General features: G+C 33.2%; 2 protein-coding genes and 1 non-coding gene across 5 annotated transcripts; all 3 read left to right on the forward strand.

Annotated features, from left to right (window-relative positions):
- The first annotated feature begins 25,492 nt into the window (after positions 1–25,492).
- On the forward strand, positions 25,493–25,599 carry LOC133300617 (small nucleolar RNA R71). Its single transcript, XR_009750078.1, has one exon. It is a non-coding gene; the product is annotated as a small nucleolar RNA R71 (small nucleolar RNA).
- Positions 25,600–34,024: 8,425 nt separating this feature from the next.
- On the forward strand, positions 34,025–39,219 carry LOC133300581 (nudix hydrolase 12, mitochondrial). Of its 3 annotated transcripts, XM_061500157.1 has the most exons (7): positions 34,025–34,138; positions 34,367–34,428; positions 34,583–34,658; positions 36,854–36,968; positions 37,051–37,134; positions 38,048–38,197; positions 38,645–39,219. In XM_061500157.1, exons 3-7 carry the CDS (start codon positions 34,588–34,590, stop codon positions 38,918–38,920), a joined length of 696 nt encoding a protein of 231 aa, XP_061356141.1. In that variant the 5' UTR covers positions 34,025–34,138; positions 34,367–34,428; positions 34,583–34,587; the 3' UTR covers positions 38,921–39,219. The 3 variants fall into 3 exon arrangements, with proteins under 3 accessions (XP_061356141.1, XP_061356134.1, XP_061356147.1); XM_061500150.1 differs by having other exon boundaries at positions 34,054–34,428; XM_061500163.1 differs by lacking the exons at positions 34,025–34,138; positions 34,367–34,428 and having other exon boundaries at positions 34,565–34,658.
- A 17,509-nt stretch (positions 39,220–56,728) lies between these two features.
- Positions 56,729–57,514, forward strand: LOC133300597 (ethylene-responsive transcription factor LEP-like). The gene has a single exon (XM_061500174.1). It carries the CDS (start codon positions 56,729–56,731, stop codon positions 57,512–57,514), a length of 786 nt encoding a protein of 261 aa, XP_061356158.1.
- Positions 57,515–72,089: the final 14,575 nt, after the last annotated feature.

Here is a 72,089-nt window from a genome sequence, read left to right on the forward strand (position 1 = left end):
GCTTGAATTGGGCTTACCTCCAAACATGCATCCGTTACAACTGTACTGCTAGTTTAACAAATTAAAATATCGATTTTCATCATAGACAAAAGTTGGTTCAACTTGAGATACTTATATGAATGTCAAAATTATGAATTCTCAAACTCCTTCGTTATAATTTTTTATCTTTGAATGTTTAACATATGAATTTTATAAATAAATATACATACATCTAAATTGACCGAGCTCGGAAAGCAAAAAATTTGTAACTAAATATTGTATCAGCTTAACAAACTGGATGTTAGTGAATTTCTGAGCAGCATTGCTATATACGTTGCCACTGGGAGAAAATATGACTTAACTTCATAATCAAATAAAGTGTCAATTGATATCAAGTAGTATTTTGTATGCCATTTGATTGGCATAACTGTGAGACATCAATATTATGTGTAATAAATTCATATATGTTTTGACTAAATCTATTTGAGGATTCAAGAGAATCCTCACCTGCCAGCGATGGAAAAAAACTTAATTAGGTACATGCCATTATACCAGTGGTGTATGTTAGTTGAAAACAACAAGCGACCTTATTAAAAGAAAATGATCGAGCACATGCAATACTGTTGGATGTTTCAAACAACTACAACCATCATTAATGATGATTTTTTTTTTTTTTTATTGTAAAAATTTAAGTGGGATTAGATATTGAGTATTCCACTAAAGTCAGAAAAGATCACACAATTTTTTTGAAGATTTCGGGAAAGAATTACAGATCACTTATCAACAAAATTCTTACTTACATTAGCCAGTAGGATTTGAATTCATGCTCTTATGTGATATGAATCAAACCCTTAGCTAACTGTGTCTATGTTTGTTGTCTTGCAAATTTCTTCTAATCTTTATATTCTGAAATTAAATCTCATAAAATAATGGTCAAACGCTGCATGTTTAGACGTGCACTAAGATATTGGTCGGCAATTCGATAGTAGTTCACAACTTGATACAATGCACTCCCATAGTATATCACTCAGGTTATATATATATATATATATATATATATATATATATATATATATATATAGGGAAATGTTATAGTTACTACTAAATCGTAACCGTTGATTTATGTCAATCTAACGGTTATAATATCTTGGAAATTAATAAATATGACCCAATAAATTATAACCGTTAAATTGACGGAAATCAACGGTTACGATTTAGTAGTAACAATAAGAGGTAGTAACTATAACCTCTCCCATATATATATAAATAATATTTTTCATGTTATAAAAAATAATTTTATCTCTTACATACATATAAAAATATGGGTGGCCATGTGAAGAAAAGAAAAAGAAAAAGATAATTTTATGTGTATGTAGGAGATAATATTATCTCCTATAATATAAAAAATACTAATCTTATATATATATATATATATATATATATATATATATATATATATATATATATATATATATACAAATCACATTCTCAATTTTAGTTATTAATCTTATTCATATGTAATAATTTTGATTTATTAAATATATGAGTTGTTAAATGTAAATGAATCAATAATTAATTTTTTTTAAGATATTTATAGAATATTATAAACTATTAAAAAAGTCCTCACCCACAAGCTTAAGTTTTTGGGTTGAATTGATTCTTTACATGGTATCAGAGCCTCAGTGTTCGGGTTTGATTCTCACATCCCCCACTTTCTCTTATGGAATTTTCTTAGTACATGTAAGTGGGCATGTACATTGTCCACCCTTCAAGCCAAATGTGCTCTTGTGTGAGGGAGTGTGTTAGAGAATATTATAAACCATTAAAAAAGTCCTCACCCACAAGCTTAAGCTTTTGGGTTAAATTGATTCTTTACAGATATAAATCATAATTATCTCTTTGGGGCAAATAGGCTCCCAACGTATCCCCACAAGCTTCGATTTTCTGAATCGGCTATTGGATTAATCCCTAGTGTGAGATTGGTCACTAATTAAGATTTTATACCCTCTCAAAGATGATATTATGAGAATTGAACTGAGATATTTTTACCACCTACTCAGCTCATACACACTAACTGAATTACCATAATTTAGTATCAATAATTAAATTTAAGTGTAAGATTTCTTACTTAATCATGTGAGGAAGACAAACTTTTTGTGCGGTAAAAGATTAAGAATGTCATTACCCACACCTTGTGATTAGGATTACATGACCATGTCGCAGAAATATTTTGAGAAAACGGGGGGAAAATATGAAATACACGTATATTAAGGGCAATGATCAAAGTATCACTGTTTGACAAATTTTTTATCAAAATGCCACACAAACAGTGTTTTTTATCAGATTGTCACGTGTCAAAGTTTACTATCACGGGTGGCGAACTTCATTGCCAATACTTTCCTCACACATGCAGGGGCGGACCAAGGGGGTGCTAGGGTGGGCGGCCGCCCTCCTCAAAATTTGAAGAAATTTTTTAACATAAATATAATACAAGAAACTTTCATTTTTTCTCTCAATTAATGTGAAGTAGTTTTCTCTCACCAAAAGAGTCTATAGAACTTCTTTATATTCTCAGGTCCTATATCTATTGAAACCCCCTAACTCTGATTGTATTTCTTCTTTATATTATAGTAATTTGTACATATTTTTTGTGAAATCTAAACCTTTACTCTCTTCTCTTTTTCTTTGTTTTCTCTGCATAAAAAATGTTCATTTTAGGGGTTGAAAAGATGTAGTTTTTTTCAAATTGATAGTAGATTTTACTGTGACATCTTCCATCTCTCTATGTCCCCTTCTTTCTCTCTATAACAAGTTAAAAGAGGTATTTATGAGTTATGTTCTCTGGATTGGTGTTTCGGCCTCCCACATATTGTGGTTGAAGAGATAAACAAATATTTAATTTTTAGCCCCCCACAGGAAAAATTCCTGGGTCCGCCACTGCTCACATGGCATTATTCGTGTGTCTAATAACGTACCAAATTCGCTATTGATAGCGAATTTGGTTTAGTCAGCTTTTCTTGTGAAAATGTGCCACATGTCGGCGCGTGGCAGTCTTATAAAAAGTATTGTTCATGTGGTATTTGAGTAAAAAATTTGTCAAATTGTAATATTTGATCTATGTTCCTATATATATCAAGAGTGTATTTAGAAAATTTTAAAAAAACATTTTTATGATTATTGTTTTAAAAGCTACGTTTTTAACGTAAAAAAAAGTTATAATTACTTTTACTAAAAAAATTTAAAACATTTTTTAGTTGTTATTATTTTAAAATATATATTTTAGTTAAAAATATTTTCTTTTTAAAAAATACAAATAAACAGAAGTCAATGGATTTTGTTTCAGTTTAAGCATTTAAGAGGGTGAGAGAAGTGGGGGAGAAGAGAACGAGCATTTTTAGTGCACCCACCGCAACATTCAGTCATGGATAAGCCATTCAAAATGACATAATTGTATTATAGATATGTTATTCAAACAAAAACAAAAAATTTATCAACGAAGGTTAGCCCCATTATAATATTGATATTTCTGTCTTAAATAAAATTATCTCTCATAGATAAATATTTATGATTTATCTAAAAAATTTTATCAATGATGGTTTTTTGTGATGATAACATGTTATAAGCTGATATATTCTACCTATTGAATAAATACACTGAGCCTTAAGGCATTAGGAATACTTTAATAGTGAGGGGTAGGTGATATGCGTTTAGGGGTAGGTGATATGTGTTTTAGTCTTTTTTTTCACACACACATATATATTTTTATGTTTATTATATTATATAAAATAATTTTATTTTTCTACACACATAACAAAAGAAAAAGAGAAAATGGGATGATAAAAAGAGAGAAAAATATATGGACTCCATCTCTTTGATGTGTGTGTAGAAAAGTGGAGTTATGTTATGTAATATAATAAACATAAAACTCATATTCATTTTTTTGCAGTTACCACAGATAAGTTGTCTGCAGTAAGCTTAATAAAACGTCATTTTGTGACGAAAATCATAGTATTTTTATAATTTTAATTTATTTCAGAATTATTATAATCTTTATAATTATAATTATTTAATTTTTCAATTCGCGCGCGCGCGCGCGCGCGCGCGCGCGCGCGCGCGCGCGCGCGCGCGCGCGCGCGCGCGCGCGCGCGCGCGCGCGCGCGCGCGCGCGCGCGCGCGCGCGCGCGCGCGCGCGCGCGCGCGCGCGCGCGCGCGCGCGCGCGCGCGCGCGCACACACACACACACACACACACACACACACACACACACACACACACACACACACACACACACACACACACACACACACACACACACACACACACACACACACACACACACACCAAAACGACATCATTTTTGAGAATAAATATAGATAATTTATCTGTAATAATTGCAGAAATATTATTCTGATATATATATATATATATATATATATATATATATATATATATATATATATATATAAAATTTCTCCTTTTAAAGGAATTTTTTTTCGTACTAATGACTCATATCATGAGTGAGTTCCACATTGATTTTTTTTTTTCTCTACTAGAAAAAAAATTTATCCTTCAAAAGAGAAAATGTTATATATATGGGTTATGTTTATCTCATTTTAGATGAGATAAGCAACTCTCCTACACACAAAAATAGAATGGGTTCCACCACTTTTTTTTCTCTCTCCTCTTTTCTATGTGTCTCACTTATACTTTTATTTCTAAATCATGAGGTAATATTTTTTTTTACAACATAAGAAAAATATATCACTATATATATATATATATATATATATATATATATATATATATATATAAAATGAGCCTTAAAATATTTTCGAGAAGAGAAGGTCGACGGATGAGAACGTGAATGTGAACAAAGCATATTATATTTATTTCATTGATTTAATGATGTCTGGACAAGAAAGAAACCATGTCGGCAAGCATGTGAGTTCTGTACACAATGTCAATGTCACAATTAATGATGCACGGATCCTATACCCGGATGGCCCATGAGTTTACCAGAAAACGAAAAAACAAGAGGCCCCTTTACCAATTCTGATTCAATATTGGAAACATAATTGAAAATTATATAATCTTTATATATCGATGCCCAAATATCGTAATTTTGCTTTTGGAAGTATATCATAATTTTTTAGGATTAAATATTTCTTATATTATAAGGGAAGAATTTCTTCTCTTACACATAGAGGTGGCAAAGTGGGCGGCCCGCCCCGCCCTGCCCCACCCCACACCGTCATCAACCCGCTAAAAAATAAGTCAGTCCGCCCTACCAGCCCGAGCTTATTTTACACTGACCCGCCTCGGTCCGCCTATACCCGTCATCAACCCATCAAAAAATGAGTCCGCTCCGCCCGCCCCGTTTTGCCGGCTCTACTTACACATACAATAAATATGTGAATCTCATTAATTTCTTTTTTTAACGGGACCCACATACTGTGTAGCAAAAAATATTATTTTTATATAACATAAGAAGTCTTTAACTCAATTTTTTTATTCATGCGTAAAAAAACAGAAAATGCACATTCAATAAATAATACCCCCTACAAAAAAATGTTATCTTTTTCAGTTTTTTACTCATATAAGTCGAATTTTATTATTATTTACTAACTTAAGTTTTTTTTAATAAATCATTTACGAATTTAATATGAAAAGATATATATTCTTATACGTTCAAATAACATATTACCCTGTACAAATTTTCGCCCGACCGCTTGCAAGATCAAGAACTGTTCATACAAATTAACACGAGACTTTTCAGTCCTCTTTGTCTTCATTTACATACTTCATAGGAAAACTTCTTAGGAGTTCACTCATACCACAATTGCTCCAAGTTAAGCACGGTTAACTATGAAGTTCTTAAGTTATAGACTATCAAAAAAATAGATGCATCTTGTTAGTATAGATAATATCAATTAATTTTCATAAGCTATTCTCAAATGTACAGTCTCATACTTGCATAGTATCTGAATCCCCTCTCTTTCGGGTATTGATTCGATTCATTCATGTACCCCATAGCTGCAAGCCTGGCAGGAGCCGCTCGTTGTCTATGCTTCATCTCTTTTGCACTGGTAATCACTCCTTACTCTTGCCAACCATTGGAATGTTACATTTCCACCAGCTTCTGTCTGATTCATCCTCGAACCATACCGTACTGGCAGAGAGGCCTGCTCTAATACCACTTGTAACGCTCGGCCGTTTGCAAGATCAATGACTATTTTCACAAACTAACACGAGACTTTTAAGCGTGTTTTAGTCTAAGTCACAAATGCACACACTTCCCAGGAGGTCACCCATCCCAAAATTGCTCTAAGTTAAGCACGCTTAAGTATGGAGTTCTTAAGTTATGGGATACCGAAAAGTAGATACATCTTGTTAGTATAGATAGTACTAATTAATTCTTATAAGTAATGCTCAACTGTACAATCTCATATCTGCTTAGTCTCTGAAATCTATCTTTTTCAAGTGTTGATTTGATTCATTCATATATCTCATAGCTACAAACCTGACAGGAAGCGCTCATTGTCCGTGCCTCATCTCTTTTGGACTAACGATCACTCTATATTATTGTCAGCCCTTAGGGTGTTACAATGCACATAAGGTTGCATGATGTTCATCTTACAAAAAGTGACACATGGTAGATATGTGTTGACTTTTGAACAAATTATGGATAGAGTGATATGTAACTTAAATGCGTACATCAGATACATGTCTTTTTACATTAGATTAATAAATAGTTTAAAAAAAACAAACCAGTGAATAATTACATACTTATATGATCAAAAAGCTATTCTTTTCCTCGTAATTGTAATCGGCGAGAATTTTTAACGGTTTTTAGATTTTTATTACATTAAAATTGTAATACTCTTTCGCCACTTAAAAAAACAATTCCTTGAACAATATTATAAAAAGTTTAGAGTAAATACCCTTTTTAGTCCCTAATAAAAAATACGGTTCCCACTTTATTCCCTTACAAAAATAAATTAGTCAGTTAGTTCCTAACAAATTTAAAGTGAACCCATTTAGTTGAAATTGTGGTCCCTCACAAATTCAAAAAAGACCCATATTAGTCCTTCAAAAGGACTAAAATGGGTTCACCTTGAATTTGTTAGGGACTAACCGACTAATTTATTTTTGTAAGGGACTAAAGTGAGGACCGTATTTTTTTTGTTAGGGATCAAAAATAATATTTACTCAAAAGTGTAATATAAAATACATCGGTAGGTGTGAAAATCAGAAACAAGGTCGATAGTAGAGCAACGCAAGCAAGAACCAAGAAGAGACTAATAAAAAGGAAAATGTTTATACCGCCTTTTGTATTGAAAATAAAATGAGATTAGTTATAATCAAATAATGGAGATTGTATAAATACTAAATAATGTGTACGTAACTTTGTGTATGTGGTATTATTCCATTGAAAATTATAGGAACGATAAATGAGTATTTAAAGATATTAAACGTAATGATTATAAAAAAAAAAAAGATATTAAACGTAAAACCATTGAATAAAATTCCCTTAATTAACTAATTAAGTTCTAAAGAGAATTGATTCTTACATGATATCATGATATCTGAGCATTTATAATGAAACATTTAAGAGTTAAATTCTTAATACACTTATATTTTAAGATAAGTAGGCGAAATTATGGTTCAAATGATAAAAAATATATTTCCCCTAAACTTTATTATAAGTTTGAGTTATGAAAATGAAGAAAATAATGGTAAGACAACCGCCTCCAATATAAATCTGACAATAGTTTAACTAGATTAAATCGACTTATGTAATAAAATAAATAGAACTATATGTAATTTAGGCTTTAAATACAAGGCAATCTTACATAATGGTTTAATCGTGGCAGAATATAATTGCACATGTTAAGAGTATTGCTATCAGAATTCTTCAGAAGTTTTCCATGTAAAACAGGGGTAGGGCTTCCTTTAATATATAATTAAGTTTGACCACTAAGATATAGTTATTATAATAATGTTATATATTTTTTTCTTTCCTCAGATATTGTCAGTTGATGCGACAAAGAGAAAAAAATATAATTTTTATGTTTTACCAGTCAGACTTAGTTAAAAAAAGATAGTTGTAGACAACCTTATCTAAAGTGGCTGTAGAAATATTTAACCTATATATATATATATATATATATATATATATATATATATATAAATTTACATTTCTGCAGTTGCTATTCATGCAGCAGTCAAATACTTGCCATATATATACGTGAAAATATTAAATGTGTGGAATCATAACTATACAAAAGATAAAATCATTAAATGTGAAAAATTGTAACCATATATCTGTCATTGCTGTACGTAAAGCGGTTGTAAAAATGATTTTACCACACACACCCATATATATATATATATATATATATATATATATATATACCACCATTGTTTATGTCACGGTGATAAATTTTGACAATTATATCAGGATTTAATATTTTTGCCTTTTGCTATAGAAATATTTTTTTATATCACTCTCACATAAATGTGAATAAGTCTCATTTTGTAGAAAAGATAGAACTTTTTTTTTATAAAACTCACATACTTTTATATGAGTATAGCAGAAAAATATACTTTTACACCAAAAACAGAAATATTTTTCCATTATCTCATTGTTTGGTCATTAGTATCCCAAAATCCCTTTCCCTAGTTATATTAAACTTTTCATTTTAATGTCTTTGTTTTTTGCATTTTTCGATGCTGACAATATAATATTTTTTTCCCGGTAATGCTTGTTTATTATCTTAATTACAGTATTTGTTTGACTTATATAAAAAACTTCAAGTTATTTTGGTGGTAAAAATTTTATATTGAAAGATCTAATGAAGAAAATATTAAAAAAAAAAGTTGATAACTTTTTATAAAAAGATAAATGAGCAAAAGAATAGAAAAATTTACATACTCTCCTTTTAACTAAAAAAAATTCACTTTGACCCCCCTATAATTTTATTTTATTAGCTTCACCATCTAACTGAAACCATTAGTGTTATCTCCAAACTAGAAGGTTAGATTATTATTACAATCTTTTTTTAACACTTTCTAAATTATAAATATATTTTTAGGTTTAAATAGATTGGATTATTAATTTATTTGTTTGGCATAAATTTTTTTACTTAATTTTTTAATATTTAAAAATATCTCCTAAACTCAAAAAATTTGGAGAATAAAACTTAACCTTGTTTTAATCAATAGTTTTATCTCTAAAAGAATAGAGCACAAATAACTGAAGAGAGCTTCAAGTAGAGATTAAAAGAGTGGGATTTTGCTTTAAGTGCTTAAAGTAAAAGTTGCAAAGGAAGAAGGGAGCCTTCTATAGAGCCCAATCTTTCATCATCTATCATCTTTCAAGCTTGTTCTGAACCGGTCACACAAACCTAATTTATTGGCAATCACTATAGTCCATTAGAGGGATTATACTCCTGCACTCCTAAAGTGAGATAAATGTTTGCTTACCACACTTCATGTTACTCCTCTGCACAAGCACCTCTTACACCAAGTGATGATACTTGTCTCATACCTAGTGGGACCTACAAGGGTAGAAATAATTATGACACTCTCTCTTCATTGAAAAATTTCTACACCTATAAATACCCCTCATTTACTATTGAGGAAACACCTTTTACACACTAATTCATGTTACTATTACGCTCCCAAAATATAGCCATTGTGCCCTACACTCATCCCATGATTCTCAGCTTATACCTGACTCTCGCTCACTATGACTCTTCTATTCAGCTTAGGTTTATATTTCTTCCACATTCAATTACTATTACATTAACATACTATAACCCTTGAAGGTAGTAGACCTAATATTCAAACAGTTTAAACTCAGATGCTCAATTCAATAGTGAACAATAGTGGAGTATAAATTTAAAAAGCATATGTAGTGTATGATCAATAAGGGTTGTTCTGTCTGAAAGACAGAGATGTCCAACCAGTGGCTGGTATATTTTATGTAGGATCTAGGTGCCCTCTCTCAAGTATCTATGAATGAGATACCCTTGAGGGTAGGCTGATCACTGTGCACAATAATAATCGACATAGTCAAGGCGTGGGGTGTGCGCACAGTGACAAGCTAAGAGAGAGGGTTTAGAGAGTGTGTGTACCTTATTGGTTTAACCTTGTATTTATAGATGAGTTACCTGAAGAAGTGTAATTCTGGGCCTCTTAGGAATATTGGGGGCCCAAGTCCAACTGCTTAGCTGTCTGGATAGGATTGTCATCAATAGGAGATTCCCTTCCTTTTGTGCTGTCCTTTATTGGTCCTTCTAGAATACGGGCCTTTGTCAGGTCCATAACAAGGGTGAAGACCATGTGTTTATTAGAGGTATGTGTTTTAGCCTTAGGATGTTTTTAGGGATTTAGAATTTATCTTCTATTGAATGGACCAAATGACTAACAGGTCAAATGAATATAGAATCTAATTAACACCTGGCCAAGTAATACCTCCGTAAAAGAATAAAAGCACTTTAACATTTTAAATATATAATCATAAATATTGAATTTGTGGTAATAAATTATGTGGTTTATTTGCCTATTTAAGGATGTTGTAAACCATAGTTTATTTAGTTATTTCGGGTTAAGTAAATATTATTGAGAGTTGCAACTACTCTGAATCCTAATTTTTTTTTCTTCTATTTAGCCAATTCACATAGGATTTGACATTATAAACATTATGAATTTTACTAGAAACATTTTCAAGATAAAAGTTTCCCATTATAACTTCAGTTAAAAATCCCACTCTTAATATAATTGTTTTGCAAAAAAGAGTGAATAACCAATTTAATCTATTATCATAATATATATGGCTTTAATGTTTCTACAGTGAATGTAGATAAGTTATCTACATTCGAGCCTAAAACAACGTCATTTTGAGTTGAAAAATTAAAAAATTAAAATAAAAAAGACGATTATAACCCATGAAATACATTATAATTACAAAAATAGCGTGATTTTCTCCTCAAAATGACGTTGTTTTGATTTCACTGTAGATAAATTATCTACATTGACTGTAGAAAAAGTGAACCCAATATATATATATATATATATATATATATATATATATATAATCTTAATAATAAAATATTAATTAAAAACATAAATCAATATTAAAATATATATTATATTATGTATTATTGACTACTCATAAAAAAAAGATATTTATTATTCATTTAATTATAAAATTCAAAAGAAAATATAATAGAAAGTGGAGGAAAGAGAATGAAATAAAGAGAAATTTTGAAAGACAAGAACATGTGTTGGACAATTTTGCATGGAGACCTCTAATGATTCTACATTATTTATTAACCGTGTGAAATGTCATATAGTCTATCAATATAGAATGAGAAATAATTATCTAATGTTGCATGAGATAATTATCTCATGCAAGAGAGACAAAGTAGTGGGGTCCATATTATTATTATTATTATTATTTTACAAATGGTGGATCCCACTATCTTGTCTCTGTTGCATGAGATAATTATCTCATGCAACATGAGATTAATAGATCCCATATAGAATTGTTTTCTTCCTTCTTCAAGCAAAATTGATTATAAATTTTGATAAATATACCTTTGTGTTAGATAGATTTATCTAGCTAGTTGTTGTTATATATGAATTTAACATGTGTGCATACTGTATCTCAAGATATTGTGAAAAAATTTCTTTTGAAAGTATAGAAGTAAATACATATTTACTTTTAATTTAATGTAAAGCACAACGTGGTCTTGATCTACTAAAATTTATAAAATAAATACACCCTTGCATACTTTAAAAACAAGCTCATTTCAAGAAACACTATCTACTTGCTATTTTAATCTCATGCATTATTAAGAAGATTCCTTTATATACAAGTTTAAAGAGAGAATTAATGACTAAAGTGCAATAATTATCATTGTAATACAAAATCACTATTTATTGTCTAAACTATATACAACAAACCAAAGAAGATACTTTCTTTGATTGCGTATTTCTTTTGAAAAAGCTTCTTTAATCACAAGGGAGAAATTGTATCACATTCTTTTTCTTTCTGATGGATCTTCGTTTCAGCCCCCATCATTGGTGTTCCTTTACAAGGAAATGTTCTTTGATGGTGTTCCTTTTTAAAGGAAATCATGAAAAATATAGTAAATTAAATTGTATGGTAAGAGAGAAAAAAAAGTGACAAAATATAGATAATGATATCAAAAAGTGAAAAGAATGAGTTGCACTTTACCTTTTGTCAACTCCCCTAACTTTTGCTTTGTGCTTTTTCAAGGTGGACAAAATATTCTCCACAAAGGTGCCACTACTTTGGTAATCATAATAGCAAGGAAAGGAAAAAGTGGAGAATCACAGAAAAGAGGCACAACCGTTGCAGAGAAAAAAAAAGACAATGACAAGTGAAGCAAGCTCGGACATATGATCAAAGAAGAAAAAGGAAAATCAGGATCAAACGGTGAAAATTCAATGGATCCAATTGCTAAAGGCCATTCATTTTTCTTTCACTATAAAAGGAAAAGAGGAAAAGTCCAGAAGAGAGCTTTCTCACCCCTTCCCCTTCCTCGTGCTCCCCAATTCTCTTTGCTCTATTTTTTTGCACTTTCATTCAGCTTCTGCACCAGTAGTATAGGATTTTGTTGTTCTTATATTTTTGACTTCTTTTCTTTATTTTCAGTAATAGATCTTCCTTATCTTGATTTCTAGTAATCTGTAATGAAAATTTTGGTTATTGGAACATTTTCTTTTTTTTAGCCATGTCTATTGTTATGAGCTAATTCTCTTTAGGAATGAATGAACGGTTGTAGTTATTAGTTGCTATAATGTAACTATGTTACTGATTTCAATGAAATTTTGATGTTCTGTTTTATTCTTATTATATTTTAATGGAAATAAAGATAACCTGAGAGATGTACTTCTTAAAGGAAGTGATTTCAGATCGCAAAACATCAGTTGGGAGGTAAAAATGCAAAAGTACATTCACTAGTTGCCTTAGGAATAAGAAACCATTCAAGTTCTTGAGTAGGTTCAGTATAAATCAATTTGGGAACCAAATCGCAAGGGAACACGAGATTTCATAGTCCATCTAGCCAAAGTGCTTAAGGAGTCAGCCTTGGCAAAGAAAAGTAACCTGAGCAATTTTGTTAAATGCGATATTGAGCCAAGGTTATAGCTGATAGATAAGGAACCAATGAATCCATTCCTATTTTAGTTTTCAAAGTTCCTCATTTTTACATTTGGTCAATTCTTATTTTCGTTGACGTTCCTGAGTTGTAAAAAAATGAAAACATAAAAAGAAACACATTCTTATTTTTACAATATTTAGTTTACTGCACAAAACAATTTACACTTGATATTTCATTCCTATGACTTATCATTCCTTCTATTAAAGGAATGACTGAAATACATAATGATGCGAGGAACTGCTGGGAGTTGCTTTGAACTTTTTGTCATAGTATAAATATTACTGTGAGAGCAAGGAACGAGTAACTTCTGTTAGTTCATATTCTTTTATTCCCTGTTCTCTAGACAATATACAGTTCAATGATTAAATATAATGACACTTTCTTCGTGGATCGATAACTTGGGACTCATTATTTCCCTTATTATTTGGACATATGTGCTTGCACAGGTACAATCATCTAGAGATTTCTCTTTGGTGATCCACGCACCAACAAGTTTTTGGCTATTAGATATTCTATGTTTTTTACTTAACTTTAATTTCACTGTTTATGAGTGACAGTGATTACAAGTCTGATAGTGGAAGAACACCCTTTGATCCTGAACCATAGAGAACATTTAGAGAGAGAAGAAGAATCCAGAGAGAAAGAAAAGAAAGAAAGATGGCTGAAAATATAAGGCAGGATAGGTAGGAACAGATAAAAGACGAAGAATATAATGATGAAAATGAGTAGAATATGATAGAAGTGAGACCCACACTTAAAATGTTGGCTGCTCCATCAAAGAAGGGGCCTTGTTCTACCACCTGTTACAGCCCCCAACTTGGAGCTCAAGCCTATTATGTTCAACATTATCAGAGAAGCTGGGGTGTTCCACAGTCTTCATAAAAAGGATTTATACACTCATCTGAACAATGACAAAGGATGGACTTAATGAGGTTGTTCCCTTATTCCCTCGGATATAAAGCCAAGGACTGGCTTAAATCAGCCCCGCCCGACTCTGTCCATTCCTAAGAAGATTTGTCAAATCAATTCATAGAGAGGTTCTTTCCTATGACTCAGTGATTGAAAGAATTGCAAACTAACACATCCAATGGCAATGCGAAAGGATAACCTTTGTGAAAATACCAAGAATTTTTTTTATCTAAATTGTAGATACAAGGTATGTTTTGATGATAAAAAAGTGGCAAGAACAAAAAGAGAAGAACATTGATCAATAGCAAAAAAATCAACCATATATGGATATTGAAAATGTATGATGTATCCGCACAAGAAGAGTAACGACATATCAAAGTGGCAAGATCATTTGATCAAGAGCAACAAGGAATAATTAGAAGAGCAATACCAAGATCAAAGACAACAAACTATGGACAACATCTAATAGATGCTCAATATCACAACCAAGGTGAAAAATGATCAAAACCAACAAAATGTCAAGCATTGCCATATCTAACAAGTCAAAGCATCAAAGTAAAGATCAAAGACACAAGATATGAAGCTAAGTCTAAAATCCTATTTAGAATATATTTTTAGGACTTAGATTTATATATAAGGTTATATGGTAGATTGCATTGCATAAGCTCAATATTTTTCTCAAAGTAAACATATTTTTCAAATTGCATATTGCATAACCTTTAAATAGTATAAAGAAATTTGAAAGCCCCATGGAAAAGTCCTTAACATGTTTATAACTTCAAAATATATTTACCAAGTCAAGATCTTTCATAAAAAGTGGTTGGAAGCAAGTTAGAACAAATTTTAACTTAAAATTTCCTGCATAATTTGGTTTCTATCTTCTGGACAATTTTTCGTATCAAAGATGACAGATTTAGATATTATGTTCTTCATAAAAGTTGTATATATCTCTTTTATCTTTCTAAAGATACCAAGATCATATCAATCCAACAAGTATAGCTAAAGTTCCCAAAATATAAAACAATGTTCTTGCTATCAGGTTGAGAATCAATTATCTACACATGGTAATCGATTGCCATATAAGGTAATGATTACCATTATGACAGAAAGCCTGTTACGGCTATAAACGACTAGTTTTAGGAAAAATCACTATATATACATTCCCAAAGGCCCTAAAATGGATTGATCTCTATTCTTACACATTCTAAGGATAATTTGAGAGCTTCTACACTATCATTTGCATATTCTTTTATATCTTTCTAGGATCAAACATATTTGAGCTTATATCTTAAAAACTCTTATACCCATAGTGCTTTAAGTTGTATATCAACACTTTGAGAGTGTATATTTATTTCAAACACTTTCTTCTTGTATTCTAGAGTTGAAAGAATTATGAGACTCATTGTGTTTGAGAGGTAGCCAAATAACTAAGAAAATTTGGAGAGAATTGTAAGGTTGCCAAGTACCCGTAAACTTGAAGGTTGTAAGGTATCCAAGAACCCGAAGTCTTGGAAGATTGTAAAGATTTGTCAAGTACCTGTGAAGTTAGACCATTAGTAAAAAAGTTGATTGAGCAGCTTCAGTCTCGAAGTAGGTCACAAGTGATGGTGATCGAATCAGGATATATTGTGTTTGTAATTCTCTTTATTTCTAGCATTTTAATTGCTTCTTTGATATCTTGTATGTGCTAGTATATGTTCTATTATTATGATAGTTTATATATTAAGGATTCCTTGAATTAATCGATTAGCTTTTCATATATTATAATTTACTTGAAATGATAATTTAGAAACTAGGAGGTTTTTGCAAAAATTTTGTAGTAATCAATTCACCCTTTCTTGAATATGGAAACCACATTCTTAACATAGATAACCAGATGGCCATCACTTCCCAATTAGTATATCTAACAAATGCTATTAAGAGCATGAAAATATGGGAGCAAACTCCCCAGCCGGATGTCTTTCAAATCTTCGCATCTAAAATAAAAAATTGCATTGTTTGTGGAGAAATTCACTTATCTGATTATTACCCATATACTGAACTAGTTTGTTTTGTAGATGATTACAATTTCAGAAGAACAATTATAGTCAAAATAATGAAGGTCAGGAACAAAAAGATCAAAGTTTCAATCAGACTTGAAAACCACAAAACAACCAAAGGTTCTATGGCCAACAATAGCAGAACAGTTTGGTGAACGGTGCACCGTATAAGCAGAACAGACAGAGATAATATAGTGCTCTGTATCCACCCAGAGATGAAGAACGCATCAGTTCCTTGGAGAGTTACATGAAAGAATACATGACCAGGAACGATGATGTTGTTAGAAACATCGAAACACAGCTAATACAAATTGTTGTTGCTCTAAGTACCAGACCATCAGGAATGCTTCTTGGGAATGAACACATAAAGACCATCACTTTAAGGAATGACTGAGAGGTGGATCAACTAAAGGTTGTGGTTAGGCCTCACAAGAAGAAAGTTTTAATGAATCCTAGCAATAGCCCTCTGGAAGGAGCAAGATGGAACAAAGAAACTGAATCTAGTTATCATGGAACAAGTGATCCAAATAAGACTAGACACTAGATAAGAAGAAGCCATATGGCAGAGTCAACAATCCAGGAGCAGAAAAATCAAGAGGAGAAGGATGGGAAGCCGAAAAAACCTGAAGAAGAATCATGAACAAGACCTACTGATGAGGAAGGACACCTAGAAGCTGCTATACATTCTAAGGTGCAGAATCAACCAAGAACAACTTCAACACCATATGTGGTGCTCCACGATGGTCAGACAAAGCTGTTGTTGTTCTATTTCCAAAAAGAACGTATAAGCAACAAAAGGATAAACAATTCAACAAATTCTTGGGACTCCTCAAGCAACTGCACATAAATATTTCTTTGGTAGATGCTCTAGAGCAGATGCCAACTTATGTCAATTTATGAAAGATGTTTTGTCCAAGAAACATCGAATAAAGGAATATGAGACAATTGCACTCACCCAAGAAAGCACTGACTTTTTGAACAGGTCACCCTTAAAGTTAAAAGACCCAGGTAACTTCATCATTCTTTGAGTAATCAGGAACAACAACCGAGGGAGATCCCTATCTTGTCTGTTCTACCAGAATTCAGTGAGATGATGATTTAGATATTTGTATGTCTGTATCTCTATATCTGTTAGATGCTTGGTATAGTTGCATTCATGTAGATTATAAAATGTGACTACATGATATGTGTTCTTGATGATCTGATTCTTGAATATGATAAGTATAAAATATGTTTGACTTATATAATTACTAGTTCTTGGCCAACTGAATATATAAATATATATATATGGACTTCCTTTGAGGATTTATCCTGAAAGGAAAAACTCTTGGAAGTTCCATACGGGTACTAGCTTTGAGCACGACTCATTGGAGTGATTCCTGCGTGCTGGACGAACAGTACAAAATTAGTACTAATATTGTGTCTAGTTACATGATGTATATTATGCTATGTATCGGACCTTTCATGCAGAAGTAAACTCGAGGGTGGAGACTACTGCATAAATTCTGAGATTATTGAGATGGTTGTATCTCACCCTGTCTGGGGATTATATTTCAGGTACTTTACCAGTTGTAAGAGAGTCCTCTCAAGGCAAGAGGCATTTGCAAGGAGCCTAGTAGAAGAGCTGGATTAGTTATCAATTTGTTATGGATTTCTGTATATGTACATGTATATGTTTTGAGGCATGATAGTGAAAGGCATTTGTATGTCTGATATCCATTTTGAAAGGCATGTGTATCCTTGTACATTGTATATGATGGATATTAGTTTCTATATGTCTGTTATTTTGTATATGATATCTATAATGACACAGAGCCATAATACAGTACATAAGGTATTTCAGATATTTACTTTGTACTCTGTTGTGTAAAAGAATGTATGTATAAGTCTAATAGAATTTGGCGGAGCCAATTTCTATATGAATTCATGGATGTATTTTGAGTATGATGATATGACTATTGGTATGCACGAATTTTCTAGATTACAAGTACCGTTAAATATGGGATTTTATTCCCTAGTTAGTCTAGATTACAACCATTATGCTATCGGTGAGATATTATTCAGATTAGTACAAGTTACTATATTAGAGTAGTATTTGACTGTTAATTATAGTTACCAAAAAATAAATACGAGATCTATATAGTTATAGGATTGTATAGAAAATAAATATATTGGAAAATAAATTATGCATGGCAATACATAAAGATAAAGAAAAGTAAAAAGTTTATTCATCCATTTATGTAAGTTACGGGTGATACTTATAGGTTAAGTCTTCCGCTTTATCATTGATTAATGACGTGATTTGTGCCATGTATCTGTTAACAAACCAAAAGTAAATTGGGGCGTTACACTGGGTGCTCTTCATTGCCTTAGAAATAGATTCCTCTAGCACCAAGTTTTTCTACTTAGAGTGGTATGTTCATATTCCTATGTTCCAAACAACCTTAAGAGTAGTATTGTAATACAACCCAAGGAAGATTGTGTTGCCCTTTATTCCTAAGGCTACTTAGAAATTGCTAGAAAGTAACTCTGCACATAATATTATTTCTTAGTACTGGAGATTCCTCTCTTCTGAGAGCAAACCTCCTAAGACTTCCTTTGAAGCTATTCAACCAGAACGTTAAAGAAAAAAATATCATAAATTTCTTTAAAAAGAGCAGACTTACATAATTAGTTCAACCAAGAGGGGTATTATACTTCCCCTTTGCCTACTAAGAAGTTTATCCTGCTAAGGAGCATAAATACATAAATCCTTATTATGAACATAAAACTAAGAAAAACTACAAGAAATTGGAAAATAGAGAAGAACATTGAAGAAGACGATGAGTCCTTGCCCAAAGCTCTTTAGATTGGTGTCTTCCTCTCTATTTATAGGTGTCATGTCCTCATTGATTTGATCTTGGCCACTAGTTGGATTCAACGGTCCAGATTGCATTTTGCTCTCTGATGAGGGATATGCTATCTTCCAATTCAGCCCCTATTTGTACGATTAAGCCTTATTTCTTTAGCTTTTTGCTAAAATTTATGTGTTGTTGTTCTGCATTTAATGGTGCATTCCTCCTCTCAAGTTGTCATCTCATTTTTGTTGGTATTTAGCAATTTTGGGTAAATAGGATAGATGGTACAATAGGTTACTTTTTCTCTTTCCTACTATTTTTTTCTGCTTTTGTCTCTTTTGCACCTTTCTGCATCAGTTATGGGTCGAGCTTTCTCCAACTGGACCCTAGGCCCCTGAAATATAAAACAACTAATTAAGCCCAAAAAGTAAATAAATCAAGTCATTTTATACCCGATCATGCCCTGATTACTTAATCTATGAATTGTTCAGGCCCAAATACATAAAAGTGCTCCTGAATGCAAAATTGGGCTTAAATAACAAAAGCAACTGCAAAAGGTGGGGAATTTGACATTAGAACACCTAAGATAGTTCTCCACTTTTGGGAGCTATCAAGTGTACATGCAGTTCATCAAATGGTTAGATGTTAGAATCATCTTCCTCATTTCAGACAATAATTGTGTTCCGAAAAAGGGGGGCATGATAGTGGAATATAATGATAAGCACGAGCTCGTTCCCATGAAAAAGGTGAATGTTTGGTGAATTTAGCAAGACTACATAAAGCTTAACAACACCACCAGAAAAGACCACTTTGCATTGTTATTCACCGACCAGATGTTGGATCATTTGGTGGGAAAATACTACTACTGCTTCCTCGACGGTTATTCTAGATATAATCAAATCTCGATCGCTCTTGAGGATCAGCACAAGGCAACATTTACATGCAATGTGGAACCTTTGTATTTAGACGCATGCTGATTGGCTTGTGCAATGCATCTGCTACCTTTAGAGGTGTATGCTTGTTATCTTCTATGATCTGATTGGTGAAGCAATGGAGGTGTTTATGGATGATTTTTATATATTGGAAGAATCCTATGTTGATTGTTTGCTAAATCTTTTTTTTTTTTTTAAACAGAGGGAAGGTAAACACAGAAATTACAAATTACAGAGACGAGGGCTAGTAATGCCCATAGAATCTCTAGCTAACATAGGTCGACACCCTAATGCCCAATCATCTAACTGATGTGCAAATGAAGCTAACCAGTCAGATGTCATATTTCCCTATCTATGTGTGTGGGAGATGATGATGTTCCAATCCTCTTGAAGAAGATTTCGAATCATGTGTTATAAAGATTCTTGTTTTAGAACTTGGTACTCAATTGGGAAAAATGTCACTTCATGGTGAAAGAAGACATAGTATTAGGACATAAAGTATCGAGGAACAATTTGGAAGTTGATTAAACATGCTACCTTTTATTAGAGCATAAGGCCTATTGGGAAATATCATCATTAAACATGGATGAAAATCTAGCTGGAGATAAAATGTTGTTGCAACTAGTAGAACTGGAGGAGTTTCGAGAAAGTTCATACGAGAATGCTATGTTATATAAGGAACGTATGAAGACATGGCATGACAAAAAGCTGAGAAATAAGGAATTGCAAGTTGTTCAAAGGGTTTTGTTGTTCAATTCTCGATTGAAGATGTTCCCAGGCAAGTTGAAATCCTGATGGTCAGGACCATATATAATTATTAAAGATCTGGGGAATGGTACTTTTGAGATCCAGGGATAGGAACATGGCCATTGGTCACCGTCTGAAAGTCTACACTGAGGAAGCTTTCAAGAACGAAAAAGAAAGCATTCTTCTTTCTGATCCAAGGGATGAATAATGAGGGAAAGAGCAACAAGTCTTGCTGGAGACTTAAACTACAGTCTTACTAGGAGGCAACTCAGTGTTCTCACTTTCTTTATAGTTCCTTACTTTGAATCTTTGTTCCTGGTAGCAGGAACTAAGTTTTGGGGTGTTTACTGTTGACCAACCCAATTTATACAGGAACGACTGGTGTTCTATTTTAAAATAAAAACAATAACAACAACAACAACAACAACAATAATAATAATAATAATAATAATAAATTTTAAAGTTTTTAAATTTTCAAAATTTTTGAAATGCTTCACCGTTCTAGATTTTGTAGGAGAAGAAGTTCCTAGCAGTTGCAGGAACAACTGCTCATCATAAGAAAGAGTATTTGAAAAAGGTAGGGACACCTAGCGTCCTTTCACTAAGGCAGAAGGAAACTGTTCTGCAATGATCACAAAATTGGTTGCACACCTTGGAAATGGACGTGAACTATTGCTGAGCGATTACTTTTTCCTGCCATGCCTCCATTCAAAAAGTTCAATCGGCATCTTTTCTCTATTTATAAGTCGTGCCCTAACTTCTTCTTTACATTTCACATTTACACTCTTACTAATTCACCCTATACATTTTCAAAGTTATTCATTTTTTTTTTATTTTCTTCCTTTCTCACATTCTTAAAGATGACCAGAAAGAATAATGAAGTTATCCTTTATGCTACAAAAGATTCCTTGTTGGGTGGTTTGCTGATGGTGGAAAAATATATATTCTGATGAGGGACGTTCCTCTGTTCTAAATTAGCAAAAGAAAACAGATTTGTTCCCTTACTTCTAACCCAAGTGCGCAAGTGCACGCTTCAAGTAATAATGGGTGTAATAATGCCCAGATTATCGTTCCCACGAGGATAGAACTCTAAATAATGTCTTAAACTATTTTATAAAGAATGAAAATGAGAAGAAAAATTAGTGATTGAACTGTCTGGTCAAACGTTCTCTACTGTCTTGACAACGTTCCTCAGGAACAGTAAGTTCAGTCTGATGGCAAACAATTACTCGTTGCGTTATATATGTGATCCTTCCTGCTTAAGAGAAGGTGTGACAATAATCATTGGAGATTGATAGATACAAGATTAAATAACGTAAAAATAAAACAGTTATAACTATAATCAAGAGAAAACAAAGTGGATGGTTTTAAAAAACAGTTTAACACAAGGAACAAATTTACCGTTCCATTCTTAAATAGTTATTTTCTCTGCTCAAGACTTAGCACTTTTTGGCTTTGTCCCAGTTTCTTAACTGCTAACTCTGATTCCTCAGCTCATGGACTAGATGGCTCACAAGTTTCCATATTTCTATGGCTCCCTTGACTCCAACAGGTACTTGGTACAAAACCTTAAAGTGGACGAAGTGGCCCCTTATTCCTAAGGTGACCCATAGTGTCGGTGCCAAAACACTACCTTCCCCCACTGGCTAAGCTGTCTGAAATCCCTTCCTTAAGGAAGTTCCTTTCTCAGTATGTGTTTAATTTCCATTGATACACAATGAATATAGCTTACTTAGTGATAACACATATTTTGTTACACTTATTTATTACTCTTGGTTGGTATTTTCAGGTTTTATTTGAATTAAATAAAGGTCTTTTGGGTCAAATCAGAATTATAGATTTTAATTGAATTTAATTGATTTTCATCATAATTGACCATATCTCACTGTACAGATGTCCAATTGACTCTGTTCTTGTTGCGTTTTGCAACTAACAGATAGGGCTACAATCTCTATTTCAGCTACTGAAGCCAAATTCGGACAGGAAGATGGTCGAAACCTGAGCCCAAGATGGACGTGTTTTGCTGGAAATTTATTTTGACGTTTGGACTTAAGTTATAATTTTGAATCCAATGTAGATGAAGCCGAGAGCCATTAATTCTATTTTGTTTCCTTTTATTTTGGGTTGAATATGTAGAGCCCGAAGCCCAGCTTGATTAGGGGTTAAAAGGGCGAGAGTAGGGACCTTGTGGAACATCTTTCATTTGAGTTTGAATTTTACAGTTTTGAAATTAATATAATTTTCGTCTTTTTCTCTCCTCTTTTCTTTAATCAACCCAAGGGTTGAGGATTCCATGGTTGAATCTTGAGGACCTGCGCCTTATTTTGAACCAAATTCGTTTCTCTTTCCCACTCGGTTTGGCATCGCGCGATTGTGGGTGTTCAATCTGAGATACGCGATTGCGTTCTTAGGAAAGAGATTAACCATTAGATTTAACGGTTAGGTTGATTAAGCCAATGAACTCAAGTCGAACGGGTTGATACTCCGCGATTGCGCGAGTAGACGCGTCGTATTCGACCAAACGCTAAGCGATCGCTTAGAAAGGGTTCTCAATTGGAAATAAGGATTCTGATTCAATTGAGATCAATCGCGATTTGGTAATTATTTGTCCAATGATGGATATCCTTGGAATCCTAATTCTTGGGTTGATTGCTTTTAATTTGATTACTTTTTATTCTATTTTCGTTTAAATTTACAATCATATTAAACCCCCCCTCCATTTTAGTTTCCGTTTTTCTTTAGTTTCCGTTTCTCCTTATTTTCTCTTTTCATTTAGTTTCCATTTTCATTTGGTTTCCATTTTATTTTTATTTTTATATTTATAACTGAGCGATTAAGATCCTTGAAAACTCCTTAAGAGACGACTTAGGTTGACGCTTTACTACAAATTTTTAATAAACCTAATTTAATTAATTTGTGCGAGTTCGACAACTCGTGTCACTTAGCCAGAGAAATATAAAAAGCTTCAGTCAAGAGTTTTGAAAATAATTCTTTAAGAGTTTTGCAGCTTATCCATTCCAAAGATACTTCAGCCCATGGCTGTTACTTTAAACATAATTATTCTAAACTGAAGTCTCATAGACCCGAGATCCAGTTCAGAGATAACGAGTGGAAAGGAAAGAAGAAACACTTATATTGAAATGAAATAAGAAAGATTACAACAAAATATAAAATGGAGAAGATGGGTTATGCTCGTGGGGAGTCTCAAGTGAATGTTACAGAATAAGGGAGGAGTGTTGTCACTTAACTATAGCTACAACTATACAAAAATATAAACTACTAAATAATAATAAGTGATCTCTTCTTCAGGAATTTTATTCCTAAGGAATTCGATGATGTCTTCGTGTTTGGGACGTCCTATTTATAGGCAGAAGAGTGAGTGGCAGTCTTGTAAAATCCTTTAGAGTTGGTTTCTTGACTGAAGGGACGGGGCGGTGGCTACAGTGTTTGGAAGCTTGCAGTGAAAAATTGTTTAAAAATGGATAGAGGCATGAGATTGATGCTTCCCCCAAATCACACAAGGCTTTCCCTTGGTATGTGTTTCCTATGATGCAAGGAATGGTGAAGCTTCCTGGATCTTAAAGCTCAGGTGGAAGTTTTCCCAAATACTGGCAAATTTCTTGTGTCATTTTCACAGTCTCGTATTTCGTTATCCCTCTCTTTTTGGAGAGAACATCTTTCATGAATTTCACGTACCTGGGCATTTGCTCTAGTGCGTCCACCAGAGGTATGTTGATGTGGAGTTGTTTTAGAATGTCCAGGAATTTTCCAAACTGCTTGTCATCTTGTTGTTTCTTTGTTCTCTGAGGGAACAAAATTTTTGCTAGTAGTTGCTTGCTCTGAGTTGGATTGATTGTTTGGCTTCGGCTTCTTTCCCAAGTTTTAAGTTATGCTCTTCTGTAGCTGTTTGTTGTTGTTGTGCTTTTGGAACTACCTCAGATGCTTCATTATGTCCCCCCCTCATTTAGAGTTGTGGGTTGTGTGGTGGTTTTCCCACTTCTCAATGTGACAGCTTTGATTTGTTCTGAATGAGAACTGAGAGAAGCAAAGATGTCTTCTGGTGTGGTTGTTGAGGGAACTTCAGTATTCCCTAGCAAGTTTCCTGGTGTTCTGGTGTTGAGGTTAGCAGCTATCTGTCCTAGTTGGGACTCAATGTTTCTGACCACTGCATCATTCCTGGTGATATATTCTTTGACATAGTTTTCCAGGGTGTTGATGCGTTGGTCATCTCTGTGGAACATAATGTAATTGGTTCTTCTTTGTTGTTCATATGCTCCGTTCCCACTGCTGCTACCTTGCTGGTACTACTGCTGCTGAGTGTTGAATGGTCTTTAGTTCATGGGTGGCCTCCATTGGGGATTATGGTTATGATCTTTTGTGATAGTTCCTCCAGGATTTGAGTTGGTGTTGCGTCCTGCTTGCTGATTGTCTCTGGCTTGAGTGAAGTTCCTGTTGCCAAATTTTTCTGCATAACACACCAATGCAGTAGATGGCAGTCTGTTGAATCATGAAGGTCACCACAGGCTGAGCATGGTTCAGTTTCAGCTGCTGCGAGTTGCAAGACTTCCATCCTTGGTGCTTCTTGATCATCTTTCAGGTTCTTCACCTTATTCATGAGTGAGGCTAGCTGGGCTTCCATGGCAGTTTGTTTATCTAGTTCTAGCATGCCAGGCTTCCTTACTGGGCTCACCCTGCTATTGGCCACTGGAGACATCTTTCTGCAGTGCCTTCTATGATTTCATACCTGGATTCAAGCGTTGCTATAAAAAACATCCTCCTGCAGCAAAATCTAAATATGACTGAGAAGTATGGTCAAGTCCTTTATAAAAGATTGTAACACTCCCCAACTCTCTATCCCATGGTTTGGACATTTTCTGATGATATCCTTGTATCTCTCCCAAGCTTCATAGAGATTTTCTCCATAAAACATCCTGAAGTTAGAGAGTTCTGCTCTCACATCAGCTTGTCGAGACATAGGGAGAAACCTCTCTATGAACTTGTTAGAGAGTTCCTCCCACGAGTGTATTGATCCAGGGGTGAGAGTTTTCATCCATGTTTTTGCTTTTAAGCCTAAGGAGTGAGGGAATAACCTCATTCTCATACTCTCCACTGTCACACCCTCCGCTCTAAAGTTATCACATATATCTTGAAATGTTGTGAGGTGTGTGTAAGGATCTTCTGCAGGGAGTCCATTGAAGACTCCAGCTTCCCTAATCATGTGAAATATAATAGGTTTAAGTTCAAAATTAGGTGCTACAGGAGGGAGGATTACTCCCCTCTCTGGTCTGTTCCTGAAAGGAGCAGCCAAAGTTCTAAAGTTTTGTTCAGGAGGAATATCTTCATTATTATTGTGATCAGCCATATTTTCAAAAATTTATTCTCTGAGGTTTCTTCTTCTTCTGTGGAAGGTACGTTCTGGCTCAGGATCAAAGAAAAACTCAGGTATTTTCAGTGGAGTGGTCAGAATCTGTTTCAGACTCTTCACTCATAAACCATAAACACAAGTTATATGAACAGCAGAATCAGTGACAAGAAATAAGTGACAAGAAAATATGAACTATACAGAGTATGTACTAAAAACAGTAATAAGAACAAAATTTAGTGTTTCTATCCCCGGCAACGGCGCCAAAAACTTGTTGGGTGGTTTGCTGATGGTGGAAAAATATATATTCTGATGAGGGACATTCCTCTGTTCTAAATTAGCAAAAGAAAACAGATTTGTTCCCTTACTTCCAACCCAAGTGCGCAAGTGCATGCATCAAGTAATAATGGGTGTATTAATGCTCAGATTATCGTTCCCACGAGGATAGAACTCTAAATAATGTCTTAAACTATTTTACAAAGAATGAAAATGAGAAAAAAAGTTAGTGATTGAACTGTCTGGTCAAACATTCCCTACTGTCTTGACAATGTTTCTCAGGAATTTTAAGTTCAGTCTGATGGCAAACAATTACTCGCTGCGTTATATATGTGATACTTCCTGCTTAAGAGAAGGTGTGACAATAATCATTGGAAATTGATAGATACAAGATTGAATAAAGTAAAAATAAAACAGTTATAACTATAATCAAGAGACAACAAAGTGGATGGTTTTAAAAAATAGTTTAACACAAGAAACGAATTTACTGCTCCATTCTTAAATAATTATTTTCTCTGCTTAAGACTTAGCACTTTTTGGCTTTGTCCCATTTTCTTAACTGCCAACTTTGATTCCTCAGCTCATGGACTAGATGGCTCACAAGTTTCCATATTCCTATGGCTCCCTTGACTCCAACAGGTACTTGGTACAGAACCTTAAAGTGGACGAAGTGGCCCCTTATTCCTAAGGTGACCAATAGTGTCGCCAAAACACTACCTTCCCCCACTGGCTAAGCTGTCTGAAATCCCTTCCTTAAGGATGTTCCTTTCTCAGTATGTGTTCAATTTCTATTGATACACAATGAATATAGCTTACTTAGCCAGAGAAATACAAAAAGCTTCAGTCAAGAGTTTTGAAAATAATTCTTTAAGAGTTTTGCAGCTTATCTGTTCCATAGATACTTCAGCCCATGGTTGTTACTTTAAACATAATTATTCTAAACTGAAGTCTCATAGACCCAAGATCCAGTTCAGAGATAACGAGTGGAAAGGAAAGAAGAAACACTTATATTGAAATGAAACAAGAAAGATTACAACAAAATATAAAATGGAGAAGATGTGTGATGCTCGTGGGGAGTCTCAAGTGAATGTCACAGAATAAGGGAGGAGTGTTGTCACTTAACTATAGCTACAACTATACAAAAATATAAACTACTAAATAATAATAGGTGATCTCTTCTTCAAGAATTTGATTCCTAAGGAATTCGATGATGTCTTCGTATTTGGGATGTCCTATTTATAGGCAGAAGAGTGAGTGGAAATCTTGTAAAATCCTTTGGAGTTGGTTTCTTGACTGAAGGGACGGGGCGGTGGCAACAGTGTTTGGAAGCTTGCAACTTGCTTGATAGGACAATTATTGTTGATGATTAGCCATTTTCTTGCAGTCTCCTGTGTCTTGCTTTCTTCTTAGTTAATGAGAACTATTTATTCCCTGCTGTGCACGTTTCTTTGTGCTTAGTTGATGCACCGCCTTTGCTTTATGGAGACTTTGTTTCCACATTTCCTGTAAAGTGAACAGAAGCATTAAATGAATGGAGCAGGTGCATTAAATGCTTTCATTTTGTTCCCCTTTTAATATGTTTTCAAAGGATTACGTCATCATCCGTTCCCCCACTATGTTTTTGACAAAAATGTGTAAAACAAGTGATTTTCATGCTGAAGTTGCTCATCAGATGAGGGATCAGATGGTATTTTGCCATCAAAATGGGCTTAGATGGGAACGAATTTACGTCTCATCACTCCTCTTCCAAGACGAGGAGTGGTAAAAAGAAATGGAAAGGTGCCAAGAAAGTAAAATTTGACCTCTACCTGGAGAAGTTCATCGAACTGGGGTTGAATGAAGAAGCTCTTGAGCCATGGGTTGAAGAGATACTGTAAGCATTGGGGTAGTTGAATTTCGCCACCACTGAAACGAAAAGGAACAGAAGCCTCGTTGCAGAGTTCCTGTATGAAGCAAAAAAGGCTACCTTTGAAAAAGTGAAAATCAAAGGAAAGGAAGTTCCCTTCATCTAGGGGTGTAAATAAGTCAGGCTGGCCTGCAGCCTAGCTTATATTCGGCCTAGCCTAGCCTTTTTGACAATTACAATAGGCTTAGGCTTGTAGAAAAAACTATTTAATAAATAGGCCATATGCCAACTATGAAAAGCCTGGCCTATAAGGCTATAGGCTGACCTATTAAATTTTTTAAATAAAATAATATACTTAATGATAACTCTCTTATGTATAGTTTTTTTTAGGCTTATTTGTGATGTTTTGGTGCCATGAATATGCATAATTCTCTTGGTTTTATATGATTAATTCATGAATTCTATATTTTCATGATTTGAATGAGAAATATGTTAAGCGTGGATATTTGAAGATTATTTGAGTGTTGGAACCATTTATTGCATTTGCTATTTTATTGCAGGTCAGTGCTGTAGCATTGGAAAACAGCGTTGTAGCATTGAAGATGAGGTCAGCAGTGCATGTGATTGACATCATCACCAGCAAGCTATGGACCCAAGCCCAAATTAATGGAGGGAAGCTTCTTAGCACGTAAACAAATGTTCTGATCTGAATAATCACTCATATATCTCGAAGAAATCCTAATCAAATCTCTAACAAATCAGATTCAACAAATCCAAATCAAATATGAAGTATATTTGGAAAGATTTGGAGAAGAAATGCAGCAGCATCATACTCTGTCCCTGGATCATAGCTGCAACAAAACACATTTGTATCTTCAATCATATCTGCAGCAAATAAGGAAATAATCTTTAAGCAAATCAAGCAAGTTGTAGCTGCAGCAAACCAGAGCTGTATCTTCAAACATATCTTTAGCAAATAAGGAAAGAATATTCAAGCAAATCAAGCAAGCTATAACTGCAGCAAAACAGAGCTGTATCTTCAATCATAGTTTCAGCAAAACAAAGCAGATTTGAACATGATTTGTAATGGATTTGAAGAGCTAATTGGAGACCAATTCATCAGAGTCTACAAAAAAAGAAGCCTACACACATCAAATAGGTTGGAGAGTCTTTCTTTGAGGCTGGGGAGCCTCTCTTTTAGAGAGAAGGTGGGCTTTTAGAGGAGATCCAAGTCGCGAAACACTTAGAGAGATTTTGAGGATTTGTTGAGAGAAATCCAATAGATCAAAGGGTGAGGCTAGGGTTTGATAGAGAGATTATTGAATCTGGTGGATCCCTGAACTATTCCTGCGGCTGAGATACGGTGGATGATGGCGGAGCCCATGGTTGCTGCGAGAGTCAACACCCCTGTTTATTTTATTTTGTCTTTATGGAATCTTTATCCCTATTTGTTATTTCTTTCTATTCAAGTATGAGTTAAATTGTTAGGATTGTGTGATAGAGTACCCTTGTTGTGATGTAATCAGTTTGACTAAACTTTGCTATATGATTATCCTTTTTGTTGTTTAATAAAATGCTTAATTTGTCTCGATTCTTGTTGATTCATCGAGAGAGAGCTACAAGATACTTAGAGTTTGGGTTATAAAGATATAGGTGAACTCATAAAGTTATTAAGCATTGTGGTTTAATTAATTTAATTGGTTAATTGTGGGTAGAGAGATCATTCATACCACAAAATCAAATGGAACTTGAACTTAATGGATTCATAATTATGTTGGCCATAGAGATATGTGAACTAGTATACATGTATTGTTGGTGAAAGCCCTTGCATGCATGGGTGTTCTGATTGGATAATTTATATAGCATTACTACTGCATTCTGATAAAATTGCAATATTGGAAAAATTGATCCCAATCTTCTTTATTACTTGACTTCTCTATTCTTGAGTGCACTCTTAGTTTATTTTTACTTTGCTTTTAGTTATTAGTCAGTAGTTTACTTTAGTTCTTAATTCACAAAATTTTTATAAATATTGTTACTTTTATTGCTTCACATTGACCCTAACTTTATAGTTTCTTTCGTGGGAACGATATCTGGACTCACACATCCACTTTATTACTTGTGATACGTGCACTTGCGTTAATGTGTGATTGATAAAAGGGTTACACAATTGCACAACACTTATCTTAACTATTATTCATTTATCTTAAGTCCTATCTCCCAGCCCTAATTCCTTCTCATGTGCGCCACTTCTCAATTTTCACTCTTGTATCTCACTATCGTCTTTGCTCTTTGCGCCGCTTCTCAGTTCTCACCCCAATTCCTTCCTTGAAGCACTAACTCATCCATTAGAAATTCTAGTTAGAAAGAAAAGAATTTTAGGTCTTGTTCTTATCCTAATTTATTGGTTTCATCTTGTTCTTATAAATTGTCATAATTGGTAGGCCTAGAAGGCCTATAGGCTATTTATTTTTTGACAGTAGGCCAGACCTGACCTATAAGCCACGCCTTTAATAGGCTAATAGGCCAGATATACTCAACCTATTTTTACGTGGGCCTAGGCTATGAAGGCTAAAGCCTAGCCTAACTTAGCCTATTTACACCCTTACTTTCACCCTCGTAGCCATCAGAGAGATATATTCCATAGAGGTACCCAAAACGCTATGTGAATAGAGGCATCTTGTAGAATGGAGGAATGATGAATCTTTCATTGTTGAAGTGCTAGAAGAGATTGCAAAGTCATGAGCAGCTTTTAAAAGCAAATGAGCCTTATAAAAGGGGCTTATGTTTGTGGAGGGAAAATTATGGACATTATTTGTCAAGTCGAGGTTAGCCCCAAACACTCATGACTCCACTATGAATTGGAACATGGAAGTCATTATCTATTGCATTTTGAAAAGAAACGTCATGGATGTCTGTTCTATCATCCATCAAAGTTTTAAGCAAGACCTTAAAGAAGGGAAATTTTTCTTCCCTTGTTTGGTTACTACACTGTGTGAAAAAGCAAGGCTAAAAGCCCTAGAGTCCACTTCTGAAGATTTGATTGTGGGACAATCAATTTCAAGCAACACACTATAGACCATTTAGAGCAAGGACAAAGAAGATAAGAGAATGGGTAGTTTGAGACTACCCATCCAAGTGTTTGATGCTGAGGAAGAAGAAAATGACCCACCAGTTCAGCAGAGAATAGAGAATGAAACTGCTGAGAAAGAATAAGAAGAAGAATGAGATGAAGAAAAGGAACCACTGTCAAAACAAAAGGAACATGTGAATGGAGAGAAAAGCAAAAAAGAAAGAGTTGGAGCAAAAGGAGAAGGAACAACTAGAACGAAAAAGAAAAGGAAAAGTTGTGGAACACCTAGCTACAGAACAGGCAATGAAGAAAATGAGAAGGGATTCTCTCTAGAAATTTCACCAGGCAACTTTTTATTAAAGGAACCCTTAATGGAGGAACTGCTGGTAAAACTTGGAAGAAGTGCTCAGAAAATTTATGTATAGTTAGACACCTGTATCCCACTAGGATCACGAAAGATCCTAATCTCTTTAAAGATTTTCTGGAGGTATTACATATCACCTACCAACAAAGTACTCACATCGACCAACGAGATTTGAACTCATGTCTTTATAAGTTATGAACCAAACTCTTGGCCAATTGTGCCCTCCTTTGTTGGCAACATAACATTGATTTTAATGTGGGTTTAATACTTATGAGTTAATCCAAGTCATTTAATACTTAAGACTCAAATAACAAACAAAATTGAGTTTGATGGTGTTTCTAATGTGGGTTTCTTTATTAGTTAAAGAATAATATAGTAATACAACATATTCACACACATAAAAAACACCGTATTATTGAAATGCTCTATGAAAGAAATAGTTAAGTTTGGTTGGAGGACACAGCCTCCTTAATTGTCATCTTCTATTTTTATTTCTTTTATTCTTAAAGGTTGGCTTTCTTGGAAGGAATCAAAAGTGTGTTAAAAGAGGAGGGACCACATATAATTAAGGAAGTAAAGAAGAAAGATATCCAACCAGCGATCGCACCCACTTAATTAGATCACTTATGTGTTTATTAGTTTATTTTTATTTTTTTGTGACAATTAGATCACTTATTTTATTCAGTTTATTATATGTTAATTCTAATTCCCAATAAACTTTTTTATTCATTGTTCTTTTGAAATTATAATTAAGAGAAACAGTTAATTCTTTAATTAAAATATAATAATTAATTAAAATGACATCTAGTGTATTTAAAAGTTATTTGATTTTGGATTGAATATCATTGAGTAAAGTGAAGACGGATAATCATGAAACATATTAATGCTATAGAAATTATTCAATCATAGTCCAAAAATTTCTAAATCTAAGATTCATTAACCCATCAACTAAATCAAAGAAAAAACTTAATCACATCTAATCAACAAAATTTCATCTGTGTAGAGCTTCATATTTCATTACAAAAAAAAAAACTATATTATCGTTTGTTGATGCTTTTGTATTTTTTTAAAAAATGTACAAAGCCAATATATATAAACTATGTTATTTGCACAAAAATCATGAAACAAATTTTAAGATTTTCAAAAAAATCAAAAATTGATCCAATCCAAACCGAAAAAAATTGGATCGGATTGGATCGAATTTGAAAAAAAATCCAAACCAAATGGATGATTACATGATTGGACCGAAGGAATTGGATCCGATGATTTTTGCTTCCAAAATCAATCCAATCCAGACCGCGAACTCCCTAATACGTGGTTAACATAAAACATTTTTAATAACATGTCAAAATATAATTGGTTAATATTGTAAAGCCTTACCAAAAGAGGTTGGTTCAAGGGGTTACATGTTTGATTTCACTTAAACAAGATATTAGGTTTAAGTCCTTTTGAATGCAAAAAATTTTCTTTGTAATTTATCCGCAAAAGATATTGTAAAGCCTTTTACTTGAATAAAATTTAAAGTGATTGGCTATAAAAGAAAAATTAAAGTGATTTATTTTTTTTATAGAAAAACGTTTAAGTTGAGAAGAGACTCTTCTCATTTCAAAATTAAGTCAAACCATCAATTTAAAAAAAAATTATAATTCTATTTAAACCCAAACTATATAATTATAATGAAGAAAACATTAATTAGATGAGTCAACTCCATTAATAATTTAAATTCTAATTTTTAATCCTGCAATTATTATAATGTCGTCGATTTAAGAATTTGCCTCCCATAAAATAAAAAGTACATTTCAAATGATAAAGTGTAGATTTATAATTATTAATTAAAAAAATATTACAGATCTATGATAATAAAATACATGCATAACATACATAATAAATTATATTGTTACTAAAATCTACAACCGTTGATTTTTTAATCAGCATAAATATAATTTTATACTGTATCAGTTAAAGTGCACTCCATAATTTACATGAATCAAATATTTATATTATCATAAGGTCCCATCCATACGTTTGGTTAAGTTAATGACTACATTAACATAATAATGTTATATTTATAAAAAAAAATTTTACAAACTATATTATATCTTCAGTCAAAAATATATAATTGATCAGACTTAATTTAATTTGTAAAAGAAACCTTCCGTGGATTAACATACTTATTAAATCATCTATCAATGTATTTTTATTTTTATCTTAATTGGGTAATTACCTATACACGAAACTTCTCGATATAGGGATGAAAGTTGATCGTACCCGAAATTCTTTCAAATATATGCTTCTAATTATAAAAATTCTAATTACTCATAATAATTTTTTTGTAAAAAAAAAAAAAACACTTAAAATTAGTCCTAATAAAAAATACAAAGATGTAAAGCTATGAAAGTTTGGAAGAACAAGGAGATTTGGTTACTATATAAACGGATGCCATTGCTACACCCCGCGGAAAGCTGTATCCCTTTCTGTCTCTGTTTTCCGCGGAAAGCTCTATCTCTTCTTTGCCTTTGTTTTCATTCTCCTGAAACAAGAATCTCTTCCTCTATCTTTTCATCTCTCTGCAAAAGGGGTAAAGGCTTTGAACCATTTTGTTGTTTCATTCTGCCATTTAGAGGTACCCCACCCCATCTTGTAAAAAAAAAAAAAAAAAAAAGAACCATTATCATGAAGTGGTTTTCTTGAAACTTGAAACTTGAAAACTATAACATCAGAATCTTCATTTTAGCAATTGTTTAACCCAAAACAATACACATGTGTGCCAAACCTCTCTCATGCAAGAGCTTTCTTTTTTCCTCAGCTCAATGCTTATGAAAGCTTCTCCATCTTTTCTATTTGAAATTTAGAGAAAGCATAACCCGGGTATGATATGAGTATGACCCATTAATGTTTCCATGGTTTTGGTTTCGTTATTTTTGTTTTCATACACCTCAAGTTTCTTAATTGACAACCTTTGTTTTGATTCTTCTATGTTTCCTTTGTGTTCTTCAAGTTTTTTTTTTTTTTTGTTTTCTAGAATCTATGTCGTCTGTTCCAGCACGAACGGGGCGACAAAGACAACGTTATGAAGATAATCTGCGCCTTGTTTCTGGGTAAGTTTTCCATTTTAAGGCCATGACTTCTCTACCTTCAAAATCTCCTCTTTTCCCTTTTTGTCCCTTACCACCCCTTTGCCTTATGACTCGTTTTTGTTATGTCCATGCATTATTTGGTTCCAATTCTGGATATTGATGCATCTGCGTCTGTCTATGCTGGGTTACCATTTATCTTTGGTGTTTCCTTTTTTTCTTCTTTCTCTTTCTCTGCTTTTGTCTCGTATACAAATAAAAAAATAAAAAAAAAATTAATAAAGGGCATCTCAAAACTATGTCTACATGATTGTCTCCTCTGTTTGATATTAAACTATATGTTTATATTTCATGCGGATGTGTCCATCACAATAATAAATAGTGGGCCATATCATTGACTTAACGTTTATAAAATAAAATACTTCAAATCGCGTGATCTATTTTGGCTTTTTTTTATGATAATATAAAACTAGGACAATTCCGATAGTTATCGGTAACAACACCATTGTGGGCTGTGGCATGCATAGCAGTTAACTGGGGTAGTAATATTGTTTATAAAAATGATTAAACTGTTGTTTTCTTCCCCAAAATCCAAGTCCTTGAAAGAAGTTTCTTGTTGTGGGCTGGATTCACCCCACTATTAGCAGTTGCAGGGAAATTTCGGATCTGTTCCTTTTTTGAATGCTTGAATGAGAATCATTGATTTCTCATTTTTAAGGCATTGAATATATCAAAGTAGACTATATGTAAAAGAGAGGAAAAGGGATTAAACTAGCGAAAGCCATTTTTGAAAATTTTAAACCTTTTGGCTTTTCAAAAAAAGAGAAACGACAAAGCGGTCAGTGGGGTTGTTAAAACAAAGATTTTTAAATCTTGCTTAGACAATATAACATTTTACATTTGCTCTTCATTTTTTTAATGTTAAACAGTACATGGGATTTTTTGGCCAGGTTAATCTAATAGTAGTTCACAGACCATATTGTTAAGAGTAGAAAGCATATGTAAAGAACCTTATAAACACCACATTAGTTGCACATACAACTAATGTGGGACTATATATCTCAACACGCCCCCTCACACGAGAGTCCATTGGGCTTGAAGAGTGGACAATGCAACAGGCCCAACCTACCTGTGCTAAGAAACTCCACAAGAGAAAGTGGGGGGTGGCGAGGCTCTGATATCATGTAAAGAACCTTGGGATATGGGAAGCGAGGCTCTGATACCATATAAAGAACCTTGGAATACACCACCCCAAAAGCTAGCTCAAAGGGTGGGAGTGCCCAAGACTTTATAAACTCCATGTTAGTTGCACATACAACCAATGTGGGATTATATATCTCAACAACATAAATTATGTAAACAACCAATTCAACCCAAAAGCTTAAGTTTAAGGTTTTGGGTTGAACTGGTTCTTTATATGGTATCAAAGCTTAAGTGACCATAAGATTGCAAGTTCGATCTGCACCGCCCCCCACTTTCATGTGGAATTAAGAAAAGCACAAGGCAGACCAAAAAAATGGACTTATGCAGCACAAGGCAGACCAAAAATGGGCTTGTGTCATATCCACGCTTCAAGCCCAAAGGGCTCTTGCGTGAGGGGGTGTGTTAGAGAATAAAATATAAAATATTAAAAAGACCATCACCTGTAACCTTAAAGTTTTGAGTTGAAGTGGTTCTTTAACAAACTACAACAGACCTACATCTTACATCACAAGATGATAATTTAGTATTATAAATTGAGAATCATGTTTTGAACATCTAGTAGGATCCATTACCTCAAATTCTTGCACACCAAGATTATATGCACCTAAGAAGAATCAATAAGGTTGCTTTTATGATAAATAATATATTCTTGATACCAAAGATCACACTTTCACACCAGTGCTAATATCTGTTTTGGAGTTCTGAATGTTGATACAATCATAAAACCACTCCTCATAGGGAGAGTAAGGGTGAAGACACTTCTTATATGTAGCTTTACCACTGCTCCAGGCTAGCCTTTTTAATGTTGATACAATCATATTCTGATAAATATTCGGAGATCATTTTGAAAAGTAACCATTTTTTGCAACATATAGATTTTGAATTGAGACTGCTGAACCCCCTTTCAGCCATATATAATTTGCTAGTTGAGTTTTGAGGATTGACATTTGATGAGATTTGCAGCAGAATGTTATCAGCCTCATGATTTAATTAAATTTTCTTATGCAATCCAACAGATGTATTCCATACAGATGGAGAAAGGACAATAAAGATCAAGTGGGAGAAACTGAGGGGATAATAGAAGTACTTATGGTTTCTTCACCAAAACGTGATGACCTTGTATTTCCAAAGGTACTTGATATTTTTCTGCACCAATGACCTTCATCAGCATGAAACCTTCATATTGAAAAGATTCACTTTCTTTTTGTGCCAGGGTGGATGGGAAGATGATGAGACCGTTACAGAAGCTGCTTGCCGTGAAGCTTTAGAGGAAGCAGGAGTTAAAGGAATACTAAGAGTAAGTTCAATTTCCCTCTATGTTATTGAAGTATTGGTTATAGTCCACCATGGTATGTTTAAGCATACCAATTAGAATGACAGAACAAAGGTAATAATCGTATATTTTTCCATAATCCATATATGAGATGATGATCATGAAACATGATATCATTCAAACATTTTGGCTATGCCATAAATTTCCCATGGCCTTTGATCTTCCTTCTGTAAATTTTCAGACATGCGTAAGAAAATCTTAACCATCTAGGAAAAATATCACACTTAACTCTCTGATCTCAAAAAATAATATAAAGCTGTTAGTGTTTACAAAATTATCAAAACTAACCTTTATTGGCTGCAAACTTCTTTGCAATGGTTTGAATTGCAATGCAATCTATGCACTTATACTGGAATTCCATGTCTACGTTAGACTCAACTTTGATTTAATCAGATGGGAAAAGTTATGGCATTTGACATTTTGTATTTGGAGTACATTTTGGTCATGAACTTGTTGGATAAACTTCTCTAATAGCTCAGATTTTGCATGAAGTTTCATTCTAGTCACCTAGTTGAGCCCCAAACTAGTAATAGAATGTACGTCCTCCTAAATCTTCTCTTCTTGCACTTGATCAAAGATAGAAGGTTTAGACTTGTACATAAACATAATAAGTCAAGTATGAAACTTGCTGCCATATCATGAAGCATTAACCGCAGATATAACTGATTGAAAATCAAGTTAACAGCACATTACCAGCACCTCATTTTCACACTGGTTACTCAAAATTAACTGATTGAAAATGGAAATGATTCTTCCATGTAACAATCTTCTATTGGGATTGGGATGCAGAGAGATAATGTTCTTTCTTGCAATATGATCTACATGGTGTTGAGTTTGATAAATCTTCTTATACTAATTGACTCACTTTCATTTTCAGGAAATTCCATTAGGAATATGGGAGTTCAGAAGCAAAAGCAGTCAGGATTTATGTAGCATAGAAGGAGGCTGCAGAGGATACATGTTCGCCTTGGAAGTGACTGAAGAACTTGAGACTTGGCCAGAGCAGACAAACCATGCTCGCCAATGGGTATGTGTTCTGAATAAATCCTTAGAAGAATTACATAAATCAAATCAATCACATTGTAGAGGGTGATCCTTGAGCAGGAGTAAAGTTGCTCCTTGTGATCGGAAGGTCACGACCACGGGGTCTAGTCTAGGAAACAACATCTTTGCAAAAATGCAAGGGTAAAGCTGTGTACAATCGATTATCACCCCTGCTCTCGCAAGTCAGAGAGCCTTTTGCACCTGGTGATTTGTCCTTTAGATCATCACATTGTAAATGAGTAAATGTTAGGAATAAAATCCTTAGGAGAATTTACATAAATCAAATTGTTAATAGTGTTACAACTACTAGACCTGCATAAATATATTGCAATTTGTACTTTTTGACATTACATGAAGCATAGTAGTAGAGTGTATATACATTCAGAGAAATATCTTTAACTGAATCAAAGTGCATATTTTATCTTCTTAGTTAAACATAAAAGAGGCATTTAGACTCAGCCGATATGACTGGATGTGTAATGCCCTGGAGGAGTTTATGAGAGTTATGGAAGAGGACAGAAAGCGTGAGAAGCAAGAAGAAAATGTTGATCACCCTTCAATTTTAGTAGCAGATGTATCAGAATGTCAAAGTATGTCACCAAATTGCTATAAAAGATCCTCTACTATGCAGCACCATGCTATGCCTTCTAAAGCCAATCTCATGTCACGTGCTTCCCGAGAGATAGCCATCCACTTTGGTTATTGACATCATCTGAAGTCTGAACGCTTCATATGGATCAATGTTGTGCAGTAACTCCTTAAAAATTGATAAAGAACAAACTGTGAAGTAATGGCTTGGATGCACTTGCATGCCATTGACTTCATTGTTGTAGGATCTTCTTTCTTTCTTTTTCTTTCTTTCTTTCTTTCCCCAGTGATCATGATGTAAAATGTGGTGGTGAAAGTATCAAGTGTATATGGACTTGATATTTATTTGCTTCACCCCACTATTCTTGAAAAGGCTTGTAAAAATAGCAGCATTTATGAAAATTCGGTGGTGTCACAAATGGCAAAGACGATGCTTCAATTCATAATCTTCTAACGTGTCACTTTTCACGCAGCACTATTGATTTTATTCAGTGGCTGTGTTTTCTATGAAATTTATATCTAATTTGTCTCTCTCTAAGTCATGAAACCGATTGAACCCTTGACTAAGGCATGCCTTATAATCTTGTCACAGAATTTTCAGGATAAAACTTGGTATCAGTAGAAAAATATTGATGAAGAGCATTAAAGAATTTGAAAGGATCAAACTTGCACAAAAGACAAAGAACGAGCTTTAGAGCAGACAAACTTAGGCTCTTTGACTCATTTGGACTCTTCTTGCATTGTATTATCTCGTTTGGTATTGGGCTTTAGATTCCGCCCCCTCACCCCAGCGATTATTTGAATTTTGAATTTTCCCCTTGTAACTGGTTAGAATTACTATATTTTTTTCTTACTATCTATTACTAGTAAATCTTAACTGTTGATTTCTGTGAATCTAATAGTTATAATTTATTAGAAATTAATAATTAATTAATAAGTATGACTCAATAAATTATAACCATTAGATTGACAAAAATTGATGATTAAGATTTAGTAGTAAAAGATAGTAAAAAAAAGAAGATAATAATTATAACCTTCATTTTTTAAAATAAAAAATAAAAAATTTGTTCCGCAACCCCTCTAGGCAACTCGGGCAAACGTGCCACTTGGCACAATTCTAGCCATTCTTCCCCTATAAATAATCACACATCCCTAAACTCTCACTCGATGCATTATTTATCTTTTAATTCTCTGACTCTTTCTCATTTTACCACTTAACATTTTATTTTTCTCTCATTCTCTCCATCCAAGTCAAGATTTCTTCACAATCAACCTCTCTATATTTTTAACTCCAAGCAAAGGTTAATACATATTTACTACTCTCTCTTTTTTAGCAATATTCTAATGATGAATTAGATAGTAATTATATTTAAGTGATTTATTTGTGTTTAGAGATTTTACATGCTACTTAGTGATTAGATATTAATGTTTAGTTTGTTAATAGTGTAATTTAAAATATAAAATTTGTGGTTAACATTTAGTTATTGTTTTAATTAGTGAATAATTGTGATAATATTTTAAATTAATTTTTTATGGTTATTCTAACATAGGCATGTGTAATTAATTATGTTTAGAGATTTTACTCAATAATTAGTGATTTCTGATTAATTTTGAAATTGTTAATAATTTAATTTAAAATATTTAATTTGTGATTAATATTTAGTTTTTTTTTTTTTTTGTATCCTATTTAGTTATTGTATTAATTAGTGAATAGTTGTGATAATATTTTAAATTAAAATTTTATTGTTATTCTAACATAAGAAAGGATAATTAATTGTGTTTAGAGATTTTACTCAATACTTAGTGATTAGTAATTAATTTTTACTGTGTTAATAATGTAATTTAAAATATTTTATTTATGATTAATATTTAGTTATTGTTTTGATTAGTTAATAGTTGTGATAATATTTTAATTTTTATTGTTATTCTAAAAATTTTACTATGGCTTTTTGTTTGGCTTTCCAAGCTTTTCGATAACATTTTAAATCCATGTAGTCTAGAAATTTTCTCATGAAAGAGCACAATACTAATTAATAAATCCAGCTGAACCATGTCTAATAAACAAAAAAAAAAAAGATCCATTAAAAATCAAGTATTGAATTAGCCTTATTTTTCATAAACAAACACCAATATTTTAAGCAGTTATACTTAGAATGCACGAACAAATGGAGTTATAATCGAGCTGTCTGTGGTCATGCGAAAGATAAGGGTTCACACAAATGTTTTTGCCTCCCCATCTAGTAACAATTCACTTATCTCGCCACCTCGATAACAAAGCTCTAACCCTCCATGGATAGCCATTAGCATGATTAATGCATTTCATATGTAGCTTATTGTTTTTGCTTTCCTCCACTAAAGCATTATGGTATACCTTCATACAATAACATTTGATTGATGTTTGTACCTCTTCCTTACTTTCAAATTCTTGATTAACATACAATTCATTTTCTAATTGCTAAGAACCATCACTGCTTCCCTCAACAACAATTGGTTCTTGATCTGGATGATCCAAATTAATATAAGTATAGTGTGGACTAGCATTCCCTAATGGAGTATTAGATTGACCTACGCATACTTACACTCTATCACATTCAAATAACAGATGAATATAAAATGTAAAATAAACAAATCACAACGTTAAATAACTAACAGGTCATCAAGATGACATTCTGGACATTATTGACGTCCGTGCCAGAATCAGAGATAGTACCTTCAAAAGGAACTTCTTCGTATTCTTCTTCATCTGAGGCACCCAAATCAGCATCCATATGAGCTGCGTCGTCTTCATCCTACACATATGTATTCAACTAGTGATTTGGTGGAGCATCATAATGTGGCAAATTATATCTAATGACTCAATTGGCAATAAAGAACTACCTGCAGAGGCAATGTCATCATACAACTCAAGAATTGTCATTGCAGTCTGTTGTTGAAAAGACAGTTGTTGAAACACACTGAACATTATATCAATATTGTCATCATTAGCAATTTTCAGGGCATCAAATTTTTCCATTATACGATAATGGCCAGTTACCAAGACACAGACTGATTGAGATCGAACTTCAATTTATCTACAATCTTTGACTTCAGATCGTGCAAGGTGATCCTTCATCGTATTGTATTCCTTTGGTTTGTCCCTCAAATGTCCATCCTACACCACCTTCATATTTCTACCATTGTGATATATGATTGTATAAACTGAATCCATTATATAGAAGAGAATAGGAAAAAAATGAGAGAATAAAAGGTGAGGACATTATAAGTATGAGGGAATGAAAGGGGTGGAGGGGTATTTGTATAAAGGGGGAGTCGATTGTGCTATTGAGGGCTATGCTAGTTCACCAGGGGGTCACGAAACTGCTTTTTTCTTTCTTTCAAAAATCAATTCCCAAGGGGGTTGGGGCAGAATTGATGGGGGAAATTCAAAATTCAAACAGTTCTACAAGGTACCCTTTGCATAACTATTTTCAAAAGAAAAAAATGGAGCTTCGTGGGTGATGTCCATAAAACTTTCACTAGAAGAAAATAAAAAAGAAATCCTGCGAGGGCTAGAGGGCAGAATCAAACGCCCCCAATGAAAAAAAAAATTCAACCTAATATCAAACGAGATAATACTATGCAAGAAGACCCCAAATGGGTCAAAGAGCCAACGAACTTAGAATCACATGCTTAAAATGAATAGATGGTATCCTATTGCCAAATAAGCAAACAACTTAAGACAATCAAACCAATTTTCTCATAGTGTTAGTATCAACAATAACAAAGAAAATTCATATTATAGATTTATGACATATTAAAATCTTACATTTAATTCATAAGGGAATGGTCCATTCATTACATTGAAGATCAAATACTCTATGGGCTTGTGGTTGGTCTTAGATATGTTATCATATCATGCTCTTATCCCTTTTTTTAGTAGAATGCTCTTATCCATTGTTTGTTGAACCAACAATATATAATAGGCTTATCCTGAGGGATCATTTTATTCTGTTCGGGATAAATTATCCTAATAGTAGACTCAGTAAGAATGAAGGATAGCAAATCACATCAATGTACTCTTCTCCAACAAAATTTATTGTCCGCCATCGGCTACCTCTACCACCCACTCTACCTCCACCAGTCATCAGTCAACTACCCATTGCCACCACCGCTACTTCTACTTGCCATCACCACATTAACCACCACCACTAACTAGCCCACCTTGAGCCACTGCCACCACTGCCATCAGTTAACTCCATAATTGTCGCCAGTCATTGTCAGTGTCGTCACCTCCATTCATTGCGACAAACCCGCACGACTACCACTTCAACCAGCCACCTCTACCTGTCACCACCACTAGCCACTGGTCAACAATATTAACAATCAATTTAAATTTTTTAAAAAAAATTATTTGGTGATAATATAATTGTTTTTTTTTAATTTTTAATTTATTAATGTATTTTAATATATTTTATTTAAAATCATGACTTTTAAAAAAAATTTAATAATTGAAATAAGGACTAATGTGTAAATAAGTAAAAAAGTAGTTTAAAAATCATTTTTAAAAAATTATATGGAATATATTAAAAAATAATATTTTTGTCTATTTATATCATATTGTGACACAATATGATTCGTCTCAAACACATGATAGAGTATGAGCTTATGACTTATGATTAGGGGTGGTAAACGAGATTTACATGTCTAAAATCAGTTGTTGGAACCAGACTTGAATTTGTATAAAAGCTCGTTTAATAAAAAGGCCTCAGACTCCAATTCAAAAGCTCGGTCTTATAGCCTCTCAGGCGGGCCTAGTATATAACTTTTATTTTTATTTTTATTTTTTATACTATTCATAATAGTCATATCTCTCTCTTAAACCCATTTCACCAAATTTTATTGGTTAAACAGACCTTTCAAATGATTTGTTCTATATTATGTTGTTTCTATGTATATTGAATTTATGAATCTTTATGGAATTATTAGTGTTGTTGATCATATATTTTGTTTTGATAAAAAAAATTTGTCTTATTTTTTTAACATGCTAACAGGCTAAACCAAACTTTTATTTTTTATAAATAAATTAGATTACAGGACAATAATTATATTCATAACAGGTAACAGGTTAGGACAGACTGAAATATTTAAACACAAGCTTAGCATTTTAAGACCAAAGTTTGGCCCAACTCGGCCCGTTAACACCCCTACTTATGAGGTCCATATCATTTCCTACTCTTATTCAGTCCTTTTATACTATACCTTTGTATCTTGTCCTATCATTACATTAAACACACCCTATAACTTCATAAAAGAAGTCATTGTGACAAAGGAATAGATTTTCTAATATGACTAAGTCATGTATAATGATTTTAATCATTCGTAGACAAATCAATGTGATGAGAGATAAAGATAAAAAAATGTTGAGATAGAAAGTAATAAAAATATAAACAGACCCTATCAGTTGATAAAAGAAGTCATTGTAACAGGGGAATAAATTCTCTCATATATTATTTAACATGACATTGTCATGTGAGATAATTTTGATCATTTATAGACAAATTAACTTGACGAGAGATAAGAGGAAAAAAATGTTCGGATATAAAATAACAAAAAAAAACCATTAATTTACCCATTAATGAATAAGATCTTTCCACGTAAATTGATCATTGTTAAATTATATATAAAAGGATCTATTATGATACATACAATTTTGATTAGGGGTGAAAGTGAGCTGGGTTGGGCCGAGCTTTGCCCCGAAAAGCCTAAGCCTATGCTAACAAATTTCAATTTGGCCTGGCCCGAGCCTAGTACAAGTCTAACTATTAGCCTGACTTAGCCCGTTTATAAGAAAAACAAATGGCATGGCTTGATCCGTTAGCCTGTTAATTTTTAACTTCCAAGCAGAATCATGAATCAACTTCACAAAATACTCAAATTCTGATGCTAAAACAAAAATTACAATTTCAACGTCCAAACAGAACCATGAATCACAACAAAACTCATCATAATCTGCATTTAAGTCATTTTCATAAGCAAAATGCTCAAACTAAATAATATATATTTCACCAAATCCAACAAACAAATCTATACTATGTAAATTAAAATAACTACATTAATCCAACAAACACGTCATGATGCTTGTAGTAGCCAAAAACTTCTTTTCATCTTCTCTGAATACAATTCCAAGATTACATAAGCTGTCAAATAATTTGTAAATGTAGAAAACAAAAAAATAAGAATAAAGAACAGAAACAAAAAAAAAACAAAATTGTTTACCAAAAAAACAAAATTAAGAAATAAAAGAATCTTTTAATAGATTCATATAGGTAATCTTACATGTTGAGATGTTGGTTCCTCCTACATAAAAAATAAAGTCAAATTTCTATTAAAATTTAATCTAATACAATTAAATTATAAAATAATTTCAATGGATTAAATTTATACCTTTTGTTTTTTCTTTAAGTCATATCTATTAAGTAGACAATCTCCGCCGTATATTAAAGCTTAGATGATATCTTGAGTCAAGCTAGAACGATAGGCATTAATAACTCTTCTTCCAACACTAAATGTTGATTCTGATGGTATTGTAGAGATTGATATAGATTTTATGTCACTCTCAAAGATAATATTGGTTAGGAAACGAACCTAAGTCCTTCTACCACCTATTTAGCTCATATGCACCAATCAAACTATTACCATTTGGTATTACTATGAATAATATTATTTTATTTAATTTAAAATAAATAATATGATATAGGTCGACTTGTAGACTTATAGGCTTGACATGTAAAAATAAATCCTATCATCTATTTTCTAAATAGATTTATTTAAAAGCCCGAGCCTGTTCTATTTGACTATATATAATAGGTCAAGCTCATCCTGATATAGGTTAGGAAGTAGACTTTTTAGGTCGGTCTGACCCACTCTCATACCTAGTCATGATAATTCAATAAAAATAAAAATAAAAATTAATGAAGCGTAACGATTAACAATTTTCACATTCCAAAAAAATTCACATGTTCCTAGAAGCGCCTGAACTATAGTTAATAGTGAAAGCCATTGCTTGTAGTTGTAGGCGGGTCCCATCCCTCGAGATAATCACTTAATTTGTGAATATCCAAACTAACTGTTGAATTCAACACTTAATATTTATATGATTTAAGTTTCACTGTTTGTGATTTGATAGAAAGAAGTAAACAAATGTATATACATCCTTTATATATTTTTTAGTTTAAAATGGCTTCTTTCTTTCTTGCTTTGTAACATACAAAAATGGAACCATAAAATGCTGCTCACTAGCCACTATAGCCGCACATGAAGAAAAGGCAGCTCCACGAGCATAGATTCGTGTTCAAAGAGGTGGATGTTTCTCACAAAACGACGCCATGCATGAACATCCTCCTAAATCCTAACAAGTAAAACCACTCGAGGACAAAAAGCATGAATCGGATTGGATTGTCGTTTTACTTATTAACTAAGGAAGAATAAACTTCCTCGACATTAGCATTTGAAAATTTGGTCCATGTTTGTTTGGTATATTAGGCTCTATTCTTCACCTTTGTTTACATTGTTCTATGAGTAGAACACATCGTTTCTAATGAAGTTATGGGGATTATGGAAGAAACATGGCCCCAAACTAACAAATGCAATTCAATATAAGAAAAGTGCTTTTTAAAACATATATGGAAAAAAGAGGAGGGATATTTTTACTACTAAAATTTTCCACTACCAACTTACTACCTATCTAATCACCATTAGATTAACATTTTCTCTCTCTTCAAAAACTTTTTAGCATTCTCTTTCTTTGATCCAATGGTAATTAGATAGGCAGTGAAAAATTTTGATAGTGAGAATATCCTCCCCTGGAAAAAATGTGTGTCAATTTAAAAGTTGTAAAGTTGTGTCATTTTAAATGAGAGAAAGAAATAGATCATGAGGAAGAGATAGTAGACAAAAATAAAATAAAAATATAGGTGTAACCTTTTTGTGAGAGTAAAATGACACAAATTAAATCATTTAAAATGAGAAACATTTTTTCAAACATATATATTTCAATTCCTCTTGTAAGTATAATCTCTGTCAAAATGATGGAGGTTATTTTATAATTTCTTTTCTTTCTTTTTTTTGGAAACTGATCATAATTATCTCTTTGAGGCGAATCAGAATCCCCGGGTATCTCTACGGGTTCGACTCTTTGAGCCGCCTAAGGGAGTCCAAGGATTACGGTACTTATGCTCCTCCCCAGATGGTGTTGGTGGGATTCGATAATTTTATGGTTGACAAAAATAATTTCTCTTACAAATTTTTATAAATACCTTTTATTAGTAAGAAAAAAATATCTAATGTTATTTTAGATAATTTTATCTAATATTTACCAAAAAGACATCGTTTTGGGTTGAAAAATTAAAAAATTAAAATGATAAAATCTATTATAACCCTGAAATAAATTAAAATTACAAATACACTATGATTTTTGCCCCAAAACGACATTGTTTCGGTGAACATTAGACAAAGTTGTCTAAAATAACTTTAAAAAAAATGAACCCTATTAATATTGGATCAAAATCAAATTAATATCTTTCACTTGATATCAATTATTTTAAATTATTAATTTAATTTTAATCTAACGATGATAAAAATAATTGTAAGGGAAAAATAATATAATTGGGCTTATCGTTTCTCAAGCTGCTGACTACTAAATCATAATCGTACAAAGATGGATCAATAATTATAAAGAAAGAGAGAGAGAAAGGGAATCATAACCATTCAAAGGTGAATCAATTAATATAAAGAAATAAATAAATAAAACAACGTAATTTTGGGATGGCCGGAGATAAATTTATCTCAAGTTGTCGAAAAAATATTTTTCCAATTATAAATATAACATCTCCCTTAAAAAAAAATATCCAAATGAACTCATCGATCATCTGTATGTTAACTTGAAGCCAATTACTAACCATTAAAAGCAACTTCCAAAAACATTTGCAAAATACCTATTAATAATAACAATGAAGGATTAATTGTATAATTTAACAATTGTGATTTTACCCAATTAAGCCATATTTGTCTTGTGAGTTATGATTATTCTTATTATCTAAGGACATGTTTGGTGCATAGTATTAAATAATGTCTGATAGTATAAGATTTAATTGTATAATATCTAATTAAATTTTAATATTATCCAGCGTTTAGTATGGTATTGTATAAGATAATATCCTCTAATATTTTAAAACTTAATATAAAAAAATTATTTTAATATATTAATATTGAAATAATATATTAGTTCTTGAGAATTATACTTATAAACAATATTAATACATCAACCCTTTATCAGGTCTAATCATACTCTTAGGCCTGATTAAGTTATACAACATTTTGATGTATTAAGAGATTCTACTATATAAACTTATATTATATGATAGTCATATCAAACAACTAAAAATATCATAATATATAATATAATTTATACTATCAAACCTTATACGTGACACCAAGCGTAACCTAGATTTCGTTTACGCTGTTATCATTATAATAGGCATGATCATCTCTATTTTTGGAGTTCCGTGCTGTGGAACTAGAACCGCGTTGGCTTTCTAAAAAACTATATTACTTTTAGTAAATAATTAAACAGATTTAATAAAATATTTAATGCACCTTAACCAATATTTGTAAGGTATTCATTAACAAGACATTTTAATAATACAATTTAATTCAAAAAAGAAATTTCATCCATGTCTACTACCAATAAAAGAAATACATATATATAATTTTATTTTTGTCTTTCATAAACGTAATTATGAGATAAATTTTTTATTCCTAGAAAAGGTGTATTTGAATTTAAATTATTTTGAAAGATTAACGGATGAAAACGTCAACTGAAATGGATTTCATATGTTCTTTCTTTAGAGAGAAATATCATAATAATTAATAGCTACTTAAAAAACTTAAAATTGGAGTGAGATATTATTGTTGAAAGTTTAATTTTTCAATGTTTGTACCTTTACGATATATAAAAAATGGGTTCGTTTTTTCGGGCGGTCAAGTTATCTGCAGTAAGTCTTATCTGCAATAAGTTCAATACGACATCGTTGTGTGATGAAATTTATGGTATTTTTATAATTTTAATTTATTTCAGGATTATAATAGTCTTTATATTTATAATTTTTTAAGATTTTAATATCAAAATAACGTTATTTTAAAAATAAATACAGATAACTTGTCTGCAGTAATTGTATAAACATCTTTTCCATAAAAAAAAGTGAAATACTATATTTTGATACTAATATTATAAGAAATCATTGACTATGACTATCTTATTTTGCGGATGTGGGACAATTATAAAGATGCTTTTGGACACGCACATCTACAAGGCAACGAAGAAGACAAAAGTGCCCATTATCAGACGCGAACCTAAAATAATGAACAGAATCAATACCCAAGTCCAAATCCCTATGGAAACTATCATTAATCCTTTTTTTTCATCAACTTGGGTGGGCAAAAAGTAGAATACAATTAACTGAAATTTATCATTAATCTTTTTTTTTTTGGTAGTTTTATCATAAATCTTTATCTTCGTAGGTTCCTTGTCCTATATATTTGTCTTGGACAAAATAAAACTCTTTAGCCATATAGAATTCACCTTTAATTTCCTTTCTCGTCTGCTGTTTCTAATTTAATAATCTCATCAAAATTGTATCCCAAAAAAACAATATCATCACAAAAATTAAATGATCAGAAACAGAGAAAGCAGTTTTCAATCTCTTAGTAATAAATTAGTGCATGGATGCATATAGATATCAGCTAACGTGATCAATATGGGGTACCAGTTAATCAGGGCAGTTTAATTAAATGTAGAGTTTGAGTAATTTGCTTACGGTCAAATGTCTATATCATTATTTCTTTTTTTAGTAGAAGAATGTTATATTTTATGGGATAGGTTATTCTCTCTACTTTTATTTTGTCTACCTTTATCTATCCTTTTCAATACCGTTCGATTACAATCTAATTCAATAGTCCATATTTGTAAAATAAAATAAACATTTTTTTCTTCTTTCTTTCTTCTCACCCCATCCCACACCCTTTCTCTCTTCTTCCCTTTCTCTGGGTCCAATACCTATACTATTTTTTTCCTCTTTCTTGCTGATGTCTACGCAAAGTGACCGTGCAAATGGCGGAAGCATTTGAAATCAATAACCAAAGCAAATGATGTTTACCAACATAATTTTGGTCATCGTTCTTATCAGGTTTTACAATTAAGTAACATATATTGTAAAATTGAGAACACAACCACCCCAGAGACTAATCTGGAATGTGAAAAATGTTTTTATTGGTGTACTATCTAATAGGGCAACTCATATGTTTTATTATGTTTAATTTCATGAGGATCAGATTTTAAAATATTAAGAAAGAAACGAGATTGTACTAAACAACAGGGGGCTGTAAAATTCAATCCCAACAGTAGTATAATTACCCAACCAAACCGGTGACTACACCCCAATTTTTGAAGCTAATGTTACAAAAAGAAAGAAATTTTCAAATAGCTCTTGGAGAATCTGGGTTTGCACAAGGGGAGGAGAGAGAAAGGATTGGAGTCAGGGAGAGAGAGGAAAAGAGTAAAAGAGTTTTTATTTATCTTTTAAATATGAACCGTTGGATGAAATTGTAATCCAATAGTATTGAGAGGGGTAGGTAATATGGGGTTCGCGGTCTGGACTGGATTGGTTTTGGAATTAAAAATCATATAATCCAATCCCTTCGATTTAATCATGTAATCATCCATTCGGTTTGGAGTTTTTTTTCAAATCCGATCTTATCCAATCCAATTTTTTTCGGTTTGGATTGGATCGGTTTTCGATTTTTTGAAAATCCTAAAATTTGTTTCATAGTTATTGTGCAAATAACATTGTTTGTATAATAGGCTTTGTAATTTTATTTTATTTTAAATACAAAAGCATCAGTAAAAGATAATATAGTTTTTTTTGGGCAATGAGATATGAAGCTCTACACAGATAAAATTTTGTTGATGAGAAGTGACTAGATTTTTTCTTGGGTTTAGTTGATGGGTTAATGGGTTGGGTTTAGAAAATTTTGGACTATGATTGGATAAAGACCCAAGTAGGTAGAAGAAAATTAATATATTGGATCGGTTTTCATCAACCCATCCGAAAACCAATCCAATCCAATTAAAATTTGCGATTTGTTTTTGGTTTTCGGTTTTTTGTTTTTCGATTTATTCGGTTATCGGTTTTTCGGTTTGGTCACCGTGGTGTGAATTGGTTGATGAACACCCCTAGTAGGTAAAGGTAGATAAAGTGGGCAATGGCGGACGGACATTGGTGACTGTGTCTGCACATGCAGACACAAAACTTGAGATTTTTTTTTAATTTTTCTTAGTTTAAGTGGAGGAGAAATCGTACGATATGTTAGGTAAATATCCTAACAAGCATATATATAAATAAACACTATTTTATTACGATTAAACTTATATTAAACTGCTATTTGTTGATAAAGTTGGCACTCGTTCTACCGGTAGCAACTGCTAGTGTTGAGCGAGTTTTTTCTGCAATGACTTTTGTTAAGGATAAGTTGCGCAATTGGATAAGTGATGATTGGTTTAACGCATGCATGCTAACTTATGTTGAACGTGATATATTTGATAAGATTGATGATGAAGATATAATGCAATATTTTTAAGGAATGAAGAATCGAAAAATGCTTTTGTGATCTTTCTATTGTAACAGCTTAGTTGACTCTTGATTATTATTTATTTATGTTAAGCTAAAGTTTTCTTTTCTTTTCTTGTTTATATTTTTTTAATACATTTAAATTTTTCTTAAAAAAAAATCTTCGGGGACGCTGCCCCCGAACTCCCGCCTTAAGTGTGCATCCATAAAAAAAAATTCCTGGGTCCGCCACTGAAAGTGGGAGTAGGCAGAATAACATGTCCCGTATTTTATTATTTCCGTAACTTTATTTTAAACATTTGAATTAGTACTTAATTAGCTATTACGTGAGTACTTGAAATTTTGAAAGTATATTTACTAGTTTAATTCGTTTTATTGGATAAATACTTACACAAAAATGATCGGATTTTATTTTTATATAAAAAAAATTAAGAAGAAAAGGTCATTTTTATAGTATAACACATACTAGTTGAACTGTTAGTATTGGTGAAGCCCATTATTCGTTGCAAGGTGAAGCATATCACTATGGAAGCTCCTAGATGTAGTGATATAAGACTAAAACTCTTAAGTAAATTATCATGTGTATATTTTAGAGATGGTTGAGAAAGAGGGAATATGTAGCGAGCACAAGAATTCTATAATTTGGCAGAGTAACAACTTATAAATACAATGGATGAATGAGTATATATAGGTGGGGGAAATATTCTCTAATAATGCTGAGAGATAGAGCTATAACCATATTTATCTAAAACTTTACTGTTGTGAGTGAAATAGTGCACCACCAAGGTGTACGATAACGAGCTCTATAAGAGATGAGGGATCCTCTATTACAAGGGTCTAAAATTTTCACTTTACGAAAGCAAAAAAGTGACCCCTTAAATATGTTGGGTATTGCTCATACTTCAGATGCTGATAAGAGTCTTTGTTGTTAGGGTCAGTAGAAAGGCAACTGGTGTCCCACTGCCCCCAGACTCGTAGAGGCTAGGTACTATTGTGGGCCTTTGATTTATTATAAAAAATATTTCTTAGTAGTTTGAGTTTGGGCTTATTAATAACTGTTGTTAGGGTTTTCCTATTCTATTGTTAGAGAGATATAAAATCATTAACTTAGCCTCACCAAATACCTTAAGGTTTTGGTTGAAGTGGTTCTTTTCATGGTATCAGAGCTTCAGTGACCACGAGGTCACGAGTTCAATCTTCACCACCTCCACTTTCAGGTGGAATTAAGAAAACTCTAAACCCTAAACCAAAAAAATGGGCTTGTGCAACAAGGCAGACCAATAATGAGCTTGTGTCATATCCACGCTTCAAGCTCTTACGTGAGGGGGTGTGTTACAGAGATATAAAATAATTAATTTAGTTTCATCCAATACCTTAAGATTTTGGGTTGAAATGGTTCTTTATCATCTATTTATATTCTCCTTGTAAACCGAGTGATTTGTAACAAGTGGCCGAGAGGTGAATATAATACAGACAAACTGGACATAGCCTAGCCTAAATTAAGTGAATCAGGATAAATCATTATGTCAATTCTTTTGGGCTTCTTCCTTCAATGCTAAGCCCAAGCCCATTTGAGGGGTTTCCTAAAAACCCTAACCCTAATTTCCATCTCCTCTATATATACTCATTGTTGTGGGTGGAGGCTAGGTCAGATTTGAGAGGTCAGATTTGAGAGAACAAATTTGAGAGAAAAAATTGTTTGATTATTTGAGTAAAGCTTTATGCTTTGCATTTGAGAGATCTCTAGAGAGAGTTTGAGTGAAACATCTCTAGGGTAGTTTGATTATCACCATTGTTGGAGAGGTTGAGTTAACCACCACATTGGTGTATTTGATTATTTGTAACCATTATTTTCATAGTGGATTTCTGATCTGGACTAGGTCCCGTGGGTTTTTACTTCTTCATTCAAGAAGGTTTTCCCACGTTAAAACTGGTTGTGTTCTTCTTCTCTCTCTCTCCTATTTTGATTTTTTCGTTTTTGATTGTTCCGCTGCTCTGCTCGACCTGGTGAAGTTCAGGCCGAGGTATTGCCGAGATCCGAGATCAGGATCTTGTTGATCGACTTCCGCACAAAGGCTGCTTAGCTGAGCTTGAGGGAACCGAGTTTTCCCAACAAATTCTCTGTCTCTCTCTCTTCATTTAAGATTTGTGTATAATTATCGATTTCCAACAAAATAGACCTCAAGTCAATCTGTGGACTTAAACTGTAAAAAGTAAAAGAAATAAAAATTACATCTATAATTAACACTATGCTATACTCAGATTGAATGGCACCCAAATGAGAGTATTTTAATTTTTAAGATTCAATCTTAATTTCTAACATTGTTCCTCTTTATTTTCCACAAATGCTTTCTAGTTATTTCATATAAGTAACATTGTTAGATATCAGACATTTGGTCAAAGTCCCACTACCAGGTGTTGCAATTGATTTTTGCTAATTAAGAATTAGCTAGTCATTGTTTTCCTCAAGAAAGGTATGCCTATATGTGTCTTTCTCACATGCTGCCCAACATGGCTTTGCCTCATTTGATCTCATTTCTATTCGCTAACGTAATTGAATTAAAATTTAAAGGATATGCATGGTAGCTTCAAACTTTGCAAAATTATCGAAGAAAATAATACCAATTAAATATGAACACTAAAAAAGTGAACTTTTGTTGATAAAAAGAAGGGAAGACTGTGGAGCTTATCATTGACTTTATGGCTCGAATTGGTTGCACATGGGTGAGTAATGATATTCCTTAAACATCCTATTATTATATTAAAAGGTTTAAGTTAATTAGACTTCGACAATAATCTAATAAACTCCTTGAATTCCTTTGAAAGATAATCAATAATCTTATACAGGCCACAAGTTTCACATTTGTTGAGATATATAGTCCCACATTGGTTGTATGTGCAACTAATGTGGAGTTTATAAAGCCTTGGGCACTCCCACCCTTTGAGCTAGCTTTTGGGGTGGTGTATCCCAAGGTTCTTTACATGGTATCAGAGCCTCGCCGCCCCCCACTTTCTCTTGTGGCGTTTCTTAGGACAGGTTGGCTGGGCCTGTTGCATTGTCCACTCTTCAAGCCCAATGGGCTCTTGTGTGAGGGGGCGTGTTGAGATATATAGTCCCACATTTGTTGTATGTGCAACTAATGTGGAGTTTATAAGGCCTTGGGCACTCCCACCCTTTGAACTAGCTTTTGAGGTGGTGTATCACAAGGTTCTTTACAACACTCTTCACTCATATCATAAAATATCTTAGGCAAATTGAAAAAAATAAAATTCAGAGTGGAAAAAAGTTTATAACGCAATAAATAATTTGGTAACTGATTATTATATTGCAGTTTTGGACGAAATTAAAGAGAAGAAAACAAAATGTCGGTGTAACTGAAATTCTTAAGGAATGGCATTCAATGAGATAGATATTTCAGATTGGTAAATTAATTCCACTAAATAATGATCAAGTTTTCTAACTGACAATCATTAACTATTTGTGTAATAAGTTTATTATATGATTGGGTTAAATTCGACAGTTATAATTACATGATATAACCGAGCCTTACATATAGCCATGAATAAAAGAATAGGTTAAGGAAATAAAAAGAGAAGTATGATATATCAGATAGGATATTGTGACAACCAAATAATGTTACTACCAATGTTACTACCACATCTTAACCGTTGATTTTCGCCAATCAACGGTTATCATTTATTGCGAATTAATAATTAATTAATGAGTTTGATTTGAAAAATGATAACCGTTGATTGGCGGAAATCAACGGTTAAGATGTGGTAGTAACATTGGTAGTAACATTATTTGGTTGTCACAATATCTTATCCCATGATATATATATATATATATATATATATATATATATATATATATGGAGAAAGTTATATTTACAAATTTTTTGTTTACAAAACTACACTATGTCTGACTGGTAATACACTCTTGCGTGAAATATTATCGGTCAGACATAGTGTAATTTGTAAATATTTGCAAAAAAAAATTTGTTAACGGATCATTCCCATATATATATATATATATATTGTAAGATTCAAAATTAGATTTTTTGTTTTCATAATATAATTAAATCATAAAATATAGGAGCAAGAGCAGCAGAGCATGCTTCCTAAGCATGCAGCCAAATGAGGAATGAATACATTGGGCATAGTACCCACATAATTACTAATGATAAACCTAAGTAGTTTATTCTAAAAGATCTTAGCTTCTAGGCTAATAATCAAAAAGTTCATGGAGCTCCTCCCACCTGTAATGATCATCAGAATGTGCAACTGATCAGTTCATTTGAACTTTTTTTGGTTCCTCCTCTGGGCTGATCAAATTATTGAGAAAGGCATGGAGATAAAATTTTATATGGATTTGTTTACCAAAAAAAATAAAGATATATATGGGTTCTAGTATCTTAAATAGATTGTGTGTGGATAGTCTATTTTTGATTTGTTCCTCATTCATGTACAATCCATGATTTGATAGAAAGGTCACATGCAGCAAATTTGGACTATATGGGGCTTATTCCTTAGTAGTTAGTACTAAACATTAAGACTTATTTAACGTTGGCCAATTCAAAACAAAGAACAACTAATTTGATTGGAGAACAATCATGATGAATGGGGTATCAAGGAGAACATGCTAATCATGGGTCATTAAGATTTCTAATTATGCCACCCACTAATTATATAATTTTCTTTTCTTCTCCTAATTAAAATAACAATTATATATTAAATATTATTACATCCCTATTTTATCCCATCATTTGAAACTCATTTCTTACAAACTGTTTCATTATAAAGGGTAGAATTTAAATGATTAAATGAATAAAAATTTTAAAACTGCTGCTAAAAATACACTTTGTGAATGATTGAACTCCTTTGAAGAGTCAGTGATGGATTCTGTTGCCCAGTGTGCCCTTTCATTGTTCCTTTTCCCCTTTCTGATAATAGATTAGATTACTCAATTATGAGAGAGATTATCTATACATGCGTGGATAAAGCTTTGAGGGAATTAAAAAGGGCACGTGTTGACACTCATTCATAGAAGGAAGAGGGCAAATATGGAAAATAAGAGAATGTGAGGGGTTAAAATGGGGATTTTATCAACCTGGGTCTCTCTTATTTAAACCATGCACTCTCACATGCTGACTCCACACAACACAACAAAAACGAAAGAGGAAGGAAACAACAGAAAAAAAGAGAGTCGCAACTCACAAATACTAATACTTACTAACCCTGTTTCGTCGTACGTAAGTGTGATGATGAACTCCTCCTCGTCGTCGTCGTCGTCGTCGTCCAAGGGAAAGAAGAAGCAAACGGCGGCAACAGTACCAACTACGAAAACGACACAAGAGCAGCATCAAACGGCATGGAACGGGAGGTACCTTGGTGTGAGGAGGAGACCATGGGGGAGATACGCGGCAGAGATTAGAGACCCTTCAACCAAAGAGAGACACTGGCTTGGAACCTTCGACACCGCCGAGGAAGCAGCACTTGCATACGACGCCGCAGCACGATCCATGCGCGGCTCACGTGCCCGAACAAACTTCGTATACCCCGACACTCCTCCTGGTTCCTCAGTCACCCCAATCCTTTCCCCAAACCACAATGTTCACGACACATTCGTGACAAACGTGGGACTTTATCACTCACACTCGAATTTTCAACACATTGTCCTTCCCCAACAACCCGACCCGATTCCAACGATGGACCCTGTTTCCCTCCTGGGAATGCCTTATACCTACGGTGGTTATGGTCAAGAGAATAATTATCATAATCAGGGTGGTGCCAACGTGGAGGGTTCCTATTTGAACCAAATGTTTTTTGACGATAGCACTAGCACTAGCACTAGCATTATTAGCACTAACACGATAGAGCTTCCACCTTTGCCACCGGATATTACAAGCTCCACCGGTTATGAGATGGTAGAGGATCAAGGGTATTATTGGGAGCAGAATTTGGGTGATTACATGCATATACCCACGGTGTCAGAGAATGTGCCACGCCCTGAAGGTTTTGATATGGGAAGCTCCTCCTTTTTCTACTGAAACTCTCTTTTCAAGTCAAGAATTTAGGCCTTTTAGTGCAATGCATGGGTTCGTGGTTTTTATGTGAGTGTGTGAGAGTTTGTTTTTATTTTTATGTAAATTAAAGTGTTACGTTGCGGTGAGTTTTTATGTTACGCGGATGAATCAAATCGTGAATATGATGATGATGATTATTATTATTATTTTGGTCCTAACACACAATTGTTACTTGAGGTTTGTTTTTTGTTAAATGAAAACGAGATAATGAGAACAATTGGTCAGGTCCTCTCTTACTGGATTTTATTGCTAACTCGATAATTCTTTAACCTAGCTAGGCCTGCAATCCCATGATTTCTTTTTTGCAATGATGAATAGCGTTTTGCATTCTTTGTCAAATTATAAAGTCTCTTCTCTTTGTGTTAAACTTGTGGGCCATGGGCTATTTCAAACTTCAAATTCTGCGTGTTTTGGATTGAATTCTTACGTTGTTTAAGATACTTTTACTATTCTTAATTTATATGATTTAGCGATATAGCGAGCAAGTCCAATTCAGTTTTGATTTGGACCTTTATTTTTGTTAGCCCACTTAGAAGCCCAAATGTCTTTGGGGACTGTTGACACTTGTCCCTTGGGACACTTTCTTACCCCATGCGACGCTTGCAATTGCAAGATAACATGAGAAATTGCATCTTGCAAACATGGAATGTAGGTTCATGTGTGTTTGACAGCCCCAAATAGATAAATTGTTATTTTTCATATTTTTTAAAGTAATTAGTTTTATTTTTTTTTGTTTTTTTTGTTTTTTAAAAATCCGCAATGGTTTCTTAGCTAGATTTTAGCTGATGTTGGATTGCATTTGTGGACAAAAACACAATCATCCAAATACAGCATCTCCTTATTCTGTATGATTTTAAATTAGAATAGAAATTAAAACATAATAATTTGCTTTAATTTTGGGAGGTTTCAATACAATCATTATGAGTGAGACTAATTTTTGCTTGGGCGTTTTGAGATTGTCAATCTAAATATGCGTTTCTTTCACAAGTTAACTTTTAATATGGCATAAAGTTTTTTTATTGACTCAAGTTTGTTTTTTCTTATTATTGGTCACTCTTTCTTGGCCACCAAATTTTATGAAACGCTTATAATAATAAATTTTCTATTATTTGATGAAGTTGTGTATGTTCTATTAAATAATATATACCACTCTCTATTTAGTAAGATTCATATGAAATTAGTCCAATAAAAAAGGTAGGAAAAAGTGTGTATTATTCTAAGTTATCTCATTTTAAGTGAGAGAAAGAGATAAATCATGGAAGAAAAGATGGAGAGAAATTCTTTTAAGGAAAAATGTTTCTGCAGTTACTGCAGATAAGTTATCAGCATTTATTCCCAAAACGCATTTATTCCCAAAACGATGTCGTTTTGGTATTGAAATCTTAAAAAATTATGAATATAAAGACTATTATGACCCTGAAATAAATTAAAATTACAAAAACACCATGATTTCCGTCCCAAAACGACGTCGTATTGGGCTTACTGCAGATAACTTATCTGCAGTAACTGCAGAAAAAGCGAACCCTTCTTTTAAAGATGTGGGTCCCACCTTCATAATTATTTATTGTATTTGTTTTGTACCGTATCTCATATATTGCGCCCAAAATATAGATGGCTCATCATATAATTGTCAAGTAATTAACCCAGCAATAAGAAAAAAGTTTTCATTTCTTTTAGCAATTAAAGAAGGAAACAATTCCAATGTAATTCCTCCCTCAATGGTTCAGAGGAAGTTAACTTCCATGATTACACACTTAAACGAGCATTATAGACATGTGGCATCACTGAATAGTCTTAACATCATCGTTGTTCGAAAGTAACATGAATTCAGTTCAATCAATTAGGATATTGGTATGGTAATTAATCTAAAAATTAAGTAGGGACGAGATAATTTGAGAGAAATGCTTAATTCGTTTCATTCCTTTTACAACATTAAAACATGAAAAACAAAGTGTAATGCAATTCATACAAAAAAATTACAACTGCCAAGTAGATTATCAATCCAACGAATCTATTACAGAGGTTGTAACCCAAGAAGCATGAATAACAAATAAAATATTTATCACAAAGTGTTCAGTACAATTCCTAGAAACCATAACCTCTAAATACACTTTTTAGCACGACTGCCGCCTAATATCATCGTGCAATACAAGGTTTAGGCCAAATGAGGGTGAGTCACATACCTATCAAAATATTTCATTGAAGTTTTCATTTAAATTAATTATTTTTTATAAATAAGAAGTTTAATTTGATTCGTGTCGAACGGATGTGTCTTTTCTTGTCAAACAGATGTGTTGTTTCGCCGACAAATAGGTGCCTTTTGAATCGTGACGTTTCATTTTCTATAAATATATATAGAATCAAAATTTTAGAGAGTTTTTTTTTTCCATTGCATTTGCATTTGCATTCTTTCACTCTAGTGCGATTGGTCAGACATAGGTTGAGTTCGATGAGGCTATTCTATGTTGAAGTGTTGCCACGAGAATAAAAGTAATTTGTTCTATGCTGGGAGATAGTTGTCCACAAATCTTATGCACCATAGAGAAGGCAATATTGTCTTAAGGAAGCAATGTCTAACACTGAGCTCGAATTTTTTCTTGTCACATCCATATATATTTTTGTACGGTACACTTTAACCGTGTAACTTTGCATGTTTCTTTCTTCTTCTTCTTTCGGTAAACATGAATGTTTCAATTTGTTGTGTGCATTTCATGAAACTATGAATATTGTCAAAATAGTTTCTCTAACATAGATTATTCCTTCTAAATGATTTTTATCATCATTTTTCATGATTTTTATCATCATTTTTCTATCAATCTTAAGACAATATTTGTGAATATTAATCAGTGAATAGGAAATCTACTTTTAAGAAAATCTATTTTTTTAAAAGAAAAAAAAGGTTTCATATGAAAATCAATTTTGTCTTGTCTGTCACGGAAGACTTCTCGCAGATGAAATCTATGTTTTGGTTTCTTTGAATAGACAATTTTGGCAAATGAAAATAATGGAAATGTTTTTCGAAACTAGAGAAATTGGAATTTTTTGGTTGATTGCAATTGAAAATTGAATAAAAAGTTTAAGTATAATTCTTGATATTTGAAACCAAAAATTCTTGTTCAGCAATAACCGTTATCATAAAAGTTGGTTTCTTTTTACATGTACTGGGAACAGTGACCATTTTGCCACTGTTGGCAAAAACAATTACTAGACTGCCACGCAAAACAGTAAATTTTGCAAAAATGCCACGTGGCTTATTTCGCTACACTGTGTAGCGAAATATGTGTGCAAATAATTTGCTACACAGTGTAGCGAAATATGTCACGTCAGAATCAAAAATGCCATGTTGTAGCGAATTTCTCCAATTTTGACACATGGCATTTTGGTTCTGACGTGGCATATTTCGCTATACTGTGTAGCGAATTATTTGCACACATATTTCGCTACACAGTGTAGCAAAATATGCCACGTGGTATTTTGGCAAAATTTACTGTTGGCGTGGCAGTTTGGTAAATTGTTTTTGCCAACAGTGGCACTTTGGTCACTGTTCCCATGTACTACACATTAGATACCGCTTCAGAATCATGAATCAGTTTATATATATATATATATATATATATATATATATATATATATATATATATATATATATGGGTTTATCGTTTCTCAAGCTGCTTGAGATAATCTTATCTCCAGCTAGTTAATCATAACCATATAAAGATGGATCAATGGTGATAAAGGAAGAGAGAGAAAAAGGGAATCATAACCATTCAAAGGTGAATCAATTAATATAAGAAAATAAATAAATAAAATGACGTAATTTTGGGGTAGCCAGAGATAAACATATCTCAAGCTGCTTGAGATATGTTTTTCCCTATATATATATATATATATATCTGTGTGTGTGTGTGTGTGTGTGTGTGTGTGTCAATTTGATATCAAGTTTGAATGCATTGGTCATGGAGACATGGAGAACATTCCTTTAGGAAGAATGCTTTGGTTTGCGGTTTTTCGGAAATAAAATAAAATTCTTGTGTTTTCATTGATATATAAAGTTCCTTTTGGAAGGAACAAAAAGACTTAACAGCTTTTTGAGTGAGGCATTATAATAATGCATTGAATCACGATTGATTTATTGCTTGTTTTCTCAATCGGTGATTTATTTAGTTTTCCTTCACGTGACTGGTCCTTATTCATGGAGGGCTCACCATTATGATAGGTACCTGAAATGATGTCTCCAAGAAGGGATGAGATAACAACAATCTCAGTAAGCTCAATGTTTATAGAGAATCCTCCATTCCCTTGAATCCACTTCCTGCATGACATGTCAGATATAAAGTGTATATATATAATCATACAACATAAACATAATATCATATCTCATCATAATCTGCTATTCTAGGACTCGAACTTCGAATAGACAACATCCTGGCATGTCCAACATGCCTAGTGTGCAATAACTCTCAGAGTCCAATCATAGACAGTCTACACATAAATATCTGTAGAGTATGAAATGAACCAAGAGAATGACCCAAGAGCCTACATACTCACTCACTGGCCAGGATTCTCTTAATATACATCATCAGTGCATCATAACATAATGAATCATATAATCTCTATATGAATGTGAATGAATGCACATATACAACATATCTCATACTCTCATACAATGCAACCATAATGCCCACCATCATGGTGGAGTCACAAGAGAAGAGGAACATCCTAAACAAAGAGCTTACCTCAGAGAGCTATACTCAATGTCCTCACAAGCAAGTATCTCTAGGCACACATAGAGAAGGAATCATACATATCCATTAATTACATATTAATCAGTCAAGTAAATATACAAGACTTAGCCATTTATTGATTCCATTTCTTTTTTACATACTCATATGCCAATAATATGCCAACACAAGTCTAGACTATTAATTACATAATTACTTATTTTAGTTCATATAGAAGTGTTATCTTCTAACACAATCAACTATGTGATTTAAGCACTTCAATTATCTTAGAATTAAACTCCAAGCAACTAAGATAGCTTGTATTATTTTCAACTCGTCCTAGCCATATACATCCCTTCATGGTTGTGGCATACACAAAGGAAACAAGGTGTTCATTTGTTACCTAAGCCAACAACAACATCCTTAGACACTTAGCCATCAATAAACTCACTTAGGTTAAGGCCTTTTTCACTTATTTTGCAACTAATCAAGACATTCATCATCTCTATATGTCATTCATAACTTTGAACATTAGTTCACATTAGGATCCTAAGACTTAAGTCCACAACTTAAGACAATTCAAATAATCATAATCCATTTATCAAAGATCACTCACTTTTAAGCCTTTATAACTTAATTAATTATACTCTAAGCTACTGATTTCAAGATCAACCAATTTAAGTTCACTTACCCTTGTATGGCCGTGGCACACCAAAAGGTCCAACAACATGGAAAATCAATCCACACTTCAATTCACAAGTTGAATTAATCCTTAGTCACACAATCAAACTCTAATTCTTCATCCATTAGTATTTCGCAACATAAAACCCTGATTAACCATGCTATGGCCGAATATGTATAGGGTATTTTCATATGATTTTTCCATCATTTAATTGCCTACCTTTGTGGATTTAAACTCAGCTTAAGCTTAAGTTAGCATTTGACCCTTTAATTAGGTTTAATTAGTAAACCTTAATTAGGTTTAGTTTAAACCCTAAGTGAACATAAATCTAGGGTTTTTCACTTTATTATATCCCTTATGTAATTTCACATCATCAATTATGCACTAATTCGTTAACTTTACTAATTACATGATTAGTGGTCCTAAACCCTAATTAGGTCAAATTTTAGGATTTAATAATTTATTAATCAATTATGCTTAATCCACCTCACTTAGTCCCTCCATTAGTGTCCTAATTAAGCCTTAGAACTATTTTTAAAATATCAAACCCTAAGGAACACACACATGGCCCAGTTGCATAGTGACAAGATTAGGGTTTTTAACTTGTCTTTTTCAACTCTTTCTTTGTTTAATCAAGTCCTTTAAGTCTTTAGTCCTCAAAGAAATCATCTTTATTAATTTTAACCATTAAACAATAATTTTAATGGATAGGGAAGAATCATTGTGGGTGGTTTTTAGGATTTTTAGTTCATCCATTTCAAGAACAACTCACACATTAGCCAAATGCGACACTTTTTCCTACAAGTCTTCATCTTTCTTAATTGTAAGACATCCACTGACACTTTTAAACATCAAGACTCCATTTTTAATAATTTACAACATCACCATCATCATATAATCATCATCCCCGAAATGAAAGTGGGGGAAATAAGGACTTTGGAGTCATCTTTTTCATGGATTCTTGTCTTACTTCTTCAAGATGGCTCCTTTAGCTCAAGCTCCAACCTTTACTCACCAAGAATACTTCTTTTTCACCAAGAACACACATTCATAAGATATCCAAGAATTTAGAACCAAGAACATAACTTTAAAAGAGTAAAGGTAGGGTTTTTCAAGAAGAAAATGCAAGGAACGTACACTAGAAACTCAAAGAATGACCAAAGGAAATGTGTTCTTCAACAAAGAGTTTCAACTACCATTTTTTTCCATAAAAGGAAGGAATATTTAGCTGCTGAATGGGTAAGTTCAGCCACGAAAATGGAGGGTCCAAGAGTCAAGAACACAAGTTTTCATAAGCTTAAAAGCTAAGGAACAAGATTGGTGAAGAGTGTTTTGAATTTTGAGTGAGTTTGAGTGGTGAAATTCTAGAGAGAAGGAGGAGAGAATTTGAAACTCAAAATCTAGAGAGAGGGGGCTGTTGGGCCGCTGATGAGGGTGAGGGAGAGGGGTTTCTTATGTTTTTAGGGTTTTGTCATATCACTTAAGTGGCTTTCTGTCATTTAGTGACATACAATGTAATTTTTCTTTGAACTGTTATCAAATTTTTACTCGAAAACCCCTAAGTTCCCAAATTTAAGTAATTAATATTAAGTTTGTTTAATTAACATGTTTCTAACTCAAAAATCTAATTAGTATCTCACAAATACGTTTACTGTTGTTTAACTATACTATAGTCCTTACGGGTATCCTTAATTGTACACGGACTTTATAACTTTGTTAACTTTACATCATATGTCTAATAATGACTTGTTTGGCATATATTGGACTTATATTCCATTTTCTCATCTTTTTTCATTTCAGAACTCTACCGACTGTTGTCACAGCAGTACAAAGTACTCGGTAATAGTGACTTTATCAAAATACCCCAATATGGGTATCAAGATTCACAGAATCAAATCCTTTTATCATTTATGATAATTATATCCTTAGAATAGTCCTCTATCTTAGATTCACTGACTAGGGTTAATCAGATACTTGTTCCTGCCTCAATAGTACAAAATATCATGTCAAGATTCACTTTCTCATAATACCCACAATGTGGTTGTCGAAATTCACAGAATTGAATTCTAAACTCATCTATGATAATGATATCATTAGAATAACTCTCTAACTAAATTCACCTGGTTAGGATTATTCTATTGTCTGTTGCTGCATCAGCAGTCAAAAATAACAGGCAAAAATCCACCTGTTTAGAATACCATCAATATGGATATCAAAATTCATATAATTTCTTCCTCATCTCATTAATGACCCTTAGGTCCTCATAATAACTCTATAACTTCTAATTATCCATATCAAGGTTATTATAAAAAACAACTAAGGTGGAATGAGGATAAGCATCAGTCTCATAGCATTAGGTCACCCCCATAACGACAAATGGAACAAATGTTGTCATTGTTGTCTTTATCATCACTTTCTCTCTACATCATAACATCATGCTTTTTTTTGTTATGAACTCAATGTTTCTCTCTGGCAATCTAAAAGTGACCTTCCTTCATCCAAGAAGATAGTGGCAGACGGTCTGTGCTTTGTACAACCAGTATGAGCCTCAAAATTAGTGATGGGAAAAACTGAACCCCAACAATGACAAGCTATTCAACAACGCAATAACCTCCCTTTTTTCACCATATTATTTATACTGCATCAGAATACCTCATATCAGCCAAGAGATAATTGTTTGATGATTCCCATAACTTTGTGCTCCATCCCCATGCCTTATCCTTTCGATTGATCAGAAGCCCTCACAAGCTCTTTTACCACCTACAAAAATCGTGGGTTGAGAGTAATCGTCATCTTATGAATCCCTTTGTTTTTTCTTGCATTTTCTTGGAAGCACCCTTGCATTCTCTGGGTTACTTTTGTGCCTGGTCAGAAGATGAAATTATTGTTAAAGGGGCATGATTAAGCTCACTTATGGGTTTAGAGTATCCCACCAGAGTCCACTCGTCATCATCTAATGAATTCCTCTATATTTTATTGAATTTTCTTGTTTAATAAATCAAGAGAATATTTTCAGCCCCACACCCTCCCCCTTGAATGCAAATTTCGCAGGCCTTTCTTAGAGAAAAGTATTTCTTGCCATTGTTGGGTGAAATACTCCAGGAGCCATATGTAGCTTGCTTTCGATTTGACTTAAGCGCTCAAGATCTTCGCAACAATTAGCACTTTTCACGGTCTTCAACAATGTTGATTGCAAGTTATTCTCACCCACTGGAATTGGTTTTCCTATCAACTTTTGTAGACCTAGAAGCATATTCTCACAATCAGCACTGTAAAAATGATTCTGATTAGGATGGTTTTCCTAGTTACAAGTAAAACCTCTAGTCTTTAAGCATCCAATTTGACATTAGCGCTCGCATAGATAACAAAAGAGAAAACCGTAATCCATATAATTATCTACACAACCTTCTCTAAATGAATATCAGTTGCATATTTTACAGCAGCTTGACGGGTATAACCAATCACCATCAGGAACTTTCTCAAGACCAAGACAACTAATGTGGAATGAGGATGGGCATCAGTCGCATAGCATTAGGTCACCCCCATAATGACAAATGGAACAAATGTTGTCGTTGTTGTCTTTATCATCACTTTCTCTCTACATTCTAACATCATCCTTTTTTTGTTCTGAACTCAATTCTTCTCTCTGGCAATCTAAAATTGACCTTCCACCATCCAAGAAGATAATGGCAGATGGCATGCACTTTGTACAACTAGCATGAGCCTCAAAACCAGTGATGGGGAAAATCGAACCCTAACAATCTCAAGCTATTCTACAACGCATTAGCCTTCCTTTTTTCACCATATTATTTCTACTGCAACAGAATACCTCATATTCTGAATGTACCACGTTGTAGGCTATCAGCCAAGAGATAATTTTTTGATGATTTCCATAACTTTATGCCTCATCTCCATGCCTTACCCTTTCGCTCGATCGGAAAACCTTACCAGCTCTTTTACAACCTACAAAATTATTGTGTTGAGAGTATTCGTCATCCGATGAATCCCTTTGTATTTTCTTGCATTTTCTTGGATGCACCCTTGCTTTCTTATATTCTCTCGGTTGCATTTATGCTTGTGTAGAAGATGAAATTGCCATTGTTAAAGGGGCATGATTAAGCTCACTTCTGGATTTAGAATGACCCACCAAAATGCACTTATCATCATCTAATAAATCCCTCTATCTTTTATTCCATTTTCTTGTTTGGTAAATCAAGAGAACATTTTTCGCCCCACACCCTCCCCCTTGTAAGCAAATTTTGCAGACCTTTTGTAACAGCCCATTGTACACCGATATTGTTAACATTGATTATGATATTAAGCTCAGTTACAATCACAGCAGTTTATTTAAAAATACGAGTAAACTTTTTCCTTTTCATTACGTAAGCATTTGAAAACAAAATAAAATGTAATGATACAAATTGTGACCGTAACTGAATTCTAAACGCAGAATTAATATTATACTTGCCTAACTATCATACAATACTAATTTTAAGTTGCTAAGAGATTTCCATAAACCAACTTAGCCTAAAACTCATTTTTAGCATTTTCTTAAAATAAAGTTCCGTTCTGTTTTTACACACTGGTCATGAACCACTCGTTATTAATTTTCCATCTTTTAGTATGTTAAACTAGACTCTTTTACCTTTCCAACAAGGTATCACACGCCTCATTTGGAGTTCTCTAGCTCCAAATATAACAGTTTGAAGTTAGACAATCAAAGCTGGAAAATAACTACAAACAGAGCACCAAACATCTCTCCCCATTTCTACGATTCCTGACGTTTTACTCAATCAAATGCACTCAAATTTTTATAAAGAATACTAGATACCTTAATCTTCACTTTTATATGTCATAAGCCTAATTTGAGTAAGAAGTGGGGGAGATACAATTTTTAGAAAGAGGGACCCGAAGCAGTCCCCTACACAGGTGCGTCTGGGCAGTCCTAACTCTTTTGGACCTACAGGATGCTACACAGCTGTAAATTTCACCAAATTTTTGGAAAACATAGCTGACATCTTAGGCATTAAAATGGCATATCCCATTTGGACGTCTGTGAAAGGAGATATGGTCTCCCAAAGTTGGCCTAAATACTTATCATTTTTTAGAAAATTGAACGGCATCTTTTTTTTTATTAACCAATCCCACTTTATCAAAGTATGTTGTAAACCATCAAATTGTACCTAATTGACAAGGGTGGCACACAAGGTTCAATATATCTTAGTGTTCTTACAACCCACAACACATTTGCATTATTTCTCATTTAATCCATCATCCATCATTTAATCATATTACAACTTAGTAACCATTATACCATTTAATACTCATTTCAATCACATTATTCAATTACATGCATTTATCAATTTGAATACCGTCATAACCTAGAATAAGCCTATTTCCCTTTCATCACATACATTCATCATTACTTTACACAAAATCCATGCTTCTTTAATTACATTTATCCATCACAAATATAACTACTAATCAAATGCTCCAAATACAACAATTACATAACCACTAGACTTAGCCAAAATATAACATGAAGAACAAAAGGCATGGTATACATCACTCATGCAATACATATGTTCATGCTCTAAGTCTATCTTATCAAATAAATCTAAAAATGCAAAATGGCCTGCTATCATATGCACCCAACATGCTCTCCTCATCCTCAACATGTGGGCTTCTTGCCCAAGACTCCGGCACCGCTACATCCACCTGAAACATAGCCCCATAATGCAGGGTGAGATATACGAATATATCTCAGTAACCCAAAGATTCCGGAGGATCACTCAGCCCAATGGCTCACTCAGATGTATAATGACAATAATATAACTATAAACATATAATACAAATCACACGGCCTAATGGCCTACGACATACGACATATCAATCGAGCTCTCATCCAAGAATGTATCCTCGGGATAACATTCAAGGTACCCATAACTATAACTCCCAAGATATTCCTAGAGTGCTCATCAACGGATCACAACTCTATGGCCCCGGGCCAACTGGAACTCCCTATGGAGGTCTCTCTAGTGGAAGTTTCCTACGGTATACATCAACTATCTACTGGCCAGAAATATAGTATAAACACAAATATACCGTCCAACATACATATGCATCATCAATTTATAATTCACACTATTGCATCAAACAACTTCCAACCACTACCCCAATGGGCATGGTGGAGCACACACGAGGATTAACCCCAGTACTAAGAGATTACCTCTTTGAAGCTCTCGAGCTAGGTTGCTTCAATTACAAGTTACCTCAAAATCTTTCCCTTCCACAAGAAATGCCAAAATCCTTTGGGCAAGGACCAAAGGCAATCCATAAGCTCCAAGCTTTAATCTTCTAGGATTTCGTCCGAGGGAGGCAACCTACAATGATCACATTCATAAGATCATTAATCCACTTGTTAAACAAGTCATAATTCAAAATAATACACTCCCCTCCCCCAAAATGCATACCATTCGGCCATTAAGGCCAATATACACTATTCATGTGGTTAAATTTATTCAATCACTCCAATGGTCTCCTTAACCATATCTAACATCATATCAATCCCACAATTGCATCAATTCATAACTTGCACAATTTCCCCTTAATTGCCCTAAAAGGCCATGGATGAGTCATCAATAGGGCTTGGCATTTTTCTTGCCTTTTCAAGGTTCAAGATTCATTCTTAGGTCCACCTTAGTTGATTCAAGCACCTACTAACTCCACTCATCAAGCCAAGCATCCAATTGCACTATTTTCTCTAATTCCCTCTACATGGCCGAATTCATGTCATCACTAAGCCAAGGGATTTTTCTCTCAAACAACAAGCATTGAACACTCATACAATCTATTTATACTTGATTCAAATCATTAACAAACTCAATTATACAATTTTACACACTCAAGCCCATTTTTTCCCTAGGTGGCCTAATGTGTACCTATCAATGGCCAAGGGATTTTCAATTTATTTTCAAGCACCAAATACACCATACACCATGTAATTAACTATTATAACTAATCAACAAGTCAATTTCACAATTATCCAACAATCCAATTTATCAAAATCTATGTTCATCCATTCAAAAATTCACCAAGTTATGAATTTTTTTCCCAATAAATTTTATGAGCTCAATCACTCTAATTCATCATTTTAAGCAACACTTATCTAATGCACAAATTCATTTTGAGATCTCCAACTACCCCAATCAACCCACATATTCAAATTTTATACTCATTTTCAAATCATCAACAAAACTCAATGAAATTGGAAATACTTACCACAAATAGACTCACAAGCCTCCAATGAGTGATATTCAAGCACTAATGCAACTCGAACTTCCATCAATAACCCCAAAATGCTTCAAAAGTTGCCACTTTCTAGCTCAAATATCTCCTCACACACTCACTCGAATCCAAAGACCAATTAGGATGATTTTCCAAGTTACAAGTAAAACCTCTAGTCTTTATGCATCCAATGTGACATTTACGCTTGCATTGATAACAAAAGAGAAAACTGTAATCCACATAATTATCGGCACAACCTTCTCTGAATGAAGATCAGTTGCATATTTTGCAGCAATATGGTAGGCAGAACCAATCACTATCAGGAACTTTCTCAAGACCAAGTCAACTAAGGTGGAATGGCGATGGGCATCGGTCACATAGCATTAGATCACCCCCATAACGACAAATGGAACAAATGTTATCGTTGTTGTCTTTATCATCACTTTCTCTCTGCATCATAACATCATGTTTTTTTATTGTGAACTCAATGCTTTTCTCTGGCAATCTAAAAGTGACATTCCATCTTCCAAGAAGACAAAGGCAGATGGTTTGTGCTTTGGACAACCAGCATAAGCCTCAAAAATAGTGATGGGAAAAACCAAACCCTAATAATCACAAGCTATTCCACAACGCAATGGCCTTTTGTTGTGCAATTTGCAATTAATTAAATCAATCATACAAATACGCAAGTGCACGTGTCACAAGTAATAAATGGATGTGTGAGTCCAAGATCGTTCCCGCAGAGATGATTTATAATGCAATGATTATTTAAGTAAAGAAACTAGAAAAAGATTGATTTTTATGGTTAGGTTTGTAAAATAAAAGATAATAAAACTAAGAAAACAGTAAACTAATTCTAAGGTATTAAAGTGATGAATGAGATATAGGTCAGTTTCAATTTCCCTGAAACAGCAATACTGAAACGATGCTATAACGATGATATATCAATGCTTAATTAGTATCCGAACACTAAAGTATGTTGGGGCTTTTTGCCAACCTAACATATATACTCAACAACTAATTTCCACATCTCTATGGCCAAACTAATTACTGAATTGGTAAAGTTCAAGTTCAAAGGCTATGTGGTGTGAATGATCTCTCTACCCACAACTTAATTAAGTTAACTTTCTTAACCTAATTAATCCACACAATTCAACAAGGGTATGGATTCGGAAACCTCTCGGCCCCAACCTCCTCAATATCACATATGTATCTCTCGACATGCATACATGAATAAGAATAAGCAGACTCGTTGAAAAACTAATTAAACATTAATAAAAACAAAATTTAGGCATACATCTCAGTGTTACAGCATAGGTATTTTATCACCTAACCTAAGGAGCAATTTAGCTCATGATGAAATAAAAGAAAACAGAGAAAAGGAAGAAAGAACTCATGGAGAAACAGAAAAGAAGATGAAAGGAATGTTGTTGTAAAACTCTGTCACAATCTTGCTCCAGCAGCTCTTCCTCCTCCAAGAATCTCACTTTCTCTCTCTAAACGTGAGTGGGGTACTACATTCTTCCCCAGCTTTCTTGAATTCAAAATGTAGTCCTCTTTAAATAGGAAAAGGTGGTTGGTTAATTGGGCCTCACTTTGGGAGTGAAAATCCATGATTTGTGCTACTGCAGTCTTATCTTATCCCTATTTTCTTAGATTGTTGGCACTTGATTGGATAAGATCTTGATCTTATTGATTTTCTTGTGCCAATATTGTTGTTGACTAGATAAGAGTTTGTTGTCCTTGATCTTTGGGATTTTGGGATAATAATTAATCTTCAAGAACGTCCTTTATCCTTGCTTGCTGGTGCTTTATCCATTTGTTGGGGAATAAATAACTTTTAAAATTT

This window comes from Gastrolobium bilobum, unplaced genomic scaffold, assembly GCF_033153095.1.
Source record: "Gastrolobium bilobum isolate Gb01-03AN ecotype WA unplaced genomic scaffold, APGP_CSIRO_Gbil_v1 utg11358, whole genome shotgun sequence".
Lineage (NCBI taxonomy): Eukaryota > Viridiplantae > Streptophyta > Magnoliopsida > Fabales > Fabaceae > Gastrolobium > Gastrolobium bilobum.

Bases quoted from the DNA above. Each gene is read 5' to 3' on its own strand.
- LOC133300581 (XM_061500157.1), top strand. From the start codon at position 34,588: ATGTCGTCTGTTCCAGCACGAACGGGGCGACAAAGACAACGTTATGAA. The intron at 34,659-36,853 runs GTAAGTTTTCCA...GCAATCCAACAG, and splicing joins AATCTGCGCCTTGTTTCTGG to ATGTATTCCATACAGATGGA. The intron at 37,135-38,047 runs GTAAGTTCAATT...TTTCATTTTCAG, and splicing joins GAGTTAAAGGAATACTAAGA to GAAATTCCATTAGGAATATG.
- LOC133300597 (XM_061500174.1), top strand. From the start codon at position 56,729: ATGAACTCCTCCTCGTCGTCGTCGTCGTCGTCGTCCAAGGGAAAGAAG.